Source organism: Lepidochelys kempii, chromosome 3 (genome assembly GCF_965140285.1).
Source record: "Lepidochelys kempii isolate rLepKem1 chromosome 3, rLepKem1.hap1, whole genome shotgun sequence".
Classification (NCBI taxonomy): domain Eukaryota; kingdom Metazoa; phylum Chordata; order Testudines; family Cheloniidae; genus Lepidochelys; species Lepidochelys kempii.
Window position 1 is genome coordinate 201642859 of NC_136382.1, and position 72089 is coordinate 201714947.

The 72089-nt window shown below is 43.2% G+C and overlaps 2 protein-coding genes across 4 annotated transcripts; both read right to left on the reverse strand.

Annotated features, from left to right (window-relative positions):
• Nucleotides 1-7848: 7848 nt before the first annotated feature.
• Nucleotides 7849-41803, reverse strand: ANKEF1 (ankyrin repeat and EF-hand domain containing 1). 3 transcript variants are annotated; one of them, XM_073339621.2, is made up of 10 exons: nucleotides 41742-41803; nucleotides 34112-34499; nucleotides 33255-33454; nucleotides 28898-29047; nucleotides 27076-27199; nucleotides 25325-26144; nucleotides 18848-19074; nucleotides 15148-15329; nucleotides 12492-12626; nucleotides 7849-10544 (listed from the first exon to the last, which is right to left on the reverse strand). In XM_073339621.2, the coding sequence occupies exons 2-10, from the start codon at nucleotides 34455-34457 to the stop codon at nucleotides 10392-10394; spliced, it is 2337 nt and encodes a 778-aa protein (XP_073195722.1). In that variant the 5' UTR covers nucleotides 34458-34499; nucleotides 41742-41803; the 3' UTR covers nucleotides 7849-10391. The 3 variants fall into 3 exon arrangements, with proteins under 3 accessions (XP_073195722.1, XP_073195721.1, XP_073195725.1); XM_073339620.2 differs by lacking the exon at nucleotides 41742-41803 and adding an exon at nucleotides 35777-35884; XM_073339624.2 differs by lacking the exons at nucleotides 33255-33454; nucleotides 41742-41803 and having other exon boundaries at nucleotides 34112-34211.
• Nucleotides 41804-52742: 10939 nt separating this feature from the next.
• On the reverse strand, nucleotides 52743-70099 carry LOC140908352 (D-beta-hydroxybutyrate dehydrogenase, mitochondrial). Its single transcript, XM_073335318.2, has 4 exons — nucleotides 69636-70099; nucleotides 60485-60637; nucleotides 57740-57870; nucleotides 52743-54391 (listed from the first exon to the last, which is right to left on the reverse strand). The coding sequence occupies exons 1-4, from the start codon at nucleotides 69970-69972 to the stop codon at nucleotides 54044-54046; spliced, it is 969 nt and encodes a 322-aa protein (XP_073191419.1). The 5' UTR covers nucleotides 69973-70099; the 3' UTR covers nucleotides 52743-54043.
• Nucleotides 70100-72089: the final 1990 nt, after the last annotated feature.

A 72089-nucleotide genomic window follows, 5' to 3' on the forward strand; every position in this document is an offset into this window, starting at 1 on the left:
TCACCAGAAACTCCACCTTGAGAAATCTTCCCAACACAACCAATCACAGGCACCAGCTTCCTGCAGGCCCTGGGGGTGCTCAACCCCCCCACTCCACCCCAGGCTCTGCCCCACCCCTTCTCCCAAGCCCCCGCTTCCACCCTGCCTCTTCCTGCCCAGCTCCACCCCTTCCCCCGAGTACGCCCTGTCTCCACTCCTGCCCTGCGCCTGCTGCAGAACAGCTAATTGCAGTGGGTGGGAGGCACTGGGATGGAGGGGGAGGAGTTGATCGGTGGAGGTGCTGGATGGGAGGGAGGAGCTGGCTGCCGATGCGTACTAAGCCCCACTAACTTTTCCATGGATGCTCCCGCCCTGGAGCACCGATGGAATCAGCGCCTATGAAGCCAACATGTTTCTGCAAAAGCTTTCAACAAATGGGCATTTTCCAACAAAAAGTGTTTACTTGAAAGATTCCTGACCGCCTCTAGTTGTAATAGCTTGTGACTGGGATAAGCCAGCAGCAAATCACTGTCCCCACCCTCTGGTGCAAGGAAGAAGCAGAGGAGAGATTATGGCTCTGAGGCACTATCCTCCTGGGGCTATTCTAAGGTGCTGCTGCTTATTCGCCATCCCTTGCTCAGATCTGAAATGAAAGGTCACAGTTCGGGCCCTGGACCATTGCTCACATGGGTAGCCCCTCTTTCTTCAACTACACTCAGCAAATTACACCACTGACCTCTGCGAGATTACTTGCATGGATATGGGTTTGCAAGATTAGGCCCATCGTCAGCATAGCAAGGTCATCCTCCTCTGAGATACATGTGAAACGGAAAAAGCCTGCAGAAAAATGATCTGTAATGCATAAGATTTCCACCTGAAGCTTCTGCCTCTGCGAGGCGAGCTAATGGCTGCCCAGCCCATTACAATCAGACGTTTGATTCAGTGAATCCCAGTCAATGTTTTGGAGAGGGATTGGTCATGGTGTTTCAGCATTAGGATGATCATATCATTCACAAGCAGATATGTTTGAGTGAGCAGTCACTGCTCATCCAGAGGGTGCTTTAGATGTTGCTGTAGAAATCTATTGTTTATTGGCGCTCTGAACCATTGATGACCTTTCAGTTACCCATATCCCATTACCTGGTGCTATATGGGCGGGATCTGAGTATATTCGTCTTCCGAGAAGAGATTTTCTGCATAACCAAAGAGACATTTGAAAAACTTCTTAAGAAAAGACTGAGTTTTGCTCACAGGTAATACGGAAAGCATACTAAATATTTAAACGGCATTTACAATAACAATACCCAGTGTCAATTTAATTTCATTAGTTTGGCCAAAGAATTAATCATGGCACACAGCACAATGTGTAGGAAGATTGGGGGGGGGGGAATGTAACAGCCCTTGTCATGCAATGGAACAGTGTAAGAGAAACCCTTTATTGGGTATCAAACCAAAGCTAATATCAGCTTCCTCTATCCCAGGTGTAGTGATGTGAAGCTACCCTTGAAGGGTTCCATAGGTAACAGAAGAGTGCTTGAACTTTAAACAAGACAAATGCTAAGGATGATTAAGGCACATTTTAGGATAACTTAGTCATTTCATTCACAACAAGGACTTTGGTATGCAGTAAATATGCTGCTGCTGCTGTGATCTAACCTGGCTGTATCCGCTGACTCAGCGTCTACATCTGGTTCATGTCTCTGCGTCCACAGGAAGTGAGGTACTGCATGGTGCCCTGAAGATGCTGTGTCAACATTCAGCTTCCTGCTGAAAGAGTGCTGTTTTATCATCCTCCAACGGACAAGGCCTGTTGTCCCAATGGAGGGGAGAGCGGTTAAAGAAAGATCTGAAAATGGACCCTCCAAAGATTACATGGCTAGGGAAAGAAAAGGTGAGTACCTCGAAAATCAAGCCCAGATAAGGAATATGAATGTGTGCTAGGCTTTTTGAATCTGGACAGTGAAACTGAGCTGTTATATACTGAAAAAAAGATTACATGATACCTCTGAGAAATCGATGGGGGAAGGCGAAGATCCGGCCCTGACTGCTGCTGGGAATAAGGGAGGTATTTTTATGTGGGCAATATTATTCATGCGTTTCCAGCCTTCAGCCCCTCTCTATTTTTCAGACTGGTCACTTTCTTGCCCATCAAGAAGGCCTTTTTGTAAAAAGATATTCAAGTAGCAATCCTGACTTCCACCTGATTTCAGGAAGCATCACAGCTAAAGGCAGGGGTGAAAGTAACTTAAAGGACTTACCGGTATGCTGGAGTCCTGACTGGGGGCGTGGCCTCATCCAGAAGAGGTGGGGCCTCAACTGGAAGAGACGGAGCCTTTAAATCAAGATTTAAAGGCCCCGGGGCTCCGGCTGTGGCTGCAAGCCCCAGAGCCTTTAAATCACCCCAGAGCTACCAGCTGCAGAGGCGGCTGGGAGCCCTGGGGCTCAGGGGCGAATTAAAGGCGCTCAACCTTTCCAGACTACTGTACCCCTTTCAGGAGTCTGATTTGTCTCGCATACCCGCAAATCACACCTCACTTAACAACTACTTGCTTACAAAATCAGACCTAAAAATACAAAAGTGTCACAGTGCTATTACTGAAAAATATGTACCCTTGGCTGAGAACCACTGCACTAGCCTATGCTATGGAAAGAGAACTGAGGGACTAAAGGCACTGAATAGTACTTCACACTTACATAGCTCTTTACATGTTCAGTGGACTGACATTGACTTAGTCCACTGGGTGCCTCTGTGAGGTAGGTGTTATCTTTGGGTTACATACAGGGGAACAGGCCTGGTCTATACCGAAAACTTAAGTCAACCTCGCTGCAGCATTCAGGGGTGTGAAAAATGTTGCACTCTGAGCCCTGTAGTAATGTTGGCCCAACCTTCAGAGTAGATGCAGCTACGTAGACAGAAGGATTCTTCCACTCAATTAGCTACTCCCTCTTGGAGAGGGGGATTATCTACATCTATGGGAAAACCTCTTCTGTCAATGTAGGAAGCAGCTACAGCGCAACAGCCCCCCCAGGTGGAGGGGAGTTGGAGGGGGCATTTGGGAGGTTCTTGAGGGGTATGTGTGTACTGGGAGGGAGTATTTGGGGGTACTGGAGGGGGTACTTGCAGCGGGGGTACCCACTGGACGTGGGGGGGAGTGTTGCTTTCTGTCATGGTGTCAAAGTCCATCCCTACCATGGCTGCTGGGGGGTCAGGGTGGACAAGAGGGGCAATTTGCCTCAGGCCACTCATTTGAGAGGGTCCCCAAAATGACAGAGGCATGGCTGAGCCCCATTTGAATGAGCAGTGATGCAGCCTGATGCATGGGGTCGCACTGCCACTCAGGTTTGGCGCCTGTCAACAATAATACGAGGAACAATTTGCCTGCCCCCGCTGGGCCCAGATACCACCATGGCCACTGCTGGCATCATTGTACCAAGCCTGAGGCAACCCACAGGCTGAGAACCTGGAGGAAGAAGCAGGGTGAGGGATATTGCCACGACTAGCAGCAGGGCCAGAGCTCAGGAAGAGGTGGAACCAGGAGCAGCTGCCAGGCTGCATGCAGGGCAGAACCTCCGCATCCCTGTGGGGAAGACAGAAACTCCATAGGCCTGGGTCCTCTCTGATCATGCACCCCTTCCCCAACTCCTAATCCCCACAGGGAGGCCAGAGATCACACAGGCCTCAGCTGTCTCTGATCCCCCAGCCCCTCCTTTCTTCTTAAACTTTTGTCTCCACTATAATGTTTTTGGGAAGGACAGGGCAGAGGCGTCTCAGGTTCACATTTTGCCCCAGGTCCCAAAAACCTCTGTGCAGCCCCGTCCCTCGGCTAGGCCACTAATGTTCGTAGCTTGGAAAATGTGCGTGCTGTGAGGATTAGTTAATGTCTGTACAGCGCTCTGCGTGAGTTGAGTGCAAAGCACTTCCAAACGTTAGTGGTGCTAGGTTTATCCTGTTATGTTTTCATTCCACTGTAAGTTATTCAAGCCCATTTGGTAACTAGGTATTTACTGATTTTTTTCCCCCCTCTCTTTTCTTTCTTTACTTGAATTTCCCATTTTGTGGTGCTGCTCTGCGTTTGCTAGTCTTGAGTATTGCACTGCTTCTTGAACAGTGCCACTGAAATCAAAAGGTTTATTTGATGAGCAAGGTACTATTTGATCTGTATTAACCAAGAATGTGGCCCATTATGAGTAAAGATGGTAGATGCTGGGTTATATCTGTACTGCAAAGAAATGTTGACTCCAATACAGACATTTTACCGTAGATATTTATGGCTGAAATCACTTTTGATATCTCAAGCTCTCTCATATCTATTTCTCGAGACTCGATCAACTTTGTTTGTTTTTTAAAGCCCACTAATTTGGAACTCCTTCGGCATGATTGCCATTAAGACAACTTCCCTGTTAAAGGGTACTGGGGCAAAGGCACAAATATATATTAAAAGTGGGCACTTGCAAAACTCTGATTTCCTTTCATTCTTGTTATGCCAATGCAGGCTGCACTGCCCAAAACGTTGCCAAAGTCTTCAGCCCTACTGGTGGAAGAAACCAAAACCATTGCTCTAAATATGTGGGTATGCTTCTACTCAGTCACTTTTAAATATTAATTAACCTTTGCTTAAGACACATGACATGGAAGAGAAACTTTTAGCAGACACTAAGCGTTCTTTAGCCAAACAGAAAAAGGGAAGAGCCCTGTTATGACGGTAATTGTGTAAGTGGGATTATTGGACAATAGAGACCAGAGATGCCTCTTGTGTCATGCAATGTCTATAAACACCGTCTAACATTTTATTGGCAGGGCAGTTGTCCTCACTTTTCCCCTTGATTTATTTGCTTTGGTGCTATGAAACCGAGAGTACTCTAACCTAGATTAAAATTGTTAGTCACTGCATGTATCTTTTGCCATATCCATGTATTGCAAAATGGAAATTCACAGCTGCGATAGTTTATGCAACTCAAAATAAATCACCATAACAATCCAGTCAACTGGCTGTCTTAATTCTTATGGCCTAACACAACTTTTGAATCTAAAGCAAAGGCCCCAGAGGCGTCTATATGATCTTTCCAAAGTAATTTAGTATCAGATATGACCCCTAAGAATTTGAACTTTTTAACTATATCTCTTTGTTCTCCACACAGATACTGTTCACACACCTTTGTAACTTTCCTTTCTGTAAAGATCAATCCTTTCATTTTAGTAATGGAGAACTTGAAACCCCAGGCACTTTCCTGTCAGAGGTCTCTCGTAACTCTTTGTTGGTTCTCTTTTTTTCTGCTACCTCAATATTTCCTACTCCTAATCTACAGGGCACAACCATCTGCAAATAGTGACACCTTACTCACATAAACAATAACACGCAAGAACCACGCAACATATGCAAAGTTCATTAAACAAAATAACCTACAAAAATAAAATTTAAAAAGTCCTAAGGGCTAAAGAGGCCAGAATGCCACCCCGCCCCCGACTCCTGTATTTTTGCTGAAGATCAGAGAATTCTGCAGAACTGTTCCTAAATGGAGAAGAATCTACCTCTTGATTTCTCCAGAGGGATGGTATGCCGTTCCATCCCGGCCAGTCTCAATTTCTATGAAGGGACATAAGGCAAACAATCCCTTAGGCAGATAAGCCTTCTTATTTAGGGCTTAAACCGTGAACTCTAACTGCTGAATAAAAGCCACCCAAGTGCAGATCATGGAGCACAGTTTAGAGGCAAACTTATCTCTTTTCTGTCATGTGATGCAGGTCATTTTCACAATTACATACAAGATTTTGATTTGTCTACACACTTGCAGACGGGTTTCTGTTCACTATCTTCAGAAAATCGTGGCTCATATCCTACGCTCCTCTATAGCATGGGTGGCAATGACTTTTGCCATTGAAAGCCCTGGAGGAATCAGGATGTTGCATTCTGCATTAGCTGTAAATTATTTTATTTAATAAATACTGATTTGCTATTAAACATATAAGTAACAAAAGTTTTTCCACACACATCCCTGGGCTTCCTGAACGAGAGCTTGAGCTTTTCAAACATATAACAAGTGGGTAATTTTAAGGCAGAACGTTCCCACATATTTCATAGTTTCATGTTTATATATAGTAAGTCATGTCAGACACAGCCAAAGGCAACATGACCCTGAAAAGCTCTCCTCACTTGAGTAATCTCTATTCACATGAGGAGATGCACTGAAATCATGCACAATCCTTACTCACATAAATAGTTTTGCTGAACAAAGCTCTAAATGATACTCCCTTTTCTCTGCCAAACTGAGAATATGTAACCTTGGCATATGAGTGGCCTTCAAGGATAGCTCCAGATAAATCATTTAATATAGTGCAGTAGCACTCAGTCAGGGATCAAGGCCCCAGCATGTTAGTCAGACTACAGAGTAAAACACAATCCCTGCCCTGAGTTTACAATCTAAGGCCCCAATCCTATAAACACTTATGTACGTGCTGACCGTTACTCACATGAGTAGTTTCATTAACCCCCAATGGACATGGACTGCATTCCACGTGACTCTGCACAATGAGGTCTGTTAGTCTGTGAGGTTATAAGACACCTGAGGTGTGCTTTGAGGTGTGAGGTAAACTCCTGAATGCCTTCAAGTCTGAGTGTAGTAATCCCAAGAAAGGCAGCACGTGGAGTGACTTACTGCAGCTGCTGCATCAAATGGAAAAGAAGTCTCCACGTTAAAAAAAACTATGTTGGTGGTTGTGCAGATTGTTGATTTGCTAAAAGTCCCTGGTACAGATGGAACAAAAAAACGTAACAGGAGAAAACTGTGCCACCAAAGGACTTGATTCTGCAGGCTCACACTGTACCCATTACTCAGGTGAGCGTGGATGTGTAGGGTCAGGTCCAAAATTAACCAAACCAGGTCTTTACAAACTAGTGTTGCCTCTGAATTGCCCTTCAGTACTGAAAATTATACTTATATAGGTTATAAATACACCCTCCACACACACACACACAAAGGAGTTTTACTTTAGGGCTGTGGTTCTCAACCTATTTACCATTGTGAACCACTTATGCAGCCCACAACGTCTTACGTGGGCCACATCCAATACTACCTGTATGGTTCTGAGGATGTCACATGGGCCGCAGCTCTGTGCTGATCGGCTGTACGCAGCACGTGGGCCACTGGTTGAGAAGCCCTGCTTTAGAGGGTGCTTTTTATCCTATCCCCACCTTAGAACACTATGGGCCAAATGGTGCCCTAAATACACTGGCACCTGTTGAGAGGTGGGGCAGAGCCTCCCTGAGCAGCCTGCCGTGCAGACGGGCTTCCCAGGCTACCAGAACACAAACTGCCCCTCCCATTGCACCCAGCATGTTGTTCTGGGTTGAGCTGTGGCTTCACCTCCTTCTTAACCCCCTTCCCTTCCCTTCCCACTTTTGGGCAATGTGTAAGAAAAGGGTGGGGCCCTACACAGTCCCTTCCCCCCTTTTTTTGCCAGTGGGCACAGAGGGGTCAGTCACAATAGCCCAGGGGTTGCAACTATGCACTGGAGAAGCTTTCTGCATGCCTTTCAAAGGCCACTCACAATCAAGCTTCACACTGCACAACACAAAACGATGGGAGAAACTGCATTGTACACTGGTTAGATTAAACTCTTCTACTGCATCCAAACAAAATCCTTCTCCCGTCCAGTGGAGCCACTCATCTGTGTAAGCCAAACAGGACATTGCCCTTAGTTAATCATAGCAGTGATTACCTAAGGGTAGGCTATTTATTACGGTATTAATAAGTAGCTGACATTAATGTTGAGAAAACTCTCCCAGCTAATTCCCATGATACGCCCGTGTCGTGAACATTGTTATTTACCTTCTGAAATAATTGACTTATGAATTTCCCTGCTCCCCCCACCCTCATTTCTATCTGTGAAGTCTGCTTTATTTTAGGGTGTATGATTTATCAAACCGATCCTGAAGCTTTTCCCGTATGTACAGATCCAGCTTTATTTTTGATCATTTGTTGTCTGCCACCTCATCCTCCTTTGCATAGTTCTCTCTGAATAGTTTGAATACAATTATTTTATTATTTTGAACTATCTGGGCATAAACTGAGGATCAAAGATACCATGCCCATACACTGAGAATCCCCAAACAACTGATGTCAACCCAGACACCCTATTTCCCTTGAAAGGCCACCATTACTCTGAAATATACAAACTACAATACCAGTAGTATTGGGGCATTCTTGCACGCGAAGCAACTTGCCCTGAGAATTTTCATCAGGGCGAAGATGCCAATTCTATTCTAAATAATTACATGTTAAATAAAGTCATTTTAAATTGCACGTAATATTGCACTGGGTGTGTTCATCTTCAAAAGAAAGGAAGCACAAGGGTTCTGTTGATGTAAAGTCAATGGAGCTATGTGCATTTACACTAGCTGGGAACCTGGCCCCAAAATTTTCAGATGTCAAGCACATAACTCATTAAGAATTATTTTCATAACAAAGGGTGTCTAAGTCATTTGCTTCAAGTTTCTGTCTCCGTACCAGTGAACAGTACGTCTATTGTTCTGCATGCAACTAGGGTAAAAAGCATCGGGCTCATTTGAGTAACTGGGCTAGTAAGAGGCATGGGTAGAGAAATGTACAGTACCACCACTATTAAGGTCTCAATCCTGCAGTCTTTACTCAGGCAAAGCTCCCACCGAAGTCCATGCTATCCTCAGCAGTGCCTGTACACACCCATTAAGGGCAATGTGGCTGCACAGATGTCACTGAGGGCAGAATCTGGTCTGCAGAATCTTAATTACTGGAGATGATGCACATGGAGGAAAGAACCCAGCTAGACTCTCAGATTCCATGTAGACTTGGCAGGACTGACAGAAAAAAACCCGAATATTTTTACCCTTGTAAACTGAAAAAACTGGATCTAGAGCTCATGGAGCCACAAATATAAATACAAACACTGTCACACCAGGTCAGACCAGTGGTTCTTCTAGTCCAGTATCGTGTCTCAGAAACATACTTCTGATGGAGATGCCAGCATCTCTGCAATGGAAAATTATAGAATAATCTAGCCACAAGGAATCTTTCTTCCTAACTCATTCAACTACTAATAGGCTTAGGCTCTGAAGCATGAGGCTTTGTATCCCTTATATTTATATAAAAAAGTCACCTCTGAAATAACTATGGCTGTTGTCATAATCCATATAAATGTCTACATCTTGTACTAAGTTATTGTCCTCAGGTATATAGTAGTGGGGAGTTCCATATGCACTATGGAAAAAAATTATGTACTATTTAAATGATACACATCACCATGTTGGGCGTTTTCATCTTCAAACAAACAAGGTGTCTTATAATTTCTCTTTTTAAGTATGTTTTCAACCAGTTTTCCTGGTGCTAAAACAAGGCCCCCCAGTCTATAATTCCCAAGATCACTCCTAAGCCTATTTCTAAAGTAGGGACATTATTCACTGGTCTTCATTCCTTGAGTATAGGACATCCACTGACTTCAAAAGGCCTTGTATCAAGCCCCACGAGAGCAAAACTACACTCCCAGTACTGATTATTTTTGAAAGAACATAAGAACGGCCATAGTGGGTCAGACCAATAGTCCATGTAGCCCGGTATCCTGTCTTCCAAAAGTGGCCAGTGCCAGATGTTCCAGAGGGAATGAACAGAAAAGGGCAATTGCAAGGGATCCATCCCCCATCATCCAGTCCCAGCTTCTGGCAAGTTTGTTGAAAATACACCATGGGCCTGAGTCACAAGTGTGGTGCACTGGCTCAGAACTCGAGTAATGCAATCCTGAGCGAATCCCTGCATGTGTCCATTTTGCAAGTGTGTGTAATGGGATATGAAAATATCAGTTCAGGAATTAATACCAGAACTACTCATTACTCGTCTATTTTCAAATTTTAACTAATAGGAGTGATGCCATCTATCTCTCTGAAGGATGATGCTTTCCTTCTGAGTGTCCCGTAGCACTGGATAAGGACATCCCAATAGAGGATTCATCCTGCTTGCAATTTACCCTGTTCTTTTTTAAAAAAATCCTAATAAGAGAAAGATAAATAAAACACCACTTTCCCTTAGATGAGTCTTGCCCTGTGTCCAAGAATATGGCAGCATAAAGCTGTAGCCAATGGTGCCTATGTTTATAAATTTTAAAGGATGCATTGTTTAATGGAACTAGAGTCTGTATACACCGGTAAATCAGAGCCTGATCCTTTCAGGAGTCTAGAATCTTGGTGTGGCTCAGCCTCTTAGAAGATTAAGCCCTTAACTACAGGGAAACTACACAGTTGTACAAAGGAAAAAAATAAAGTTTTGCTCCAATTTTATCATAATTGAGGGGCATTAAATAAGGGTAACATGATTCTGCCTTCAAAAAGGAGCCTCTGCTTTTAGACCCTTTCTGAACTTCAATGCAAAGAAAGGCACGAATTAATTTAAGACGCCATTTCTAACGCACGGGCTTTTCCCATGAAATTCTTCTTAAATGGCATCATGAAGTCTTCAAAGTCCACCTCATAAGTAAAGCGCTCACGATGCAATTCCCGCTTTCTTATTAGACTAGCTGTTGTCGCTTCCGGGGTCCAAGTCTGGAAAACAAAGGTAAATACAATTGTAATAATTAAGCATCAGTATGTTCTAATTAACGAATAATGCTTATGTAATTGTCTCAACATTTTTTATATAGTTTTTTTTTTAAAAATTAGAATCAATATCAGACAGACAAACTATTGGCTATCTAGTTGAATATTTGCTTTATCAGCTGGGAGATCTGTGATTTGAATCCTGAAACTCACCCTGATATTACATTACTTCCAGCCAATTGAGGGTGGAATTTTTACAAACACCTAAGGAAGTTAGACACCTAACTTTCATGGACTTCCAGTGGGAATTGGAATTCACTTATAAGCTCTGGAAAATCCTATCCTATGTCCCTTAGACACTTTTAAAAATCCCACCCTAAAAATAGTCTGTATAGTTACAAAACCTCTTCCTCATTCAGTAAAATATTAGTGCCCATGGGACGGCACATCCAGCATTGCTTCCTGCTTCCATACCTGGCACAACCAAATAGCTTTCCCTGCTAAAAGACGTCATAGCGACAGAGAGTTCCCCAACGTAATTTCCAAACGTCTTTAATAGCTGCAGGGAAGCATATGCCACAGGCTCTTTACCATTGTCACTTGACAACGAATATCTGATATAGAAAAAAATGGATGTCCAGCACTCCTGCTGAATAGCCACTGATGGCATCAGAATCTGCAGCTCTGTGTGACAAAGGAGGCCACAGGCCTTTATTGCACATAGCACGTTGTAAATGAGGACAAACGTTTACAAACATGCTTTGAAAAAGGACTGGGGCCTGACTGTTCTTTCAGTTTGCATGTGCAACGTCCACAGCTTTCACCTGCAACTGATGGATTAACAGGGGTCCTGGTGTGTATCTTACCTGTTAATTGTTACAGTAATACAGGGACTGTCATTCTGGATCTGAACAGTGACCCATCAAGTCCAGTATCCTGTCATCAACAGTGGCCAGCACCAGCTACTTCAGAGGAAGGTGCAGTCATGGGGTAACTTGCCCAAAGGGAAAGTTTCCTCCTAAGCCCCATCAGTTAGAAGTCAACTTATGCCTGAAGCATAAGAGTTTACGCCTTTAAAGGTGTTATTTATTTTTAACATACATTTAATATAGTTACAGTTGTAACTATGGATCCACATTAAATGTCTAATCCCTTTTTGAATCCTGTTATGATTTTGACCTCAGTGGCATCATGTGGCAATGGGTTCCACAGGCTAATTGTAATTTCTTTAATTTCAACAGTACATATCTTGAAGGAGAGAATGACTCAGAAAAAAAAATCAATTGTCTTCAGCAAGGTCTTTTCCGCAATGATGATTGTTTATAACAGGAAAGGCAAATAAATTAATAACATAACTGACAAGTAAGTAGAAAGACTCCTTAGAATGGATTTAAGCCAGACAAATGACAGCCCTGCTCTTCTAAAGGTACTCGCCCCTCTGTCTCCAAAGCAGCCGTTCTTATAGCTCTTCCCCTTAATAGCTGTAGAAGAGGTGAGGAAAGCTGATCTGGAGTTAACCCCTGGTACACTAGGATCATCCTTACACCCTGATACAACTTCATTGTCAACATTGTAAAGCATCTTTCTCAGAGAGAAACCACCTGAATTTTTACAAGGTTGTTGCTCTTTGATCAACTGATTTGTAATAAAAATACTGAAGGCTATTAATTTCTAGAGTCAGAACAAAATGATTTATCTTAAGCGGAGCAAGCAAAGTGACACTAGTTATGAAAGCCACGTTTCCAAATCATGCAAACAAAAGTTGTATATTTTTGATATTTCTGAATATATTGGGTCAGATTCTCTGCTGGTGTTAATGGGTTCAGCTCTACTGAATTGACTTTGACTTCAATCAAGCTGTAGATATTTACACCAGCAGAGAATACAGGTCTATTGTCATATTCATTTCAGTGTCAAAATGCAGCAGGATCGAGGCTCTGCTAATATACTTACTTTTCTGGGTATGAATGTGATATCAACTTTCTTAGTAGCACCACTGGTTATTAAAGAATTCAGATGAATAACATTGTCCTTAAAGGATTCTTTCTTTTCTTCAAAAATAGATTTTTCTGCGATTGGTGGAGGTGGCTGCAAAAGTTTAAGCACAAGACAAATATGTCACCCTTTCAAACACCGTTCATACTAGTTGTTGTAGGATATTTCTTTTACCAGCCAGACAGACAGATGTGTGTGTGTATCCATTCTAGAAAGATTCTATTATTGAATCATGTAAAATAAAAAAGGTTTAAGCATTTATATTGGAAATAAAAACGAGGGAAGCATTTTAAGAATCAGGCGAGTGGATGCAGTTCTTGGGAATTTACAGATGAAACATTCACATTTGCAAAAGAATTGGTTGACAAGTTTAGAAAGCTAGATGCTTTTTCCATGTATCACAAGTATTAACTAGCAAGCCTGTAAAGAAAAAGCCCGTAGGGCATCTACACCAAAGCGCTAAACCAGAGTTTGACTTCTAGTCTCAGTCACATTCTCCCTAGGTTGTCAAGGGCAGGATTATTGTAAGGAAAGCACTTTTAGTCCCGGAGGGAATAATTGCATTGCGTCTCTAAATAGCATCCCCTGGGGCTGATTAAGAAGCAGCACTGATAAACTCCGAAGAAAGTCACAACTGAAAATGCCATAACTATGATGAAGCTGCTAAGGCCGGTGTTAGAATGTGTATTAGGGGGAAAAGATCAAGTACTCAAGGCTCTGGCTGGGGTGCAGAGAACACACCAGGGAAAAGAACACTCAGAACAGAGGCAGGGTTTGAAAAATATAACTCAAATAGTTCAACATCTGAAGAGGCGGAATACGTGATAATTGCAGACTCACGACTGGGAGAAAAGTCAAGGGGCTTTATCCAAAGCCCACTTAACTCAGTAGAAGTCTTCCATTGAGACTTTGAGGGCTTTGGGTCAGGCCTCATATGCCGGATGTAACAAGGTCTCCTTTTAACATATCACAATCATGATGACAGTAAAGATTATATGAGGGAAAAGGACATTTCTCTACCTTGTGTTTAGGTACCACAGAACACACAATCCCTGGAATATCACACACCAAGCAGGTCAGTGGGCAACCCTGCACTAAAATAATTACCCAATCCACAGTTTTAGCTGATGAATGAGTATGACACGAGTTCAAAGCAGCAGGAGAGTGTCATTCAGAAACCACATGTTGCAAAGTATCGACTTTAAACAAAGTAAATACTCTTGGTCAAGTGCTACAATAATACATTTAGATGCCCATGACTAGGATAGCGATTATGTTCCTTGCACGTTCTCAGTGGCCAGATCTGTGGATACAGCCAAGGCCACGAAAGCACCAGAGGGTTCTGGGTACTGACTGTGCAGCTTAGCAGAAAGGAAGGCTGAAGTTGTGGGTAAAGGTCTGACTCTGATGATCTGGGTTCTGTTCGTGGCTCTGACAGACTTCCTGTGTGACCTTTGGAAAGACACCTAACATTTTAGATTGAAAGCTCTTTGGGACAGGGAACGTCTTTTTGTTCGGTGTCTGTGCAATACCTCGCATAATGGGATCCTGCTCCATAACTGGCGCTACTAGGGATACAGTAATACAAATAATAAACTCTGTGTCTGAGTCCCGCTATCTACAATGCTCTCCACTCTCATGGTCCATGCTGCCAGGCTCTTGCTCCCTCCAGAATTGTTTACCCCGGCCCTGAAGCAAACTGTAACTATTCCTGTTCTAGTTTGAAGATCAGGCAGAATGCTTCCCACAGCTCCTGCTAGGCCAAAGGGATTGCACTAAAGAGCTGCAGCTAAATACTGACAATTGATCTCTTCTTCTGTTACGTTCTCCAGATCTGTGAGGTCCAGACTGCCCCTTAATCACTATGTCCGGTTGGTATAAACCTCCAGCACACCCTCTCATCATAGGTCAGCTCAGAAGCATGCAGACTTTACGAAGAACTAAATTCCAACCCAATCCAGCCCGCACCACCACCAAAATTGCATTTTGGAAAGTCTGATCTGTAATTTCCTTATCTTGTGCTGAATCTGCCGGGATAGTAAATAAGGGTATTGCAAAACTTTTTTTAAAAATGGAGTCACGTTGGCAAAAAGTGACTTTCATGATGCCTTTCAGGTAGCGGATGTCACAGGAGTACCTGACGGGGCACTGGTAACCGTGAGAAGAGCGCTGCTAAGCAGGAGTTCAGGGACCAGAGAAACAAAATAGCAAGCTCAAGTTAACGTGGAGATGAAATGGTCCTTATACCATTTGGCTGGGTGCATGCCACACGTGCTATTGTTAATATGAAAATAGCACCTAGAGGCCTATGTGACGGGCACTGTCCCTGCCCCCAAAGAGTTTACAGCTAAATAGAGAAGGGGGGGGGGAATGCCCAAGATCATACAAGGAAGCCTGAGTTAGGAGATGGGGGTTCAATCCCAGATACCCAATGCCTTAATCCTTTCTCACAGTCACCGGTTATAGGGCTAGCGTGGTTTGCGTAAGTATTTTGTAGAGCATCTTTATAGCTTTTGTCTGGAAAATAAATGAAGAAAACAAGCATCTTAGTAACTGTTGGCAAATCAAATCACCTCCTTGGCTGTATTTCATTACCCCCTGCTATCTATCATACCTCCTCCTTTGCAGCTTCAGCCTCCCCCTGCTTGGGCTTAGCAGCTGATTTAGGCTTGCCAGGTTTCTTCCCTTTATCTGCTTTGGTTTCTGGTGGTTTTGGCAAACGGTCCAGTTTTTGTTGAAGCAGGTCAATTAGTCTAAAGTCAGCGTACGCCTTTGCAATGTCCAAAGTATTTTGGCCTTTTTAAAAAAGAAAAAGCAAAAGCAAAGTTCACAATAAGAATCACTGTCAGTAGCTGTATCAGCCATGACAATAAACGGTGGCACTGATCACCATAATGACACTGCAATTCACTGAACTCAGTTACAGCTCAAGCCTCCTAACCATGAAACACATGAGTTGTGCTCACTCATGCTATCAGCCTTGCCGACATCAATGGGAATACTTGCAGGAGTAGACACTATTTTTGTGACTAAGGGTTTTCAGGATCAAGCCCCTAAACTGTGTTTCACATGTATTCTTTGGTTGGTCATTTTGCTTGTAATAGTTTTTGACATTTGTTGTTTATATTTGAACTCTTGTAGAAGCGAATTCAGCAAGATGATGACTTTACTTGGAGGCACTCAACACCTCCCAGGAAGCGGTCAGCATATTGCAGAGCCAGGGCTTTAAAACAGGCTAGAGTAGATCTCCACCTCTTTTAGGGCCCTCAGTGGAACACCATCATTTTAAAAGTTATTCCTCTGTGGCAAAACTCAGTGGAGCTGAGCACCTGCAATTCCCAGTGAACTCAGTGGATATTACAAGGCTCTGGCCTAGAACTGGATGGGGAATGGTTTTGGGGCCACACAAAAATTTCTAGGATTTAAAAAAAAATTTCCAGTTTAACACAGGGGAAAAAAACCCTGAAATCTTCAGAATTTGTTCCTTTTTTTTTTGAAAAATCAGAGAGACACCCCTCCCCACATCCAAGAACAGCTTATAGTCTGGTAGGTAGGACTCTCCACCGGGATGTGAGAAAGACAGTGACTTGAACCCCCATCCCAAGTGAGCACCCTAACCACCAACCTATTTGCGGGAGCCAGAGAAAGAGGGGGAGCACACACACCTTGACCAGATAGTGCCCCATGGACCTGAGAAACCTTCCCATGCAAGCTTCATTGAAACTGACCCTTTCTTGCAAAAAGTTTCACTTTTGACAAAACTATGTTTTTGGACAAGCTATGTTTCCCAAATCAGCTCTACTGAGGGCCCTCTGGATCAAGCATTTCATCCCCTCATAGATGCTCCCATGTCTTTAAAAAAAGAAACCTACAAGATTAAAATGTTCAGTGACAGAAATAAAAGTTTTCATTTTAAATGATGCCAGCTACATGAATCACATATAATCATTGTTTTAGTTGAACAGCTGCTGTGCGTCTCAACCCCAGGAATAAAGCCACACTTGCCAACAATTTTGACATTTCACATAATCATACCTTATAGAAAGTATTAAAACGTTTCATAATAGTTTAAAAACAAACAAACCCTAAATGTGCACTATAGCTGATGAAGGGAATGGTTTGTTTAACAATTAGAAAGGGCTAGTATGAGAAGTTTTCCCCCACTACTTACAACTGTTTGCCCACAGTGGTGTGATTAGAACAGAGCAGAAGATACATATACAGAGTCAGATTTTCAAAAGAGCTCAGCTCCCAGTTGCAGACCTAAATAAGGACCAGATTTCCAGATTGCTCAGCACCCGGCAATTCAAACGCTCTTTTGAAAATCCAACTACTTATTTAGGCATTGGATGCTGGGCTATTTTGAAAAACTGGCCCACAGTGAAGTTTACACCTGAAGCAAGTTTTTCCTCTTTTATTCAAAACAAACGTGTCCCCTTACTATTACTTAAACAGCATGGATTAAAGAGGACTTTAAGCCCCCTTCGTGGTGTTGGGATTTTGGTCTGGTTGGCGGGTAATGCAGCCTCCAGCACAATGTAGAGTGGACTCCAGGGCTGCTCTTAACTACAGCAGCCTGCAACCTGGAGTTGTCCAGAATCCCTTTAGAGGAATGAGCTATGAAGTCTCCCTTCTTGCCCCAGCATATCTTCTATGCCAAGGCTTCTAAGGGGACCTGTGTAGAGCTACTGACCTTCACCAGAAGAATTGTCCTGTATCCCTTTTCTGGCCACTGCATGGTGACATAACAGTGCATAGGGGCTGGAGTACAGGTGCAGAATTCCTTCCCTGGAGTTTGCCAACTGAGGTCAATGGGGACAAGACTGCATCAATAAATACCAGCAGCTGGCCAAAACACCCAGCCAATATATTTTTAATTTAATAACATTTATTTTACTGGGAATAATTTCTGATGCATGACATCTATTGGACACCTCTGCAGACTGAAGTTAATAAGACTCTCCCACTACATCATGTGAAAACCAAGGAAACTAACAGAGCTGCACGAGATCCCTGTCTCTACTGCTACTACAAGGTAATAACTTCTGTATAAATTCAGATAATTTTTGTTGTTATTTTTGCTAACACAGAAGAATATTTATCCAACTGCTAAACAGGAAGAAGCACATCAAACAAGTGCCACATACAGAATTAAAAGTAAAAACACAATGGCTATTATAGATGGGTCATAATTAAAACCTTTCCAATTTTGCTTTACATAACTAGCATTACCTCACTATAGTACTCACTAATAACCATTTGCAAACCAAGGGAGCCATTACAGTCCTAGCAGAGTTGTTTTCAATGACACTATTTCACTGCAAAAAACTTTGTTAACCTAGAGTTAAGCTTGAATTTTTACATAAAGAATAAATCAAAACAAAAAAACCCCCAAAACTCTTGAGACCCACTTTTTTCAAAAGGCACAAAATGATAGAAATCCTGAACAGAATGTAACATAATGCCACTATATAAATCCATGGTATGGCCACACAGCATGCAGTTCTGGTTACCTCATCTCCCAAAAGGTACATTAGAATTAGAAATGGTGCAGAGAAGGACAACGAAAATTATGAGGGGCATGGAACATTTTCCATACAAGGAGAAATTAAAAAAACTGGGATTATTCAGTTTAGAAAAGAGATGACTAAGTGACATGACAGAGGTCTATAAAATCACAAGTAGTATGGAGAAAGTGAATGGGGAAGTGCTATTTACCCCTTCACGTAACGTAAGAATGAAATTCACTCAATGACATTAATCGGCAGCAGGTTTAAAACAAATGCACGCACAAGACACAGTCAACCTATGGTTCTCGTTGCCAGGAGTTGTGAAGGCCAAAAGTATAGTGGGGTTCAAAAAGAATGAGAGAAGTTCATGGAGGATAGGTCCAGCAATGGCTGTTAGGCAAGATAGTCAGTGACAGAACCCCATGCTCCAGCATCTGGCATTGGCCATTATCAGAGACAGGATACAGGGCTAGATGGACAACTGGTCTGACCCCGTATGGCCGTTCTTAATGTTCTTAAAATGTGGGTTCCACGTAGTAAAAACTGAACCCCTAAACACTGGAAAATAGGAACACGCCCACTAAATTTACTAAGACAACTTTAACTCTCTCCCCAGAGCACCATGCTGACAACCACCAGAAATATTACAGTACAGCCAGATCCTCAAAGAACATACCACTTCATTTTACTTCTTTTACAATACGATCCACTGTCTCAACAAAGCTTATGTGTAACTGAGAAAAACTCCAAACCCTCTCCTGCCTTTTTAATCGAAAGTGACCACAAATAATTTGGAATATTTACCTTTTCTGTTTTCCATCTGGACTTTCGCACCAGAATCAATTAAATATTGCACTGAGTCCAATCTACAGCTCTCAATAGCTCTCATCAGTGGGGTGGCACTGTTGATTGTAACTGCATCTATCGCTGCTCCATACTTCACAAGCAGTTCAGCAATGTCCTGTTGACCTGCATGGCAGGCATGGTGCAGAGGAGTCCACTTGAAATTGTCAGTTGCGTTTACATCAGCCCTGTAAATAAATAAAACATGAGAACATATGAATGGCCATAATGAGTCAGATCAATGGTCCATCTAGCCCAGTGTCCTGCCTTCTGACAGTGGCTGGTACCAGATACTTCAGAGGGAATGAACAGAACAGGGCAATTATCAAGTGACATCCCCTGTCATCTAACCCCAGCTTCAAACTGTTTCACCTCTAGGGACACCCAGAGCATGGGGTTGTGTCCCTGACCACCTTGGCTAATAGCCATTGATGGATCTGTCCTCCATGAACTTCTCTAATAAAGAGGTACTGTGTACATATAAAGATGAATACAACTACTGTATCTAGATTGATTGTTTCACAGTTCCAGGTCCAGTAAACATTAAATGCATGACGTTACTTTTTAAATGTAAGAAGCCTTTTCATGGGTTTTCATCTCTCTGTCATACAGCTTTGAAATATTTTAAAATACCTGACGTGGCTTATCATGGAACTAAATGAATTTTAGGAGTTCGTATGGCTGATGACCACTTAGCTAACTAAGAGCAACAAAAATGATTAAAGGTCTAGAAAACATGACCTATGAGGGAAGATTGAAAGAAATTGGGTTTGTTTAGTCTGGAAAAGAGAAGACTGAGAGGGGACATGATAGCAGTTTTCAAGTACATAAAAGGTTATTACAAGGAGGAGGGAGAAAAATTGTTCTTCTTAACCTCTGAGGATAGAACAAGAAGCAATGGGCTTAAATTGCAGCAAGGGAGGTTTAGGTTGGACATTAGGAAAAACATCCTAACTATTGGGGTGCTTAAGCAGTGGGAATAAATTGCCTAGGGAGTTTGTGGACCCTCCATCACTGGAGATTTTTAAGAGATTAGACAAACACCTGTCACAAATGGTCCAGATAATACTTAGTCCTGCCATAACTGCAGGGGACTGGACTAGATGACCTCTTGAGCTCCCTTCCAATCCTATGATTCCCATCTTGGAACAGCTGTATGGTGCCTATTCACATTACTGCAAGAATGCTTCCGTAAGGAGGGGAACAATAGGGTTGTAAATGATTCATGTCACAAATCAAACATATCGTTTTTATACTGCTGCCGCTACTGTGCTCTGGCTTCCACTTGGGCCCCCTGGTGTGATCTTCTAACCCTTATGGCTATGTTTTATGTTCTTTAACAAAAGATCAGCATCCTCAGATTCTTCTTACCAGAACAATTCAGGCTGACTGTCACTTTAAAATCCGCCCTGAGTTAACGGGCTGCATGCTGCTCTGCTGCTTCAGAAGCAATGATCCAGGGGACAGGAATCTGCCACTGATCTAGACCAGGGATCGGCAACCTTTGGCACGCGACCTGTCAGGGAAATCCGCTGGCGGGCCGGGATGGTTTGTTCACCTGCAGCGTCTGCAGGTTCGGCCGATCGCGGCTCCCACTGGCTGCAGTTCGCCACTCCAGGCCAATGGGGGCTGCAGGAAGCGGCGTGGGCCGAGGGATGTCTAAGGGCATGCCTTCACAGCCCAGTTAGCTCAAGTGATAACTCAAATGTTACTCTTTCCTCAACTCCTATCCACTCACAAAAATCTCTTGGTCAAGTTAAATGGTGCTTTAAACTCTAGCCCATCAGGGGTGGAGTGTGGGTTTAAACTCAAGTGATGCTGAGGCTGGAGCTAGTAATGCTGGGGGGATGCAATGGCGTGACTTACAGTAACTCATCACCCGATCATCCAGTCACACTGCGTCACTGCGGTGTTGTTTTGCAGTGTGGTTGCTCTCACTGGGGCTAGGAGTACAGTACAGTACAGTACAGGAGTACAGTAACTTTAGCTCACTGATGCAGTGAAGACAAGCCCTAAGGGACAGGCCACAATAGATGTGAGGCAGAAACTCTTCCAGGTGTGCGCTCTAGATTCTGGTTACATCATTTATTTCAGTTCCCCTCCCACTTTAACATTTTCATCTGTTGAATGTTCTTCCACAGCCCAAAGAATTAAAGCCTATGGACTCCAAACAGGGATGACAATGAAGAGAGACATGAAAGAGAAGCTCATCCAATTATCAGATCATTTCCTTGGATTTTCTTTAGATTTTTCTCAACCTTTTTTTTTTTAAAGTCAGTGCACCCAATTTTATTTTGAAATAGTTACATTCTATAAGGGATGTGGCCAAGTAGTTTACTACCCAGATTTCACCATACTTTAACGGATGCATATTGTAAAATCAAATAATACTCATATTTTAACACTAAACAGACTCTCTGATTATAAATTGCCAGACCTCTGGCATAAATCAGTGTAGCTCTCCTGAAACTAGAGTATCTATGCTGATTTATACAAGCTGATGATCCAACACTGCATACCTGTACAGCTTTAGGTTAGAAAATTACAGTATTTCTTTAATTATTCAGAGCTAGAAAGATTGATATTAAAAACTTCACACTGGTGTAATCGGGGGACGTTTTCAGTATTGTTTATCTAGTTTATCCTACATAGCAGTACAGCAATGATGGCATGACAGAAGTGAAATGTGCAACTTGAGAGAAAGCATAAGAGTTAGGCTCACAGAAAGAAAATAAATATTTTATTTTACTACAGAACAGAAATAATCAACGTTGCTGCAATATTGTTGACATAGCTGCTTCATAAAATGTGACCTGAATAGCCATCCTGATTATGCCGTTACACTTTCTACATCTTATATTCAGACTTTTCCCTCTGTCTTCCATATTCCCTTCTGGTTAATTTCATATTTTTAATATTTCTCCATTCATATTTTTTGCATTTGCTTTTTATTTTACTCACTCTTTTTTTTTTTTTTTTTACTTTGTGGAAATGAAAATTTACATGCAAAGAACTGAATTAACAAAAATGCAGTGGTCTGAAAGACTGTCTCCAGTCCAAGGCAATTAGATCCAGGGATGCAGACACCTGTGCGCAAGCAGGACACTGCTGAAGTTAATGAGGCCCTGCAGGCATGCAGGGGTCCATCCGGGCAGGACCAGGACCCAGCTGATTGTGGTACACTTCCCTCAGGTGGAGCTCAGAACAGGAGGGGCCCCATCAGCCACTTCTCCTGACTTATCACTTCACCAAGGTTCCTTCACAGTTATCAAAGGGGAGAACGATGCTCCCTCCTGTTTTCAAACAAGCCACAAGCTCTTCCCATAATCCTCTCCAAGTCTGCTGCGTCTCAGAAGCCCCACTGAATGGGTTTACAAGGAGTAAAAGACCACTGAGGGGTTCTTCCCCAACCCCTTCCACACACACACACACACACACACACATATACACACGCCCCAGCTACATCAGCTTCATTGTATCTGGGACTGTCCCATAGAGGTACAATGTGGAAATTGTTGAACTGGAGCATCCATTAGAACATTAGTCCAGGAGCCAATACCAGATGCTTCGCAGGAAGATGCAAGAAACCCCACAGTTCTAAGATGTTTCAGGATAAATTTCTTCTTAACCCGCTCTGGCCAAAAGCTGACATATGCCCTGAAACACAAGGGTTTGCATTCCATCCACACGTCTTTTAAATTCTTTATTAATGTAGTCCTGGATGTTCTTGTAATCTATATAAATGTCTAATCTTTTTTAAAATCCTGCTGAAGTCTTGCTCTCAGTGACATCTTGGCAATAAGTTCCACCGGCTAATTGAGTGTTATTTGTTTACCAGTTTTAAAATTTGCTGGCTTTCAGTGTCATTGGATAACTCTTGATCTTGCGTAAGAAAGGGCGAGGGGAGAGAAGTGCTCAATCATCTCCATACCATACATTATTTTATACATCACTATCATTTCCTATTCATCTCCTTTCTGGAGTAAATGATCCACAATCCTTCCAGTCTCTCTTCATATGCATTATTTTCCAAGCCTGCCATTATTCTCTCCATCTGTTCACTGAACCCCCTCCGCTTCTATTTTATCCTTTTAGGGACAAGCTGATCAGATCTGAACAGAGTATTCCAGGGGAGGGCATAACATTGATTTACATAGGACTTGCATGTTAGCACTGTTTCTTGCTGTATTTTTTTTTTTATCAAACTGATTTATAATACTGCTCCAGCAAAACTGTGCAAATAAACCACAGCACACACTGCCGATTTACGGTCAAACTGCACCATTTTTTATAACCTTAGATGAACATACAAACACTTTGTATTCCACTCAATATGGTTTGTTGAAAGACCATATTGTAAAAGGGAGCCCAGAAAGATTCCCATAGCAATATTTTCACCATGTACTGAAATTCTATCTTGCCAAAAGGTGCAAAGCTAACATTTACTACGGCACTTTACCTCTGTATTTCCTGTTTTTGTCTGTTTAAAATCCCAAAATTAACATTGCTTTACCATGTTACAAGGTCCAAATGTTAAACATAAGGGGCAAAATTTATCCTAGATGTAACTCCATTGAACTCAATGGAGGTTTGATAAAGTCAGTAAAGATTAATTGGCCCAATAAGCATAACCACTAGACTCCAAGAATGCACAGGCTTAAACATGTATGTAACTTTACAAATGTCCCATGAATGTTAGTGGGACTGCTGAAATGCACTAAGTTGCATGAGTTTAAGTCTCTTCAGGCTTGGGGCCTGTAGGCAGTGTAGGCCTTACTGGAGCCCTACACACAACTAACAGTAAGAACCAAAGGAAGCCTGGTCTTGGCAAAATTTCAATGCACCACGTATTAGCTAACACCAAGTAAGCACATTCCAGGCCTGAGAGGATGATACAGGAACACCCAGAGTTCTCAAGTAATTGCATGAACACATTCCCAGGCAATGGCTGAGAGACAGACAGACCCCTCATAAGATATTGAGGGAATGACAGGATAATGGATGAGGATTTTTTGTTAGAACTAGCAGGTGCAAGGTAGAAGAAAAGAATGAAAAGCATATGGAATGTAACATTTAACGTCTTTATATCAATGTATAAAAGGAGAAGACATAGAAGGGGCATCTTTATGCTGGCCTACGGGACCAGATCCTAATGTCCTGGTTGAGCTGGTACCATTGTCACAGGCATACATATATTAGCATACCTGTAGCTCCTATGGGGCACTGGAACTGTGCTTTGTCGACATCTAACCTGGCTGAGCACCTTCAGCATTGAACCGAGCCCATGGTCTTTGTGAACAACATCGAGGTCTGCTGAATCAGCAAGCTGCTGGTGAAGCTGATGGATACAGGAGCACCTACCAGCTTCAACAAGGCTTCACTAACAACAGAGCCTAAGACTATAAGTAACTGCTCACCCTTGGAAATGGGAATTGCTATATGTAGAGAGTAATGCTAAGGTAAATATCATTGTCTTTCAAATTAAAAAAAATAAAGGGTTTTTAAAAACCCATCGCACTTGTGGGTTTTTTGCATATAACACAACATTCTGCTCTTTTGTTCTCCTCGTTGAACAGACACCTTGTCGTGCCCTGGTAGAGCCCGACAGTCATTCAGATAAATGCCTAAGGGAACATCTTCCAAATTACTTGAATGAATCGTTAACTATCATTCAAAATAAAAATCCTACCTTTTATTATTTAGATTTCCCAAGTGTGTCTGCTGACTACAATCTGCCGCAGAACTTTTAAAGTGGTGAATATATTAGATAGCAGTGTCTGACTACAGCCTTAAGCCTAATCTACTCAGCACATGTGTCAGCCTGCTGTGGTTGTAGAAAGGAAGTACAGTAATGCTTTTATGCACCAGTCTCAATTCACACCTTTGCCTCTAAAGGCAGTGGGAATCAGGAGATCTAGGATGTATTCCCAATTCTGCCACAGACTGCTCGTGTGATCTTGGGCCAGTCACTTAGGCCAACATTTTAAAAAAGCATCCTCTAATTTTGAGTGCCTCCGTTTTTGGAATGCCCAATTTGGGACATGCTGAGGTGGATTTTCAGAGGTGCACTGGCAGATCCCATTGACTTCAACTGGATATTTAGGTATCTGGCACTTCTGAAAGACCAAAAGCTCAGACCCCCCCCCCCCCCCAAATTAGCAAACACTTTGAAAACATTGGCTTTAACCAACTTTGAAGATCACCTTTAAGTGCTTCTGCTTCCCCATCTTCAAAAACAAGGATCATCATAACAATACCCTACCTCATGGGCGTTATGAAGCTAAATTCATTATTGCTTGCAATGCTTTGATTGTACAGTGATAAACACTAAGCAAATTCTTTAAAATAAAGTTAAATATCTCCAAGTTTTCTTCTTTTGTGTCTAAGTGACTATCAAATATATACACTGCAAAAACAACCCTCCTCACAAAAACTTACCCCTTCTCTAGAAGATATTTCACAGCATCCATGTTTCCACTTCCACATGCCGCCATCAGAGGAGTTTTATAATATACATCTCTAATGTCCACTGGTATCCCCTCTTCAAATGCTTTTTTCAGCGACACAATGTCTCCTTCTTTAGTAAGATAGTTAATCTTGGTGTAAGTCTTCTCTGGCTCATCAATGTACCACGCAGAGTCATCCTGCAAAGGATGTTCAGGGGGGTGATCCCGATGAAAGCGGTTACCATCGGTCACATTCTGATAGGTCTCAATCATGTACATAGGGGGCCCGCCATCTGTTCGGCGTGGGCACAAGCTCTCTGGAATGACGCAGATGGGCATGGGGATGGAGAATTTGCCTTTCTTCCCTTTTCCTTTCTTCCCTTTCTTCTTTTTAGGTCCGAAAGACGAAATGAGATAGGCTTTTTGCAAGTATTTGGAACCTTTAAAGAACTCTTCAATGTTAATTCCCCCAGCACGAGACTTATCATGTGCCTGGGCAACAGTTTGTATTAGTTCAGCATCCACAAAATCACACTTCTCCTGAATAATTGATGCAAAATCATCTTTGCTTATTGTTCCGTCACCTCTGTCCACAACCTCAAATGCCTCACGAAGGGCTGTCTGATGTTCTAAGGACCAATCGTGCAACCTCATCGCAAAGCGTGGATTGGCTTCCTTCGCTCCAGGTTTGGTGATTTTAGCATGGAGTCGTTCAATTTTGCGCAGTTCCTTTGATGCTGCTTTAAAGCCACCTTCTTTGGCAGTCATTCTTGGGGTTTTTGTTAGTAGGTTCTTCCATTTAGGATCACAGCCTAAACATACAGACATTGTTTTACTGAAAAAACAAGATGGTGTATAAAACTAGCTGAGTCTTAATTCAGATTTGCAGCCAACTGCTGCAGATAATTATTAACACAGGTCTACAATTTTATACTGTCTGGGATCTAAACAGAACTATTAAATTGCACTTTTTAACTAGGGAATGGGATAGTTATTATACACAAATACACAAAAACTACACTGAAAGTATTAAAAGATTTTACTTAAACCAATAAAAGAAGTCATGAAGAGCAGAGCTAAGCTTGAAATATTATTTCTAACTCACCATTCTGTACCCAAGAATTGCAGTTTGGCTATGTGTGGTGCCATTCCTTAAAATGTTTGTACCTCATGAACACAGCATGAAGAGATTTTGCAGGTTCATGTGATGACAGTGAAATTCCAGGGGTGACACTGAATTTGATTTTAGTCAGCATGACCACAGCTTCTTTGAGGCCAAATCCAATGCCCACAGAGATTAAGGGGAGTCATTCCGTTCACTTCAGTAGGCTCTGGATCAGGCCCTTTAAGTGATACAATGATTATTTTCCTTTGAAATGTAAAGGGTCCAAAGCAGCTGTGGACACTCACTTCTGAAAGAATTAAATCCATCCCAATGCTAATGGAATATTGTTCCCACCTGTGTATGCCTAAATACTTAGCCCAGTGTTGTTTTAAATGACTCAAATCTATTGAGCATCCACTGCCTCCCTTGAGAATTATTCTACAGGCTCACAGCCACACGGTTAGGAAAATTTTCCTGACAATCTATATTTATCAGTGGATTAAATACTCATTACTAGTGCAACTGTGACAGTCCTGGAAAGTTAAATCCTCCATTTATAGAGAAGTGAAATCCTGTATTTAGCACAGAAGATAAGCAAAGATTTGTATGATCTATGTAAATACACATTTTTTGTTTACCTCTTTGCCCTATAAATTTGCAGCAATCCGCAAAGCCCCCAGCAGCAGCGTAATGAAGTGGCGTGTTTCCATTCATAGCAATGAGCCCCACATCTCCATTATAAGCTGAAATAATTCTTAGGATCTAGAAAAGCAAAGTCAATGCCATTAAAAACCCTGCACCAAAATGACTAGAGTTTGTGGGTTTAAAAAAAAAAAATTGAAATTAGGGCTGTCAATTAATCACAGTTAACTCAAGCAATTAACTCAAAACAGATTAATTCGATGAAAAAATTAATTGTGATTAATTGTAGGTTTCATTGCACGGTTACACAATAATAGAATACCAATTTAAATTTATTAATTTTGTTTTTCTACATTTTCAAATATATTGATTTCAGTTACAATGCAGAATACAAAGTGTACAGTGCTCACTTTATATTATTTTTATTACAAATATTTGCACTGTAAAAAAGATAAAAAATAGTATTTTTCAATTCACCTCATTCAAGTACAGTAGTGCAATCTCTTAATCGTGAAAGTGCAACTGACAAATGTAGATTTTTTTGTTACATAACTCCACTCAAAAACAAAACAATGTAAAACTTAATTGAGCCTACAAGTCCACTCAGTCCTACTTCTTGTTTGTCTTAGTGACTGGCTGAACAAGTTTGTTTACATTTACGGGAGATAATGCTGCCCGCTCCTTATTTACAACGTCACCTGAAAGTGAGAACAGGCGTTTGCATGGCACTGTTGTAGCCGGCATTGCAAGGTATTTACGTGCCAGATATGCTAAACATTTGTATGCTCCTTCATGCTTTGACTTGTACACTGCACTATCTTTTGTTTTATCTTTTTTACAGTGCAAATATTTGTAATCAAAAATAATAATATAAAGTGAACACTTTACACTTTGTATTCTGTGTTGTATCTGAAATCAATATATTTGAAAATGTAGGACATCCACAAATATTTATAATACATTTACATTAGTATTCTATTATTGTGTAACAGTGCGATTAAAATGGCGATTAATCACAATTAATTTTTGTAATCGTTTGACAGCCCTAATTGAAATATTGTGTAATCCATACCCACGCTGTGCAGCTCTCTGTCCCTCTCCACTGATTAGTCTACATACAAAAGTTTATGAGGTTGCTACAGTTATGTGGTTCCTTGGCCAGGCAGTAGGAACTTGTGTTTTTAAATCCAAAGTGCCCACTTTCAATCCCTATTACCATCAACCCATCCAAGGCTGTTGTGTTTTAAGAAGCACAGATAGATAGATATAACAATACTGCTACAGTAAGTGACCTAGATCCAAACAACAGGGTACTAATGGGGTGGGCATTGCCTCCAGGCTTCTCTATAGCAGAAATGTAGGGATCTTTGGGGTAGGAATGGGGGCAGGAGGATAGTTGCTGCTGATCAGTTCCCCCACCTCTGTTGAAATTAGAGGGGGCAAATTCATAGCTGTCCTCATCGTGTCTTAGAGACAACAGGGAAGAAAAGAAGCCGCTCCCCCGTCACTGGGCATCTACAAGCAACACCTCCTTTGTGAGACACAGCCAGGACACACAGCCTTGTGAGACCCCTCCGCCCTGGTGGGCCCACCCACATAAGACATAAGTAGGAACGTGTATTTATAGGTACCTCACAGAAAACTGTTGCAGATTTATAAGAGAAATACCATAATTTCTAAATCCCCTTTGATGGTTTAATAGAAGCCATTCATGAATAATGATTTCTCTGATTAATCAGCAAAGCTGCTTGTCTTGGGGGGAAGGAAAACCGGCTGAGTAGCTTTGAAGTTAAGTTTCAGTACTATCAACAAAAATACCTCAAAAAAGCCTCCTTTGGCGGCAAAATGTGCAGCATTGTGTCTTTCGTTGTCAAATATGTTAACATCTCCGCCTCTTTCAAGTATGCCACGCACCATCTCTATTACTCCCTCTCTTGCCGCTTCCATTAAGGCCGTGCGACCAGTAGCCTGCAAATTAAACAGCTGTGTTTTATGTTCGTTTTCGTGTTAGACAGTCAAAGTCAGCATCACAAGGGAATAGAAGAACTGAAGGTCTGCTTTATGCATCATCAAGAAGCAAAGAAGGGTGGGTGCAAGCCCAATAATTTCAAAAGTCTTCTGCAGGTCACCTTTAAGAACCTAATTCTACAGTTTTTAAAACACATGAGCGAGTCCCACTGTCTTCTCTTGAGTAAAAGCTACAGGATCAAGCCGCATAAGCCCAAACCTAGAAGTAACTACGTGTGTAGTTTTACTCAAGTGAGTAGTCCCTGTGAAGTCAATGTGCCTTCTCACTTGAGTAAAATTATGCAGCAACATGTTTATGGGCTCGGCCCCTAGATATTCAGAAGACCTCAGCTCAGCCATTTGGGTACTTCAATGAAGTGCTCCTCAGCCAGCAACTGACGTTCCCATACACTCAAAGGGCTTGTTGGATCTTGCTTAGGAGGACCACAACTGTGGACACAGACTTAAAACAAAGTACCATTGTTTTTCCATGTCACAGATGTCCTAGAGAGGGACACGGGACCATAGGCTCCTCTAGCCCAGTGGTTCTCAACCTGGGGGTATGCAAAAGTCTTCCGGGGGTACATCAACTCCCCTAGCCATTTGCCTAGTTTTACAACAGGCTACAGAAAAAGCACAAGCGAAGTCAGTACAAACTACAATTTCATACAGACAATGGCTTGTTTATACTGCTCTATAGACTAGACACTGAAATGGAAGTACAATATTTATATTCCAATTGATTTGTTTTATAATTATATGGTAAAAATGAGAAAGTCAGCAATTTTTCAGTAATAGTGAGCTGTGACACATTTGTGTTTTTATGTCTGATTTTGTAAGCAAGCAGTTTTTAAGTGAGGTGGAACTTGGGGGTATGCAAGACAAATCAGACTCCTGGAAAGGGGACAGTAGTCTGGAAAGGTTGAGAGCAACTGTTCTAGCCAATACCAAGAACTTTTTGCAAAATGTGCCTGAAAACCACTGGTGCTAGATGTGTCCATGTGGTAACATGGACGTGCAAGGGAAGACTGATTCAGTGCACCAGCTCTGTTAAGGAGGAGCAATCAGCACAGCTGGGACAGTGGTTTATTAGAAGATGGCAGGGTTTTGGGAATTCCACCAGTAGTATTATATCCCCAAGCAAAACTAGCATATGCTAGTACAAACATCAAATTTATGCATGACATCTATATGCATTTAGTTACAACAGAATATACACTCTTAGGAATGTCTGGCTTTAGGAGACCCATAGACCTTTCCTTATACAAAGCACAGGGGTGGCCAACCTGAGCCTGAGAAGGAGCCAGAATTTACCAATGTACATTGCCAAAGAGCCACAGTAAAACGTCAGCAGCCCGTCATCAGCTCCCACCCTCCAGCTCCCAGCGCCGCCCGCCCATCAGCAGCCTCACCCCCTCTCTCCCTGCACCTCCCGGTCAGCTGTTTTGTGGCATGCAGGAGGCTCTGTGGGGGAGGAGGGAGGAGTGAGGGCGTGGCAGGCTCAGGGAAGGGGGCTGGAAGAGGTGGAGTGGGGGCAGGGCCTGTGGCAGAGCCAGGGGCCGAGCACTGAGCACCCCCCAGCACACTGGAAAGTTGGCACCTGTAGCTCCAGCCCCGGAGTCGGTGCCTGGACAAGGAGCCGCATCTTAACTTCTGAAGAGCCGCACGTGGCTCCGGAGCCGCAGGTTGGCCACCCCTGCCTGACATAGCATATCTTCTTAGATAGTCAGTGGCACATGCTCTGCCCCTTACTTGCTACAGCAGGCCCACATGTTGGAGTGTGGCTTTATACTGGATTTCCAGTGAAATAACCACAGGATAGTGCGGTACATGAAGGGTTTATTCATGCACGGGGCTATACACCAATCCAAGTGTATACTGTAGAATTACTTGGATCACGTCCTTTCTGCATAGCTGCCTGCACATTTTGTCTCTTTCAAATGTGTTTATGTGAATAGGAAACATAGTCTAGAATTATTAAGACATTGTGCTGTTGTTCTTTACACCCCAGAGGCAGACACATTTCAGTGGAGTCTATATATATATATATATATATATACAGTTTGTGAAGCACTCTAATATAAGAGATGCTCCAGCCATGTAAAGTGGAGGAGGGATAGCTCAGTGGTTTGAGCTTTGGCCTGCTAAACCCAGGGTTGTGAGTTCAATCCTTGACGGGGCCATTTAGTGATATAGGGCAAAAATGGGGGATTGGTCCTGCTTTGAGCAGGGGGCTGGACTAGATGACCTCCTGAGGTCCCTTCCAACCCTGATATTCTATAGGGGGAGGGATAGCTCAGTGGTTTGAGCACTAGCCTGCTAAACCCAGGGTTGTGAGTTCAATCCTTGAGGGGGCCATTTAGGGATCTGGGCCAAAAATTGGGGATTGGTCCTGCTTTGAGCAGGGGGTTGGACTAGATGACCTCCTGAGGTCCCTTCCAACCCTGATATTCTATGAACTCTATTATTAGCTGACCAGAGGTGGAGGAAATAGAATCTCCTTCCCCTTGGTATCACTCTGGACATGCAAGCCAGGCAGTGTGACTCTCTTCCTTTGAAAACTATTCTGTACAAGCTGGGGTCAAACAGTGCGTCACAGTGAATAGGAAACTATTTGTCCTAGGGAGTGGTGAAGATACTGACTGAGCAGAAAATAATTCCCTACGGCTAAGCTCTGATATTAAAATGTTCCTCATTGCCCATCACTGTTAGGAGGAGGTGCCAGGGATTCTTTTATCTTATTAAAAAAACATTCAGTTTTGCATTGCTTTTTGACCCAATAAAAACAAGCAGATTAACTCAATAGTTAACAAGTAAAGAAATGTGATTGTTCATACGTTCTTCTGGTCTGTTTTGAAGGGTATATTTGGGGAAAGGGATGGAAGTAGATGCTGTATTGCTGGTAAGTGGCTGGAGTGATTATGCTTGTGCAAATTCCAGGCAGGCTGAATGTGTCTTGTGGGGCGCAGGGAGTTTACTGTGGAGAAATGCTGCTAAGAGTTTTTTTTGGGGGGTGCATAGCCTGCAAGTCCCTGTTCCAGCTTCAATCCACCAGAGGGTACTAAGGGAGAGCGGGGAAATAGCCCTAAGGCGTACCCTGTGGAGTGTCATCTGTTGCACTAACACCCTCCTTTCTTTGTACTCTGGAGCTCAAATCACCCACAATCAGTAAAGCCATTCCAGGTGGAGGCCCCCACAGTTTAATAAAAGAGGTGCAGCTGGAAGGGCACTCTGTGAGTGGCTCTGGAACTCATTCCCCCTCTTGGGCTGAAATAGCCTGAGTCTCTTGACGTTTAATGCATCGTCATCTTGGAAGACAAAAATGCGGTAAGGGACAGTGTTTGTGGGCACATAAGGAATGTTTGGACTGATTAACTTTAACTAGAATCTCCTTCCTTAGAGGTTTTTAAGGTCAGGCTTGACAAAGCCCTGGCTGGGATGATTTAACTGGGAATTGGTCCTGCTTCGAGCAGGGGGTTGGACTAGATGACCTTCAGGGGTCCCTTCCAACCCTGATATTCTATGATTCTATGAACTAGAGGGATGAGGATAAGCTCCTGGATTTGTGGTTACCTGAAACATATGAAACATTGCATGTGCCTTGAGCACTGGTCTGGCTTTTTAAAAATGTCTCATTGTAATGAATAAACAAATAAATGACCTGGATTATGGCTGCCCCTTGCATAGCTGTGCAGACGGAAAGGAGGGTAAAGGACAAGGTTTCTTGTAACATCTCACTGCCTTGGTTCTCATGCAGGGCCGGCCACACTATGCTTCTAATTGTATTGAATATAATTTCAACAATTAAAACAATAGGCCAGATCCCTCGGCCAGTGTAATGGACACAGCTTCGCTGAAGTCAACGGGCGATATCACTTCACACCATTTGGGGAGGTGACCTGGTTGTTTTTATGCATATAAATAACTGGATCACAACCTACCAAAATCCAAAACAGGAGACAAACGATCCAGGTGTGGGACCTCGGTAAAATAAAACAAGAATGATGGAGAGGGGCTATCAGTGGCAGTAATATGTACATTGCCCAAAAGTTAACTACCTGATGTGTCGTCTTATTTCATTTTAAAGATGAATGCTCCTATATTGTAGTGGTCTTACAACTGCATTACAATAGTATGTATACATATTTAATTATAGGAACATTCCTACTAGGTTTATCGCATTGGGGTCTGCTCCTCTTTCCAAAAATTTCAGACATATTTCTTTAATCTCGTGTGCTTGTTCACAGGCTTGTAGGAATACTGGCTTCCCATTGATAGTACAGTTGTTAACATCTGCGCCGCATTCTAAAGCGATCTGAACGCAGCGGCAGTGCCGTTTCGTAGGTAAAATACAGTAAAACAAAACACCTGCAACAAAAAACAAAATGGCTGTTAAGCAACAAATGTTAGGGGGCTGAATCAAATAGCAGGAAAGGCCCTGATTCAGGAATCTGATCTGCACAGACAGACCCCTTGAACCAGTATAGTGACCCATTCATTTCTCAGGCATAAGGGCCTGTCCATTTGAAACAGATTACAGGATGAAGACTTCAGAAATTAACACATGAAATGATATTTGGGATTTCAACAGGACCGCTTGTGGAGTAAAGCAATATTCAATGAGAGTGAGGGTATCAGAATCTGATCCTTAATAGTTAGGCACATATAAAACTAACTATTGGAGAGAGCTACCAAAATGCCTGATCCAGCAAAAATGTCCTCACTTTCAGCACCACAAAAACTCTGAAGAAAAATGGCTTTGTTGGGTTGTATGTGTAGTGAACACCCACCTGGGGCTGAACCTTAGGATGTTCAGTACCAAACCACAGACCTTTGCTACATGAGCCAAAGAACAATCCTGCAGCAGAAGACTCTTACTCGTTATGCTGACCAGCCTCTAGAGGGGGACATAACACACATGGCTAGCACGTGATATGTGGTGAGAAAGCAGGACTGCAATTTGTATTGATTCTGGCTCCAAAGATACTTTTTCTGTCTAATATGATTAAGAGGAACTCTTTTTACCTTTTCCTTCATTATCAACTATGGTCATGTCTGCCTCGGCCTTCGCTAGTTTATCCAAGGCTAAGTCGTGGCCTAGCTCAGCTGCTTTCATTGCAGGAGTGCGTCCCATTCGGTCTTGAACATCTGGATGAGCTCCTTGCTCCAGCAGGAAGTTGCACATGTCTATGTCATTTGCGATGCATGCCAAATGAAGGGCACTATAACCATCAACAGGCTCTGTGAAATTAATGAGTTCTGGGAATCCAAGTTTGGTCAGCTTCTCTATCTGCCTCTTGTCCTTTTGGCGAACACATTGGAGAACTTTGTAGATCTGCAAATCTTCAAGTCTTTTGTCCGTCAAAGACATCCTTGATCAACTGAAGCTAGTCTTCTTCAAAGGGAAGGCTTTCTGGACAAAAAAAACACAAAACACACGTGTGAAGTTATTCTCCTTACAAGCCATAATGGGTTTTGATCCAAATCGCATTTATGTCAGTTAAAGTTTTTCATTTTGACTTCAGAGGTCACTGAGCAGCCTCATAATTCTTGATTTTATATGGGCATATATATAATTCGAACCGTGGCCACTGAGAGCTGCGGGGGGGCCGTGCTTGCAGATGTCAATGTAAACAAAATGTCTTGCATCCCGCCAGCGGATTACCCTGATGGGCCGCATGCCAAAGGTTGCCAACCCCTGTACCAGCCTATAATTTAACGAACTACCTTTCCAGAGAATGTGGAATCTAAATATCACAAGGAATTAGATTATTATTTATTTATATTTGTATTACCATAGCTCTCAGCAGCCCCAGTCACAGACCAGTTCCCCATTGTGCTAGGTGCTGTACAAACACGAACAATAAGATATTCCCTGACCCAGAGAGTTTACAATCTAAGTGACAACCTGTTTAGGCAAATACTTGGATTGAAATGTTAAATTCTATTCTGTGTCGGTTCTTATACCATCCTTGTTACCATCGCATCCACACACCACCTGGTAGCATCCTAAGCAAAAAGACTAACGTCAGTCATGTGTGGTTTGTCATTTCATCCTCAGACATTTGATGATTCTGTCAAAGGAAATAAATGCAGTCGCTTGTAACAGGCAATCATGAATGTCTTGTATACTGATGCGAGCTGCATCCCACGGTTCTCGCCCCAGACGGAAGAGAACTCAGAGGTGCTCTCCATTCCGGATCACCAGGGAAGCTGTAACCCACAAGGGAGTTCAGCTTGGAATGTTAACAAGCCACTGGGAGCAGAGACTCTACACAGCAAGTCAGCACGGGGGCCTGGCCGCTACGGGCAAAGGGGCGTGAGCTCTGCAGGGCTGGGGTGTCTGAAGATGCTAAGGGGAACAGGAGGAAGCCCCTTGTAATTTGCAGTATGAATTCTTTGCCTGTAGTCATGTTCCGTTGCCTGCTGGCAGAGGATGCTAGGGAAGACTGGATTCACTTTTTAAAAATCTGACATGTTTTAGTGGAGCCCTTCTTCTCCACCCACCTTGTTGTTGATTTGCATTGTGGTAGTGCTTCGAGACTCTGGTCACTCTTCCCCCCTCCCGCCGCAAAAAAACACGTACAACTATATTATTACAAGGCACAATTGTGCCTGGCCCTGTGCTGGTGGCCGGGTGGGGGGAGTGGGTGCGCAAAGAGTCCTTCAGCTGCTTTGTGTGTCCCTTACCTCCAAGCAACAGCCAGGCATGCTCACAGTCCCTTCTCCTTCTTAGTGCTCCAGAGGTAGATGACATCCCAACATGGACAAGGAAGAGTGGGAAGGTTCCACCCCGGCCAGCATAAATGGCTCCTCACCAAAAGGAGAGCACGCTGTAACACCCAAAGGGATGGGGCAGGTTGTGCATTCCCCGTGTGCGCTGGTGAGCTTTGGGAGGCACAATCCCTCCAAGAGCTCCCCTCTGGGGCCATGAGACTCCCCAAGTGAGCGGTGCCAACTGGCTCTGTCATTAGCTGTACCCTCAGGCTACGAGATCTTCTATCCAAATGATGTTCAGGAAACCCAAAGTTATCCCAGGAGAGAAGTGGAAAGAGGAAGGACATACAAAGCTCCTTGCTCTCTGGAAGAAGTGCAAAAATCCTTCATTGTTCTATCTAAGACCTAGAGACAAGAGTACGGGCCAAGTTGCCACCCAGCTGGTGATAACTGGCATAGCGCCATAGAAGTCAAAAGAGCTACACTGACTGATTTACACCAGCTGAAGATCGGATGATCTTGATCAGAAGGGCAACAAAAATGATTAGGGGTCTGGAACACATGACTTATGAGGAGAGGCTGAGGGAACTGGGATTGTTTAGTCTTCAGAAGAGAAGAATGAGGGGGGATTTGATAGCTGCTTTCAACTACCTGAGAGGTGGTTCCAGAGAGGATGGTTCTAGACTATTCTCAGTGGTAGAAGAGGACAGGACAAGGAGTAATGGTCTCAAGTTGCAGTGGGGGAGGTTTAGGTTGGATATTAGGAAAAACTTTTTCACTAGGAGGGTGGTGAAACACTGGAATGCGTTACCTAGGGAGGTGGTAGAATCTCCTTCCTTAGAAGTTTTTAAGGTCAGGCTTGACAAAGCCCTGGCTGGGATGATTTAATTGGGGATTGGTCCTGCTCTGAGCAGGGGGTTGGACTAGATGACCTCCTGAGGTCCCTTCCAACCCTCATATTCTATGATTCTATGATTTATATAGTCAAGTGTTGCTTTTATGTACAAATCTGAATGCGATGCAGTACTTGTCAGTGATGCATTTAGGAGCAAGTCTTACTTTTTCTTCCCTTCCATATCCCACATAAAAGCCTAAAGACAAACTTTAGGTTCCTTCTCACTGGAATGGGGACAGTTAGGCCATAGGTTTCCCACGTAGGAGCAGTGTCTCAATTTAGAAAAATAAGTATTTGCCAGCCACATGTAGTACCCATACATAACAGGGGCAATGTTCAGCGTGTCTGGCTTTGTTTTACGGGACATTCTTTGATTCAACACACTGAATGTAGCTTTTTTGTAACCTTAATTCGGCTGACTTGTGTGCACACATTATGACACTCTCTTTAATTACACGATCGCATAATATTTATTCCACAGGATCTCTGCCCCAGTAAGTACACAGTATGGATGGTGCTCACTGAATGAGCAGCTATTCACTATCTCGTTTAACCCTTAGTGTTCAGTATGTGGGCTTAGGTCTTATTTACTGCATACTATTCAAGCCCTGCTCTGAATCCAGGATTATTAATTTCCTCTTGGGCTCATCACTGTGAATGCTTCACAGACATTAATTTTCTCAACACATCTATGAGGTGGGGTAGTATTATCCCCATTTTACAGATGGGGAACTGAGTCATAGACATTACGGTCACAAGAGTCTACTAGTTTTGGGTGCCCACTCTGAGATGCTTAAGGTCTTAAAATTCCAACAGCTTATTTTACAGCACTTTGTTTGTCCAAAACACAGCTCTCAGTGACTTGAGTTGCAGTTTTAAGTGCTTACAACATGTGCACATCCAAACCCAGATGTTTCAAGTTTGGTGCCTGGAAAATGAGGCTCTCATAATTAGCAGCCACCTGTGAAAAGTCTGTTTTAAGTGACTTGCCCAGCATTACATAGGAACTGTGTGGCAAAGGCAGAGATAGAATCTAATTTTCCATGGCAGCAATCAACTTCTTTAACCACAAGACCCTCCTTTCTCTTATAGCAGCTCCCAGTTTCATTCACTAAATATCTCCCAACTTCTGCAACAAATGAAGCAGGAGTCCTCCAGACAACAGCCTCCTTCACTACAAGCCTGATTCCAACCCAGAACACTGCCCATCCTGTGCTCTGAATAAGGCAAGAGTCCTGTGGAATAAGAGTATATGATCATGTAATTACAGACAATAGCATAATGCATATACACAAAGGGACCAAAATAAAGATGCATAGACAATCTTAATTCTGGCATTTCCTAACTTTAGAGCAGTTGACCTTGCTACCTTACTGTTCTTTTAATAACTAATTTTGTGCATATTTTTTTAACCCTGAAAAAAACAGGTTCCATCACGTGGAACCATACTGATCTCCACAAGGGTCTTCAGCAGGGTAGGAACTGTGATAGCCACAGCAGAGACCTCTGCTACTTGAGCTAACGGAGTAACTGAAAGCAATAGTAGGCTGCCATACGGACGTGGACCAACCACTAGGAAGGGATGAGTCACATTTTGCCAGTGGTTTCACAGATATTTGTTGACAGATTTGGGAAATAGTGGGTGCCATTCCAGGCTCCAGAAGGGAGCATGCGCCAATGGCCACAGACCCTTCTGCTCCTCTCTCCTCCACAAAGGCTGATCCCTTCTGGGCCCTGTCCCTTTCAGCCTGTCTCTGTCCCAGTCCTGTATTTCCCTCCCAGCACCTAAATCATCCCAGTCTTCCCCCAGCAGCTCCTTGTTCCTGTCTCCCTCTCCCCAGGCTACTCATCTGAATCCCCTCAAACCTAAGCTCCTCCTCGCAGTCCCACTCTCTCACACCAGGCTCTTCAGCCAATTCCCAGTCTTCCCTCTGCCCCAGCTTCTAGTTCCATTCTCCCCCCAGGTTTCCTCTTCCTTGTCCAATCAGTCTCAGTATCCTACTTCTCCATGCGGCTCCCCCTCTCCGGCCAGACTTCTCATCTGATCTCAGTCTCCAGCAACTTCTTCCTTCTCCGTGCTCCCTGGGCACCAGCAGCGGGAGTATGAACAGCAAAGGAAAAAGATTTCCTGCTTTCAGTTCTAGTGCCCAACCTCCTGCAAATGCAAGGAAAGTCTTGCTTGGCCTCTGCATCCCTAGGGTGGAGCATGTCCAGTGCAGATTGAACTTTCAGAGAACTTAACTGCCAAACTAGCATCCCTACTGACCAGGTGCAAACTGATTTTTCAGAGGCTTATAATTTGGCCAATTTTCGCAGGTTTTCACAACAGCCGCAGAAGGCACTCCCCTGACACTAGCATGACGTCCCTGTCAACTTTCAAATCCCTGCTCCAAAGCATGGTGGAGTTGGAGTTTCTTGTGAAAATGGTTGTACAATCTTTTTTAAAAACATGGGGGAAAAAAACAATATTTTTCCCTAAACTCATTCTTGGAAATAGCTGAACCATTTTTGCCGAAACTTTTCTAAATAATTGGTTTCAGACAAACACTCAGCATGGAAAATTCCAGCCTAAGCAGTTACAGTCTGTCAAAGTTATAAACAACTGAAAACAGGCCTGGGAAGTGTCAGGGAATGTTAAAATATGGGTGATGTTACCAACGCCAACTCTAATTCTGTGCAATTTGCAACTACACTGGTATTGATTTTAAAAAAATATTATTCAGCATCTTGCTAGTCTGCGTTGTTAAGCAAATATTTGGAACGGAACTCATTACATAGTTTTACCTGTGACGTATTATTCTTTGTTGGGAGGAAGGACTGATAGCATAGCTTTGAGCCAGGTATACTCTGGTGAACATCTCACACAGCTATGCCAATAAACCTAAATCAAAACCTGTAACACTTCTGTCTCTCTTGATAAACACTGAGGGAAACTCTAGCTAATCGTGCCAGATTTCATCGTGGTTTTGTGATGGACTAGGCTGAGAATCAAAAAGCTCATTTTAATTTCAATTTAATTATTTTTCCAGTGCACCAATTAGCAGGAAGATCCTTTCAAGCAGATTCCTGTTTCTTTGTGGAACTTGCCAAACCAGCGAGATGCACAAGGGGAAAGCTTTTCAAGGGCACACAAGTGTGAGTTAGATGTCCAGCTCCCATTCACTGACTTTCCATGAAAGCTGGGGGCCTAATTGCCCCTTATGTCTTTGAAAATCCCCCCCACTGTGGCCTTCTCAAAGGCCATTATCAACTATAAAAAAAAATATCACACTGCTGCCAGATTTTTTCCCCTGTTATTGTTACCAGCAACACCTACTGCACAATCCTGCAAACACCTACATATGCACTGTGCTTTACTCACAAGCGTAGTCTCAAGGATTACAATGAGTCTTTGCAAGAGCAAGGCCTTAAGAGTCGAAAAAAGAGAAATGTTTTTTCCTCTTTTTGTTTAGTGCGTGCATGTGACAGCACTTTGTGTATATTGTTGGCTCCTTGCCCACTGTGTGTGTGGGAGACACACCCAGCAACAACAACAAAAAGAAACACTTAAAAAAACAACAACCCTGGAAAATTGAAAACCACAAAAATTGGCAGAGAAATACAGGGACAGGTGCAGTCACTGAAACTACTTTTATTCATTTTCTAAAAGCTAAATTTCAAGTTGACAATGTCCCTTTTAACAATGACTGTTCACAAATCAGTAAACAAAGTTATCAGACTTTTTATTTTAAAAAAATAAGCATTTAAAAATTTATAATTAGTTTACACATTGACTGTATCTAAGCATGAACCTTATAGTGTGACATAAAAGAACGTAACATGGTAACAGTACTCCCATGCATTTATTGCTTTATACAAATAAAGACTCCATTTGACTCATGTTTAGAATCATAGAATATCAGGGTTGGAAGGGACCCCAGAAGGTCATCTAGTCCAACCCCCGTTTAATGGGACCTGAGCAACGACGTCTGATGAAAATTTATCCCAGGACAGCAAATAACTACAAGGCTCCAGTTAAGGCTCAGATGGATATCCCCTTCCCTTCTACACCTTTTAGTTTTAAACTGTATGTCACTTCTCAAAAAATGTTCTGTTCGGACAGAGATACACTGTATAGCGTAGAGCGAATGGACACTGCAGGGACTTCACACCGGACTCACGCACCCACCTAGAAAATTAAAAAGCAGCGCCACGGTCCGTTTCTAATTTGTAATTGCTAAATCTCCAATTCCTATTCCGAGCTCCTCCTGGGTGGACCTCCATGGAAGGTAGAGGGGTTCCACCCTGGTGCAAGGATCTGCCTGGGCAGATCCACTGCGCAACGGAGGTGTAAGGGCCAATCCCGAGGGCCACGGGGAGAGGCCTGCGGCTCAGCGGGCCTTGAAGCCAAAGAGCGGGGGCTTAATGTATCCATTCTTCTGCCCTGGCACGCCACATCTAGGGCGATTGATGAGAAATACAGTCACACAGCCATGGGATCACATCCCTCTCCCACGGACAGGCTGCTCCCTAACTCTACCGAAGGGTTCGGAGAAGGCAGCAGAGCCGGCAAAGCACGGGCCAGCCCCGGGGCCTCCCTCCTGCACAGGCCAGGGCCCAGTGGAGCGCCGGCCGGCGTCCCTATGTCCAGGCTTTGGGGACAGCCACCGCGGCACCTCTACCGCACCTCTCCTCTAGGGCGACCAGATGTCCCGATTTTGGGGTCTTTTTCTTATATAGGCTCCTAGTACCCCCGGTCCCGATTTTTTTCACACTTACTGTCTGGTCACCCCAGTCTCCCCCTCGAAGGACTTGGCCAGAGTTCCCAACAGCGATGCACAGGGATCCCCGCCCCCGCCCCCTTCACCCAGTGCTAAAATGCAGCCACCTCTGGGGGCGGGCCACCGCGCTGGAGCTGCACCCTGCACGAGGGCTCGGGAGAGAGGCGGGCGGGGGGAGGGGGGATTCCTGCCCCACGTGCACTGGGGGAGGTCCCTGCGCGTGCTCCCTTGTGACGTGCTGGAGCGAGGGGCGGGGCGGACCCAGCACGAGCCCCGGACTCACCTCCCGGCGGGGAGCAGCCGGCCGGGCGGCACGGCTCAGGCGCGCGTGCGCGCTGGAGGGGCTGCGGCGCGCCCCGAGACAGGCCGCGCGAGGGACGCTGCTACCCCGCAGCTCCCATAGCAACCGGCAGCCCCGCCCGCACATGCGTCATAATGCCAGGCTTGCCCCGCCCCCGCGCGGGGCGGCCCCGCCTGGCGCGCGCTGCAGCTGCGGGGTGGGGTGACTCCAGCCTCTGTGGGCAGCTGCTCCCCCGGGCCCTGCGCCTCATTCCCCCCTTCTGGGCCCCAGTTCCCTGCACCCCCTCTCCTAGTCTGCAGCCCGGCTCCTTGCCCCCCTCATCCGCACCCCCCATGTTCCCTGCACGTCTTCCCCGCAATGTGCATGATCCCCCCCCCCCATTCCCTGCTCGAGTTCCCTATGCCCCCCTCGTCCGCCTGCCTAACTCCTCCTGAAACCACAGGGAAGATTTGCACTCACCATGGTTTGGGATGTTGCTCCTCTCTGCCCAGGCCAAGGTGGGGCCCAGGTTGCTGCAAAGCTTTAGAAAGTGGAGGTGCAAAGGGAGGGGGGAAAGACCAGTAGAGCCACCTTTCCCCCTGTGCAGTCCCCTGGAAAGGAGAGCCCCTTAAGGTACCCGTACACGAAATGTGGTACACTGTGGTTCTCCGAGTCCTGCAATTCACCATGCAAAATGCACTGCAAGTCACCGCTCTTCTGAGCAACAGGCTTCCCCTAACCCCCACCCCATTTCCGCTGTTGATTTGTGCAGGCGAGTTGGGTCTTAACATCCCTGTGTAGCAACACTAGGGGTAGCAATGCTCCAAATATGAGAGCGCATTCGGATCTCCTCGCATTTCTGTCTTTAGAGCGCATGGTCAGAAGAAGAAGTGAATGAAATGTGTGTCAAACCCATGCCCAAAATTCCACAGCTGCTCCCGGAGGATTTCATGTGGCTGTGATGTTTTGGGGATCACCCAGACCAATAACCTTGGTTTTCTTAATGCATGCTGCTGTGGCTCAGTACTCTGACACCAGTAGCCAGCCTAAAAGCATAAGAGTCACCCTGGCTGCTCCAGCCTAATTACTCCTTGCAGGGTAAAACCTTTATACTTTTAGGTTGTCTGCTGATGTCAGGGCTCTGCAGTATAGTATAGTATAAAGATGCCCAAGGTTACAGGGCAGGTGGTGACAGAACCCCTTAGTGGCCTGGGTAATCTCCAAAATGTGACAGTCATATAAAATCCTCAAGGGGCAGCATCGCTGAAAATCCCACTTGGTGTGCATTCGAACGAGATATTTTGGGGAAAGATTTTGAAAAAAAGTGTAAGAGACTTGAAGCACAAAGCCCTTTTAAAAATCTTGTGCTCTTAAGTCACTTAGAAGGTTTTGAAAATTCCACCCTTTTTGATGAGTGAGCTATTTCTTTTATGTCCATTTTGATCAGTGTCTGATTTCAACATCTGGGCCCAGACTCTGCCTGCTAATCTGCACTCAACTCTCACTGAGTTCAACAGGAGCTTCATGGACACCGGTTGTTGGCAGGATCAGACCCTTGCATTTAACATCAGTTTGGTTATCATAATCAGGCAAGTTATCCACTTCTTATTCAAGACAACTGTTAAAACATCCCCTCTAAAACACTTTCAGAACCAACTGAAGCATAAGGCCAAACCATTGCTATGTATTAGAGCTGTCAATTAATCGCAGTTTTAATTGCACTGTTGAACAATAGAATACCAATTGCAATTTATTAAATATTTTGGATGTTGTTCTACATTTTCAAATATACTTATTTCAATTACAACACAGAATACAAAGTGTACAGAGCTCACTTTATATTTTTTTAATTACAAATATCTGCACTGTAAAAATGATAAAATGATATATTTCAATTCACCTCATACAAGTACTGTTGTGCAATCTCTTTATCATGAAAGTGCAACTTACAAATGTAAATTTTTTTGTTACATAGCTGCACTCAAAAACAAAACAATGTAAAACTTTAGAGCCTACAAGTCCACTCAGTCCTACTTCTTGTTCAGCCAATCCTTAAGACAAACAAGCTTGTTTACATTTAGGGGAGATAATGCTGCCCACTTCTTATTTACAACGTCACCTGAAAGTGAGAACAGGCATTTGCATGGCACTGTTGTAGCCGGCATTGCAAGGTATTTACATTCCAGATATGCTAAACATTTGTATACCCCTTCATGCTTTGGCCACCATTCCAGAGGATATGTTTCCATGCTGATGATACCCATTAAAAAAAAATGAGTTAATTAAATTTGTGACTGAACTTCTTGGGGGAGAATTGTATGTCTCCTGCTCTGTTTTACCCACATTCTGCCATATATTTTCATGTTATGGCAGTCTCAGATGTTGACCCAGCACATATTGTTCGATTTAAGAACACTTTTACTGCAGATTTGACAAAACGCAAACAAGGTACCAATGTGAGATTTCTAAAGATAGCTACAGCACTCAATCCAAGGTTTAAGAATCTGAAGTGCCTTCCAAAATCTGAGAGGGATGGGGTGTGGAGCATGCTTTCAGAAGTCTTAAGAGAGCAAAACTCCAATGCAGAAACTACAGAACCCAAACCATGGGTTGAGTGCAGTTATATTTTGTACATAATTCTACATTTCTAAGTTCAACTTTCATGATAAAGAAATTGCACTGCAGTACTTGTATTAGGTGAACTGAAAAATACTACTTCTTTTGTTCCTTTTTTTACAGTGCAAATATTTGTAATAAAAATAAATATAAAGTGAGCGCTGTGCACTTTGTATTCTGTGTTGTAATTGAAATCAATATATTTGAAAATGTAGAAAACATCCAAAATATTTAAATAAATGGTATTCTATTATTGTTTAACAGCGTGATTAATCGTGATTAATTTTTTTAGTCTCTTGACAGTCCTACTATGTATCAAATATCTTAATCAAAAGGGGCAGCGGTGCATAGGCAGATCCAGGTCCAAAAGAAGAGACATCCTGCTGCCACAAAACAGGATGGCTCCTATTGCTTCATCTCAGTATGTGAGCTCTTTACTGCTTCTCCTAACAGGAGTGCCATGTGCATGGTAGCTGCTTCCAGCTAGCACTTGCTTATGGTGGGAACCTGAGTTAGCCAGACTGTGGGCCAGTTATTACTTTAGATCAGCTGATCATTCCTGGTTTGGCAGAGGTACAAGCCCCATTGCATTAGGCTGGTGTCACAGTCATTGTGCTTTTGTATGGCAGGACAAAATGTTGTCTGCTCACCCATATTGTTGCAGTGATTGCTGTATTTTTGGGCCTTCCGAAAGCAAGACTTACACTAATATGGGTGGCAAAATTCTATGCTGAGGAACTTTTGCAAATATTTCTTTTTCATTTTTGGTTTTTAAAATAGACAATTCAAGATGGGAAATGCCAACCTGATTAATTTGAAATGTAGTTTAATGCCAAAATACAGGAGATCCAATTAAGCACACACACACTCACGCACAAATAATAATGATACCTTCAAATTAATACATTATGGGAACTTCTGAGATTTGTATTCTATTCTAAGTGGGGCATAACCTCCTTCTATAGTGACTGCCTCATTCCCTCAGACCATGCAGTCTGATTGCCCTATATCCTGTCATGCTCTTGAGAATGATGCTGGGGACTCTTGATTCTAAGGGGAAAATATCCCTTTTCAGCAGCTGTGGAATAGAAAAATTAGGTATTTCACAGCATCTTTACCCCAAGAGTGAAGTCTGTCTCTGCCTAGACAATTGCCACTATGACATAAGGGAACTGCCCTGACCACACTCCAAGACAGGACTAGATCAAAATCCTGCATGACAAATTCTCAGCAACATAAGCCGTCAGAATTGAGATCCCTGAATAGAAAAAAGTCATCAGAAAGAATTATACAGAAATTGGAGCCTGACACCGCTGGGTTTGTTGGCGTACCATTAAAAACAACTAAATATCAAGGCTCTAAAACTGAGATACCCATCAAAATGCATTCACAGGAAAATGTCTAAGGAAGTTTCTTTTTAATGAAGCTGGATTTGAATGAAAAGCCCATGTTTACAGATGAAAGCAAATGTTGACATTAAAGAATCATCATGTTTTCCATAACTGCCCCTCCCATTTCTAATAAGGTAGCACAGAATGACATATACTGACTCATAACAGTGAAATAGAAAATGGAGAATTATTAATGGTAAGATTAAGAGCTTTGATAGTGATGTTTTTAATGATTTGTAATTATGTATAGTGAGGGAGTACAGATGAGATAAAACTTAGGCCAAGTCTTTGCTGGTATAAATGTGGCTTTGCCAATTCTTCTTTTACATAGATTTGCAACTCTGCTTAAAATGTTATTGCTGAGAGAACAAAGGTAACATGTCGTGTTGGAAGATGTAAGTAAAAGATACACAAATGTGTAATGATAAATTAAAAAAAAACCCTTTTCCTGGGAAGGCCCTGGGCAGGGTGACACAAAAACAACATGAGCTAGAAACTGCAAACTCAGCACAAAGTATCTAGAAGTTGGGTAACTGAAGCTTGTGCATGCATAATATATGGGTTACCTAAAATCCAAACAGTTGACATGCTAAAACCACTTGGATAAAGATTAAGTAATCTGTAATGTGGAAATATATAAATGACCTAACTGAACATGGGCCCAAACTTAAGAGACACTGGACCAGAAAACTGAAGAATGGGACTGCCGGACCAGGCCAAGAGATCATAGAGGGTGAAACTATCATGGCAAAATGTGGCAACTTGGACCCATTTACCAGTTCTGTCTTGTCTGTTGTTATATGTCTGGCATAAATGTATCTCCAGACACTATAAGTGACAATAATTCTGTTGGCAATTGTATAAATAAAGGTGAAAAGTGATTAAGACTAAATTAAATAGACTTGTGACTCAGTTTCCCAACTTTTTAGCTCTTCTTGGTTGACAACTCAGTTTTGGAGATGAGCCAAGTATGATGCCATGTCAGAGGTAGAGAGACTGAATTCACTAAGGAAACATAAATGGTGCAGAGCCTTGACTATGCCACAAAGATTTGTGACTGGAAAAAAACAGCTTCCATAGATGGAGGGATCAATCAGCCAGAGAAGGTGAAGAAGTTGGGATCAAGACACAGGAAAAATCAGATCCTGATCTACTTCAATCTGGCCGAACTGCAGGCAAAGCTGCTGTATGCTACCTTTGTGCTCATCTGATCTGCAGAGCTGGGCAGAGCCATTTTAACCCATGTCATAAATTAGAGCAGCCTCAGAGCTCCTCTAACCAGCACTAGTTTGTAACAGCTCCCAAAGGTCTGTTAAGCTGTCAGAACTTAGTAGAGTTCTGCATGCTTTGTCCATACGCCCTTATTCCCCACACACCTCTTTACACTACGAGGGGCCAAGAGAGATTTGTATAAAGCTGACTATGCCAGCTGGGGAGTCCCCCACTCCAGGTGAATTTTCAGCTGCCCCATTTAGGGGAGTTTACAGCCCTGTGGGTACTGCTGGAGGACACAAAGGGACGAAACAAAGGCTAGGATCTGCCCTTGACAGTGGTAAACAAAAGGAAACCTGCAACTGATGGAGCAAACTCAAGTGTTCTCCAAAGAATGACACCAGGAATGAATTTAATCCAACGACAGAACAGGATGCAGGAGGTATCATTTTGTTCAGCATATAACAGCAGATTCTAATAGTTAGATGATCAGAAATAAATGAAGTATTAGTTTCTAAACAGCGCTATGTCAATAAAATATTAATTTGTAAGAAGGGAATTTGTTTCGTACTGTTTTATACATGCTAAGTGTTAACCTACTCAGACTCAGACAGCATGCGTGCCTCATATGATGGCGGGTAAAGCTCCCATTACCAATATGCTCACTTTGCAGCAGCAGGATGAGATAATTACACATGAAAAGATTTTGATGCAGAACAGCTGCTTCAGAGTGCTTGGAATTAAAATATAAGAGCTTCTGAGTGCTTTGTTCAGTGCTGGTATAAGGCACCAGGCTGACAGCAGCTGGAGAAATTCTCTCTACAAGACAGGAGCAGCACGCTGCTGGCAGTCTCAATGTGCTTTTCATCCATGGATCCCAAAGCCTAGAACATTAACTAAGCCTCAGAGCCCACCTGTGAAGGTGGCATTGTATATTGTCAGAAATATTATGCAGATAGGGGAAACTGAGGCACGAATAGTAGTATTCTGGCCCTATTGACCTCAGTGGGAGCTGGTTTGGAACCTAGTATGATTTTCGTTGGTATTACATGCTGTTCTGTATTACGGTGAGCATGTTTGTGACTTAAACCTGTTGCTTCTCCAATCATTATCTTCCCAAGGTTAATTACTACTATACCCTTTCATCTAGTCCCGTGTTACTGCAAGACTTGTCCTTTTGTTGTATGCTCTTCTCGGTACGAGCTTGCAAGCCTGATGCATAGTGCAATGACACAAGCCTAGCATGTGGCTAATTGTAATGTCTGTCTTGATCATAAATGATGTTAAAATCAGCCACATGTTACCTTGCAGGAGTGTGAGATCACTTTAGCCTGGCTAATGAATGTATTTGTCTTGGTAGAATTGAATAACACATTGTTCCTAACCAAGGGCTAGGTTGTGCCTAGCCCTCACCTGGCACTGTAGGGAAGGAGGAGCTCCTGCATAGCTGTCTGAGTGCTGCCCACATCTCTCCTCCAGACTCTCAAGGGAGCACAGAATCTCACAGGAGCAAATGAGTGGGATTGGGTAGGGAAGGGCGGGTCTGGACCGAGCCCTATATCCTCCCCTTCACAACCTGGCCACTGGAGCTGGATGGGTGTATAGGGTTGGGGAGACATCATGAAGGGGTGTCTCAAATTACTACCTCTCCTCTAGTCAACCCCAAATTAATTTTGTTTTTATTGTTTCACCTAGAGAGGGGAAAAAATTAATTTGGAGTCAATCTAAAACAATGTTTTGTTTCAATGTCTCGCTCCAGCCAGGGAACTGAAAAGTCAATTATTCACACATCTCTACTTGCCTCCTAACTTCCTAAGTACAAATGTCGGGCCCTGCCTTGCTTTCTTTGTCCACCCAAAGCTCCCACTTGCTTCAGCAGGAGCTCTGGATGCACAAAAGAGATAGGACCAGAATTTTAAAGTGCTGTGGGAGACTCTGCACTTTAACCCTTTAAGGCAGTGGTTCTCAAACTTTTGTACTGGTGACCCCTTTCACACAGCAAGCCTCTGAGTGCGACCCCACCCCTTATAAATTAAAAAAATGTTTTTATATATTTTAAAACATTATAAATGCTGGATGCAAAGCGGGGTTTGAGGTGGAGGCTGACAGCTTGCGACCCCCATGTAATAACTTCACGACCCCCTGAGAGGTCCTAACGCACAGTTTGAGAATCCCTACTTTAAGGTTACTTTAGTGTATCCAATCCCCATTGGAAAGGTGCTTCATGCTTCTTAAGCTCTGGAATTGAGGGGATATAAGTTACTGTCCCCTACTCATTCCTCAGGTCATCTTTGTCCACCTGTCTAAGGGCCTAGGCCAAAGCCCAATGAATACAGTAGTATGGATCCACTTCACTCCTTTCATTAGTTCTTTGTAGGCAACTATCATTAGGACAAAAAAAAGTAAGAAGAGAGTTCTTTTTGTAGTTCTTTTGCATTAATGTTAGTGTAGTTAGGGCAGGTTAGTAATGGTGAGACGTAGGGTTGCCAATTTTGGTTGGACATAATCCTGGAGGTTTCATCAGATGTCATAATCTTTAATTCCTGGAGACTCCAGGACAACCCTAGGGTATCTTAGACTCCATTTGATTCTGCATACACTAATGTCTAACCCTTGTGAGCCCTGCTGTTACATTATCACTATTGTCCGCTAATAAGCATTGTAGGTGCTTACTTAAGTTTGCCAGACTGATGAGAAACAATGGCCTCATGTGCGTCATTCACCTAGCATTTCTTATAAACAAAGCAAATGAAATATTGATCACCCTCATTGCATATGCAGCAAACAAAGGAGCGATTTTCAGCTGATAATAATGCATGTCAGACAGAAGTGAGTTGGGAAAGCAGCTCTTCTGAAATGGCTGCTGTCTTCCTGCAAACCCCGAATTATTGCTGAACCTCTTGGAAATGTAACCTGTAAACGGAAAGTAAAGCAGCATGTAATGGAAAAGCAACATCATCCTTGAGACAGAAGGAGCAGAACGGCCATGTGTACCATGTGCTGGATTGTGAAACCCTTATTGACGTTGTGTTGTCCCTTTCTCCTCAAGCAGTCCCATTGATTTAAAAGGATCTACTTTAGAAGTAAAGTGCTCCCTCACTGTGAGTGTACCAAACACTAACCCCACGTGAGCCAGGCACACAGTTTACCTACCCTCTGTGAAGAATGTACAGATGAACCAGATTTTCTAATGTCAGGAAAGATGGCTGCAATTCCCAATTAAAGCGACTTGGCTTTGTGGGGAAGGAGGGATGCTAAATCTACCAGAAGCCCCAACCCTGTTCATCTGCTCAGCCTTTCTCTGGTGGGGCTAGATGAGGAGAACAAGGGCTACATATCTGATAATCCCACCTCAGGCGGGTGGCGGAAGGGAAGGGGTGGAGAGAGCCACAGGGTGAGAAGAGCTCTGGTTTGACCTTCCCTACTTGGTAGCCAGTGTGGCTAGTCAAGCATGAGGGGGAGTAAACTGCTTCACTACAAGGGATGAAGCAACTTGCTGTTCCCCCGCAAAGCAAGGGGTCCTCAGGAGAGGAACTATGACACTGAGAGTTCCAGTGTATTCCTGGATTTTCTCCTGGGCTATGCACTGCCCCTGGTTCAGATGGTAAAGTTACCAACCATGTGCTCAGTGACTTACTTGGTACTGGTATAACTCCTTCTAAAGGAATACTGCTGTTCCCTTGTGTAATGATTATTTCAGAGAACATACCTGCAGTAGGAAGGCAGGATTACAGCAACATGTTTGAAGCAGAGCTTGAAATGTGCATCTGTTTTCTCAGATGAAATACTCTTCTTCTTACATGGTTATTTCTCTTTGTATTCATTTGTTAATAACTCTTACAAAAACATACCCCTGTGCTATGCAGTCCCTCCCCAAACAGTTCTCTGTTAATAACGAAATTAGCCAATGGCCACTGATTCAAATCAGTCTCAGGTCTGCTGTGAAAAAAATTCATGACCATCTAGGATCCTCAGTGACAGACCTGGAATGAGCTGATGAATTCTCAGTCCAGTTCAAAAAGGGGAAGAATCCATGTCACAGAGATCACCAACACAACTGAAACAAATCAGTTCCCCTGGAACCAGGGATTTCCCTACACCACCACCCCTGAACTCTCCCATTTACCCCTCCATTGGTCAACTAGTTACATGTGGTATTACCAATGTAATCATTTTCCAATTAGATCTAGTTGTTTTAAAAAATTTCTAGTTGGAAAAAATTCCATGTAGTTGGTTGAAAATTTGAATTGAAATTGAAATGTTAATACACACTTTAAAAGCATATATATGGTAAAACACTTGTACCTGAAAAAGCATAATAGGTTTGAAAAGTATGAACAAAGACATGTGTACATGGCTCATGAATGCACCGATGCAAATGGGAATCAAGTATTAAATCATTGCATACGTTATTCTTGATGTCAGTGGAAGGCCAGTAGATGCATTTTTAGATGTTCAGGTTATAGAAGACACATCAGCTGAATCGTTGATAACCCACATTTTAGAAGAGTTAAATGCTTTTAAATTGGACCCCAAACAGATGGCTGCTTGTGCATTTGATGGAGCTGCAAACTTCTCTAGAAGACATGATGAAGTGCAAGCTTTGCTCAGAGAAAAGTGTAACCCTAATCTCTCCTATACACACTGCAGAGGCCATCCACTCCAACTAGCTCTAGTACAAGCTGCAGAATCTTCAAAAGACGTTAAAAAAGCCATATGTTTAATGTCTTCATTATTCTCTTTTTTTTCAACAAGAGTCCAAAAAGACTGAACATCTTGGAAAAAAATAGAAGATGCTCTGGAACTGAAGTTCAGATTAGTCCAACCTGGGAAAACCCACTGGCTTTCTCCTGAGCGATTCTTGGCTATTGTCTTAAAATTACTGCAGCCGTTATTACTGGCTTTGGAAAGTATCTACCAAGAGGGGATGGATCTAAGTGGTGAGGCTGGTGGACTACTTTTGCTAAGACATTCAGAGAAGACAATTGCCATTCTCTCTTTTGTAAGTCTACTGTTGAAACCGCTTGGGTCATTAAACAATGCCATCCAGGCATCTGCTACAAGAGTAGTAGATCTTTGTCCAGCAATAGAAGCTACACTTGGATCAATCAGAGGGATAACCATTGAAAACATACTGGAAGAAGCAAAGACTTCAATCCAGAAGTTGACTAATGAAGGCACTTATATTGAATCCTTAAGTGAAGAGGACAAGAAGTGTCTGTTGAGCCAACTGAACAAACTTGATCCTTACAAATCTACAACAGCAACTTCTGGATTCTACTCAATCTCTACATAGCTTTTAAAGATGCCCATCTTATAAAACCCTGACAGGTGAATGGAGTGAAGCGCTATCATTAATGGGGCTGCCATGTGGTCAGGACAGAATGGAGAATTTGAACATGGAGTGGAATGTCATAGAACAAATTAATGAAGATTTGACTTCAACTTCTTTTTTATCATCATTAGTGGCTTGACCTGATCTTTGTGCTCTGTTTCCGGAGATGAAAGAAGTAGGAATTCATCTCTTGCTACTCTCAGTCACAGCAGCTACAGCTGAGTGTTCATTTTCATCATGGATAGAATTTTGCATTCTGAAAAAAGTCACCTTCTGTCTGATCATGTGAATGAACGTATCAGTTGAAGGACTGGAAATACTGGACACATGAGGAGCCATCAAAGATGAACACACTGCATTTGAGAAGTTCATTAACAGAGTTGTGCAAAATTACAACAAGAGACCAAGAAGGATGTAGATGTAGTTTCATAGAAGGCTTGAGTAGCCAACTTTAATTTGTGTGATGATTTTTAAAACATGAGTTAAATCTAATAAAATGGTCGTGAAACATTTTTCAGTTTTTACTATGGTGCCATGCAGCCCACCTTCACCTTTATGGTCTCACTCCTTGGCCTTCACCCCCTGGTAAATTCAAACACCTCCTCTAATTTCAATTCCTGGGGAAAACACCGATTGGAGTAGTCCCCAGTATGGATGGAGGCTGATTGATGGGGCAGCAGCTTCACATGTGTTAATTTAGCATGTTTCATGAGCACTAAATTCATATACATCCAAAAGCATTTAGGCTCTGATCCAACTCCCATTGAAATCAGTGCGACTTTTTCCACTGATTTCAATAGACTTTACATCAGACCCTTAATTAATTCCTATATTGACAGAAAGAAATGGCACCTCTGAAACATCAAACTGAGCCACAAGCTGTATGTGCAGACTTTCCTCAACTACTAGCTGCTGATTGCGCAGCGCTAACTGCTTGCCGTCTTTTGTGTTTAGTTCTCTGACCGCACCTTGGCTTCATGTGTTGGTTAATCTGGACATTAGAGACAGGCAATAAATCGTTTTAGGAATGAACATTCATTTTGTAAGTGGAATGTGTTACTTATTTATTTTACAAAGCATATGCCATATTTGCTTTGATGTTACAGATTTAAGCAAAATATCAGTGAGCTTAAAATACTTCACAGTGGTAGCTATTGTTTCCAGTGGTAAGGACCTATACTTTCATAATTCATTTAAGGCTCCCTAGCTCTCTGCACCCTCCTGACTCCATTCAAACCTACTTCAATGCCCATTTCTCGCTCCCAGCCTAACACTCCTAGCTCTGCCTCTAACAAACCAATAAAATACTTTTTCAGGCTCTCAAAACTATTGCATTCTTCATCCCTGCCTGATTGTATCTATCAATGTCACTGTGGGGTATACTCTACTTGTAACTGATGTGGAAGCATTCTGTGGTACTTTCATCTGAAAGATTCTACAGAAAAATAAAATGCATTAGATTCGAGAGGCAAGGAACACAGCCGCATGTGAGCTAATCCTTACAGCAAGCGGAGCAGTGCTGTGTCCCAGAGTACAGCAACTGAATTCTTTTACATTCAACTCCAGATGCATTTCAGTATGCAAAAGTTACAGTCCTAGCATAAGAGTCTGATCCAAAGCTCGTATCAGTCAATGGGAGTCTGTCCACTGATTTCAACAGGCTTTGGACCAAGCTGTAAATCCTTTGCTTACAAAAGTTGTCCAACGTGAATAATAGAGCAGAACGAGGAGTTGGTATTCTCTCCACAGGGCTATGTCAGTTTCACTTTACTCAGTGCAAAGGACAGAATTGAATCCATCACAGCTGTTGGGAAACCTGTGCATATAAAGACCAACAGTTTTTCCTTTAGCTTCGCAACCATATAACGTGCCTTGGGCGCAGGTGATATTAGAGCATCCACCATGGCATCTACAACCTCGTGGCCTGTGGTGCACCCTTCTTTAAGCATGCTGTTGAAAAAGTCTGAACGTTCTTGCACGTATTCTTTATTGTAGACTGCCTTTTCCTCCTCAGTAAGTTCGTTCCAGATCTGCTGTGCATTGACTGGTGGCTGAATATTAGTTGAACATGCGTAATTTCCCGGCTGAATAACACAAACCTAAAAGGAAAAGCAAATTAGGAAATAACTATTAGAACTATGAGAACTGTTCTTTTTGCGAATACAAACACGGCTGCTACTCTGAAACCTATTAGAATATAATCAGCTGCTCTGAATTCAGTGAAATAATAGGAGCAGTAATGCTGGTCGAAATTGGGTTGGTTTTTTTAACAGAATAGTTCTGCTGGAAAATGTGGCTTCTGCAAAATCAAATGTTTCGTGGGAATGTTGATTACAATCAAAATGGAGTATATCATTTTGACTTTGTTTCATTTCAACTGTCTTGTTTTCCTTCACTTTGACTTAATTTTTTTTAACTTCCTTAAATTTTAATTCCTGTTTATATATTTTATGTATTGTACAGTGGATTTCATATTTATATGTATATAACTTTTTTTTATTTTTTACATCAGTGAAACGTTATCAGGACACAATGTTTTGACATTATTTAAATGAAACATTTTGATAAGGCCGTTTCGATGTATCCAAAATGAAATGGTTTTGAATTTCAGTTACATGGTAAATTCAGAAATTTCAACTTTTTGTCCCATTGCGAGATAAATGAAAATTAGGAAATGCTGGAATTTTTCATGGGATGGAAATTCTGTTTTCCTAGCAGTTCTAAGGAACAGGTAATGGGACTTTGATTTCCAAGTAGATAGGGACAAAGATTATGTTCCTGATCCCACTGGAAATCCCTCTGATTTCTGTATGTTTAGGTTTACACCCAAAGTTTCCAAATCCTTTGCTGCTGAGTCTCCATTGTCCTTGCTTGCATTGGTGCTGCTGTTCTGTTAGCTTCCCAGAGATTGCAGTGGGCATGTTTGACACTATAGCGGGCACATCTGACTTGGAATATCTCACTACGGTTAAGTGGTTAACAGCGTATTTGTTAAAACTACCTATGTCACGTAATAGTGACACTACGGGTTTGTCTACACGGTAATTAAAAACCTGCAGCTGGCCTGTGCCAGCAGGCTTGGGCTAAGGGGCTGTGAATGCTGAGGCTCGGGATGGAGCAGGGGCTCGAGGACTCTGCAGAGGTGGGAGGCAGCCTGAACATCTACACTGCATTTAAACAGCCCCTTAGTCCTAGCCCCACAGGTCCAACTCAGCTGGCACAGGCCAGCCATGAGTTTTTAACTACAAGGTAGACATACCCTGTAGGGCTAGACTATGGCATTTAGCCACAGCCTTTTGTAAGTGGCAACACAGACCCAATGCAAGGCGAGGAGCACTGGACTTCACACACATGATGTACATGAGGTAACGCTGGCAAGGGCAGGGCAGCGCACTCTTCAAAATGGCGTCCCCCAGACAAAACCAGGTCTGGTTTTGTCTCAGTACTGGACAGGGGACAAACTGTAGAAAAGCAGGACCATTTACTGGACGAATGGCCTGCCTAGCTACAGAGAGCACAAACTGCTGTATCCCTTTAATGGGTGCAACATATTGTGCACTGGGTGGGCAGTCAGTTTGGCTGGCCAATGTATAGAGGGGGTAGGCAGCAGGTTTAAAACAAATAAAAGGAAGCATTTCTTCATGCAATACACAGTCAACCTGTGGAACTCCTTGCCAGAGGATGTTGTGAAGGCCAAGACTATAAGAGGGTTCAAAAAAGAACTAGATAAATTCATGGAGGCTATTAGCTGGGATGGGTAGGAATGGTGTCCCTAGTCTCTGTTTGTCAGAAACTGGGAATGGGTGACAGGGTATGGATCATTTGATGGTTACCTGTTCTGTTCATTCCCTCTGGGGCACCTGGCATTGGCCACTGTTGGAAGTCAGGATACTAGGCTAGATGGACCTTTGGTCTGACCCAGTATGGCTGTTCTTATGTAGAGACATGGCTCCATCTGCTCCCTGCCCCCTTTTGGGAGAGTGGCTCCAGAAAAGAGGGAGAGACTCTCAAGGCGATGCATCCTGCCAGTCTTTAGGCGGGCTAAGCAGTGATGAAGGGGACAAGGGGGATTAGCTAAGGGCTAGCCACAGCTTAGCCCATAGTGAGTGGATATAAAAGTAATCCTCATAAATACCACCACCATATTTATTCGCAAAGGTAATTAGTAGAGAAATATATTTTGAACATTAAAGTCCAAGCAAACTGGAACAGCTAACCTCTTAAACTAAGCACTTCCGTGCACTCAAGATTATCCTTAGCTAAGCAGTTCAAATCCTCATCGTGCCATAGGTATTTCAACGTGTACAATGCAAGGGATTGTATATTGTTTTCCAAAAGGGGGCAGCTGTTGAAACACAGCTACAGCTTTTCCACAACCGAACTGCTGTGAGCGGTGCATACAATTAGTCTATGCTGTAGTAATTTCTTCGGGGACCATTTAGGGAGCGCTGAATGAGGATTTAAATGGAGGAACGATTCAAAGGAAAAGCTAGATGAGCTGTTCAGTGATCTAAGCTTTAGGTTCGGTCATTAGGGTTCCATCGGCAAAGGAGCCCTGGTTCGGGAGGTGTATATTTCACCAGTCACCATCAGCGCAGCCCCTGGCAATCTAGTGGGGAGGGATGTCTCCAGCACTCAGGTTTCCTACAAGAGGAGTGAACCTTTACCTCCCTCTGGAAACTCCAGAGGAGCTCTGTGAGTGAGAGACACCAGGTCAATGTACTCCCTGGGCAACCTGGTCCCGCTTCCTTCTTATCCCACACCGCTCACTTTTGAAGTCCTCATCGCCCCCAGTAACTACCCCACTGAAGGGAAGTTTTAGTTACAGTATGTTGTTACAACTTCTTCTTCTTGACAGGCACTGTATAAACTCATGGAGAGAGACAGTTCCTGCCCCAGAGAAGTTACAATGTAAACAGATGAGGCAGACAAAGGATGGGAGGGGAAACACAGTGTCTTCCCAAAGTCCCACATTGCTGGAAATAGCAGCCAGAGCACCCAACTCCCAAGCCAGTACCCTATCCACTAGGCCACACTGCCTGCTGGGGATCACATACCTAGAAACCAACATAGATCCTAGAAGGATCTGCATCTTAGACATCCTGGAACCAGAGGCTGGAATCCAGGGTTGACTCAGCTCTTCATCTTTCCAGTGTTAATATATGCCGTTTACCGAGAGGGCTTTTAAATATGACTTTTCGCAAGACGAAGAGTCTGCTTGGCTAAAATTTCCCTTTCCCCTCATCAATATGCAATATCCTCTGCATAAGCTGCTTGCTCCCCTCCACCCCAGAAATAATGACAGGTCAGTGATGTGTGTAGAGTTTCAGGAGGAAAGATGCTATAAAAATATAGAATACATCTTTTATTCATGCAAAATTAATGGTTACTTCTGAAATATATAAACAGCTTTTGTGAGTGAAAAAAAAGCTGAATAAGTATCTTACCAGCACTCCAAACTTCTTCATTTCCAGTCTTAAGGCATCACAAAATTTTTCTATGGCTGCCTTGGTCATAGAGTAAATGCCATTCCCCAAAGTAAAATATGCAGTAACACTAGACATAAAGACCATACGTCCTGGAGGGGAAAAAAACACTGTTCAAATGACAAATAACTTAGTATTTAAATTCCTTGTTTTCCCTCATAATCTTTCCCTCATAACTGCCTTACTGTGCAGTGAGGCTAAGATGTGCATTCCCATCATAACCTTACTATAGTATGTTCACCTCTGTAGCTCAAAAAACCAAGCTTCCTCCAAAAGTCTCGTTTCTTGGTTATTTGCAGGTGCTGATCCAGACTAAGTGTAATATAGTCACAACTTGCATCCTGCCAGTTCTGAGCCAGTAAGTTCAAACATAAAGCGTGTAGCATAAGGACATAAACGCAAAGAGCCATACTTTAACCAACAACTAGAGAATTCCCTGATCACGAAATTCCTACATTTATTAAGCTCCCTGGTGAAATATATCCTGGTCCTCTCTGGAAACTGTGGAAGACCAGGAATTGTATAACCACTCCACAGAGAGGAGGAAAGAAATTGCAGCAAAGCAACCCCTAAAATCAGTGGGTAAATAAAAGAAATAAAAATGAAGGGATTGTGCATCTAAAAGGAGGATTGTAGTAGGGGAGAGAGACAGTGTCTAATTATTCATCATGATGGGGCTGATTTCACTGTAACACCAGTTTTATACCAGTGCAACTCCATTGACTTCAAAGAAGGTTAGCCCTGGAAAGGTAGTGTGATTTCCACAAATGTGTGTCTTCTCATTCCATTTGGTGGTGATTTCCATGGCTTGTGCCATTGTTATAATCATTTTATGATTTTTGTCCAATGTACCAGTCTACTAAAGTTCAAAGGTGTCCAGAACAAGGAATTTTGCTCCAGCCCAGCTGAACAATTTACTCCTAGAGCTCCAACAAATAATTATACCATAGAACTAGAAATGTTTACATGTATGATGATACCTCAGGTACTGAGAGGCAGGATGGTCTTGTGGTTAAGGACTAGAGATTTGGGTTCAACTCCTGTGTCGGAGTCACTGTGTGACCTTGGCAAGCCACTTAATGTCTCTGCTTCAGAGCTCCCCTGTCATATGGGGATCACAGTACTTCCTTTTCCCTGCCTTGCCTATTTAGAATTTAGAATGCAAGCTCAGGGCTTGCGTCTTAAGGCATGTCTATACTATCGGCCGGATCGATGGGCAGCGATCGATCCAGCAGGGGTCGATTTATCGTGTCTAGTATAGATGCGATAAATCGACCGCTGATCACTCTAGTGTTGACTCCGGTACTCCACCTCAATGAGAAGCGGAAGGGGAATCGACGGAAGAACGTCTCCCGTTGACACACAGCAGTGAAGACACCGTGGTAAGTAGATCTAAGTACGTCGACTTCAGCTATGTTATTCACGTAGCTGAAGACGCATAACTTAGATCAATCTCCCCCCTTAGTGTAGACCAGCCCAGAGTATGTGTATGTAAGTACAGCACCCAAAACAATGCGGCTCTGATCTTGGTTGTGGCATCTAGGTGCTATTGTAATAAGTACTGTGCCAGGAAGACACAATGGCCCAGGAACCTCAAGGCAGCCTGGCCACTCTGGGATCACTCTGCTCTTCCCTTGCACAGGACCTATCTCCATTGGCCAGAATGAGAGGGTGCTGGGGTCAGACAAAATATAAATTGTTACAGTCATGGCAGTGTTTCAGGAATAACGTCAATGGATCGCCATACAGTGCCTAAAGTTAAGCACATGCATAAAAGTCTTTGCAGGTCTGGGTGATAGAGTGTTAGCAGCGACATATCATAGAAGGAGAGTGACTGCATCCCACAAGTTAGCAGTGTAGCACTTCCATAGCTTCTAAACAGGCGGAAGCAGTGCTGTGTTCTTGTGATATTAACATAACTTGGCCATTCGTTTTACAGTGTGCTAAGGTTTCATTACATTTTTTCCCATGTATTGAAAAAGCAGTGTTACTAGGAGGCTGAAGAGCTGCGTATTTGTGACTAAGGGATAAATAGTAAGATAAAAGCATCCATTTCTGGATCACAGGGTCCTTTCTATTATTTGTGTTACAGTAGCACCTCCAGACCGCAATCGAGACCTCATTATGTGAGGCCTTGTACACACACGTAGTAGGAGACAATCCCTGCCTTGAAGAGCTTAATGCAAGACAGACAAAAGGTGGAAGAAAGGAAATATTATTATCCCCAATCTGTTCAATGGGGACAACAGAGACACAGAAAGATTAAGTGACCAGCCCTAGAACTCAGAGAACCTGTGTCAGAGCCAAAATTGAATTCAGATCTCCTGAGTCCTTCTCCACAAGACTATCTTTCCTCCCAGAAGCAATGAACAATAAAATAGCATGATCTAAATACCGGAACAAGTCCTTGCCCATGCTGCGTGTATCCCAGTGACAGTGCTGACAGTCTCTTGTACTCGAAGGACGGCTCTAACAACTAGCTTTAAGCATTTCCCTCTGTTTCCAACCACAGATATTGATGTCATTAATTCCTCATAAATTAAAACAAACTACTTTTTTCACCCTATACGTCCTTGCCCTCTTGTCAGGATAGTGTTGTCCTCTCAGGTAACACTTCAGGAAATTGGACAACAGACGGGTTTTGTTTCAGTTAATTATAGTAAACTAATTATTCTACAACTGTAGATGACATTGGATTAGAATTACCCTTGTATTTCCTTAGAAGGGGAAGAAATGCCAACGTTGTCCTTATACACCCAAGGAGATTCACATCCACAAATTTTTCATATTTCTCCATAGGCAGCCACCCTGTCTCGCCGAATGTCGATATTCCAGCATTGTTCACCAGTCCCCAAAAACCTGAAGGGGGAAAAATTGTCTTCTGTCTGTAACATATTTAACCACCAGACAAACTGGACACAACACCCTCAGAGCCTTCAACAATGTTCATAAGATGGGTGTGGTATTGGTCTGTGCCTTTGAGGACTGAGCTTCTCAGACAGAGGCTGGTCAGGGCACTCTGAAGCCCACCCAGCTGGAACTGACATAGAATAAAGCAGCGCTCTTGCAAGCAGCTTATATATCACTGAACACCACAATGAGAGCTATCTGAAATAAGTCCTTGGCTACATTATATTTTAGGTTTGTATTCATAAGCATGTGCACATTTTGCTTAATGAAGGAACATAATTGTGCCCATTATCTGGGCCATATCAGCCTGTTGAGTGCTATTTAATAATCATTCACTATATTGTCTCCTTAGGTTATTTATGAATAACATGATCTGGGAGGCCATTTTCTGCTGCCAAAACAGTGCACCAAGGTATTTTAACTACATTAATCCTGCTGTGTAACTTGGAGCATCTTTGTGAAAACAGTATTAAGCAGACTAAAGACCAAATGGTAACATTTTCAAAAGTGTCTAAGTAACTTAGGAGTGTAAATCCTATTTTAAAAAGCGATTTGGTATTTAGGAGCCCACACCCATTGCAAGTCAATGGACTTAGACTCCTAAATCACTTTAAAAGATGGGACTGAGCCAAAGTTACTTAGTCATTTTTGAAAACTTTACTCCAGATCCTGTCCTCAAATACTTGTTGCAGGTATTTCCAGGCTGACCAGCCCTGTAATATCTGTGCAGTGGCTAATAATCACATAGGGAGGTCAACAGCTGATTTAGGTCAACGTAATGTTGATCTAACTACAAGTGTCTACACAAAAATGTGGCTCCAACCGATGTAACTTACCCACTACACCAACTGAACAATGCCACCTCTGCAAGAGGCGTAGCACTTAGGTCGATGTAGTCAGGTCAGTGTAGACCCTGCGTTGCTTATATCAACTGTTGCTGCCTTTCAGATGCCATCCCACAATGCCCCAGACTGACAGAACAGTCTGTACCAGCATTCCTGGTGAGAACGTGCACTGCCAGCACAAGGAGCGCAGTGTGGACATGCAAAAGTGATTTAATTACTGCAGTGGCTGTACATCAACATAACTCAGCCCTGGTCTACACTGGAGGGGGGATCGATCTAAGTTACGCAACTTCAGCTACGTGCATAACGTAGCTGAAGTCAGCATACTTAGATCAACTTACCATGGTGTCTTCACCGCGGTGAGTCGACTGCAGCCGCTCCCCCGTTGACTCCGCTTGCACCTCTTGCGGCGGTGGAGTACAGGAGCCAACGGGAGAGTGCTCGGGGGTCGATTTAGCGTGTCTAGACTAGATGCGATAAATCGATCCCCGCTGGATCGATCGCTGCCTGCCAATCCGGCGGGTAGTGTAGACATACCCATAGGTCGACTTAATTTTGCAGTGTAGACTTGTCCTAAGTCTCTCCCAGGTTCGTCAGCTTTGCTTACTGTTAGCTCCGCCAGGGGCCTTGCACATCGTTATCTGAAGGCAGCATTTGATACAAATGGTCAGTTTCACATGCCCTGCACAGAATCAGTGAAAATGGGGTATTTGTAGGGACTGGAGTGGGTAATGGAATCTTTCCTCTTAATCCTGACACAGGGTGCTGGGCATCTGCCCAGTCATCTATGGCTACAAGACTGCAGCAGGGACCACAGCTTGCTGCAACCACACCAGCAAGGTTCCTGGCGAGGGGAGCTGAATCGTTCATAGACCTAATGGATATTATCACGCCTCTCCCCAGACCACCCCTGTGGAGCAGGCTCCAGGGTCTCCTTGCTCAGACTCTCCTCTTTTGGAGCTGCTTGTGCAAAGCCACAAGGGTGATTTCACTAGATTTTGTCTTTCCAGATCTCAAGGCAGTGCTTGGTCAGGGTCTCATCCAATGTCTATCCAGCTCTCAGAACTGTCCCTCCTCTCCCCCCCCCCCACATTCACTTGAGCTCATGGCAGTTTCTGAGAGCAGGGTAGACATTGGGCAATGCACAGATTCTATCAGAAACAGAAGGACTGAAGCTGCAAACAGAATTAGAGGATGGGGGGAGATTCTCACTAACACCATGGTCGTTAAAACGGATTCTGAGGACAAAGATTAACAGATAAAGTAGAGGATCTGGAGGTTCACTTTAGGAGACCTCATTTAAGATTAGTGGGGCTTCCAGAAGGGAGAGTAGGCTCTCACAAGGACAAAGAAAAACTCCTATCCCTGCCACGTGGAATGATGTCTCTTTCATTTAAAGAAGATACCCTGATGTTCTTTCTGATGTGAGGGTAGAAACAGAGAAAAAAAGATAATACAATTCACTCTGGTTTAAAAATATATAAAATCTTATGGAGCTGGGTACACACTCGGCAGTGTGGTACCTTGCAAAGCTGCTTATTCTTTACAACAAACCCAAATCTCTTGGCACATCTGTAAGACGCTAATAAATTCCTTGACTCCTTGGAAAAAGCTATGGGGCAGTGAAGCCCCCAGTCTGTCAATCTCAACAGCTCCCTGGACAAGAGACTGCACTCAAAATCCGCAAATAAGAATGCAAGATGAAAAGAGGGTGAAAAATGTGAAAAGCAAAATAAAGAACGTGCTCTCTCTAGCTTTATTTCTCTTTTGCAATTTCAGATTTGATTATTTTTGAGATTCTCCAGGTTATGCATGAGCCGGCAGGCAGGAAAGGACATTGTATTTGTGGAAGGGAATATCTGACCATGGGTTTTATGGAATATAAAATCAAAGAACATGTTACAAGATAGATGCCAATTGGGTTACTGGTTCTGTGAAATATATTGTTCGTAAATATTCCTGCTTCCTTATATGTATTACAGTGTGTTGACAATTCAGAATCCACTGAAAAAAGCACAGTTATTAGAACTGGTTGAAAAATTTCATTTGAACCTTTTTCTGATGAAAAAGGGTCTTTTTTTTAAAAACAAAATTTCACTAATTTTTTTTTTTAATTTTCCAATGGAAATTTTTCATTTTTTCCCCACTTCCCTGTTTTTTCCCTTCCCCCTCCCTTTCAGTGACAAAATGAAAAAAGGAGAAAAAGAAAAAAAAAGGGAGAGAAAGGAAGACAGGAAGAAAAGAAAACCCGATTTATTTATTTCTGTGTGTGTGTTTGTGTGGTTTCAGAAACTGAAAAACTTAAAAAATCATTTTTTATTTTTATTGTTTTCATTTGAAACATGCTTCCTACTTTTCGTTCAGCGCTGCTCATTATGTTATAAATGGTTAAAGAGGGTGTTTCAGTAATGAAGGCCCTGTGTTATACCATCTTCCATGTCAGATGTCTAGAGAAAGCAACATACTCATGGAAAATGAGTTTCAGAAGCACCTGGTTGTATAGTCTAGAATAGACCATAGCTCTACAGAGAGAAACAATCTATGAAGAGAGAGAGAATCCAATCAGGTATTACCGGTACTTTGGTATCTGATTTGGTACTGATTTTGCTGAAGTATGACTTCCCATGGGTCCAGTAGCACTAGGCCCCCTATAACACTATGTTACATAAGGAGAACAGCCTTAAAAACTTGAGAAATGATATGTCAGAGAACACGGCAAACAAGGAACACAGTGCTGTAGTGTTGATGTGTTATGGAAAGCTGCCAAAGCAATCCTGATGAGTGAACTGATGTTCAAAGGACCTGCAGCCTACAGAGGGACCCTAGAAAAGATGGAAAACATAGGTTAGAACTTGGGAAGAAGGAAACATTTGAGGTTAAGGCAACAGAGTCGGATTCAGGAGATCTGGATGCCATTCCTGGTCTCTCACAGATTCCCTGTGTGACCTTGGGCTAATCACTTAATCTCTGCACCTCAATTCCCTATCTTCTGCTTGCGTATGATACTCTTTGTCTTATCTATGTAGACCATAGGGCCTTCAGAGCAGAGGCTGTCTCTTACTACATGTATATATATTCCTAGCACAATGCAGCCCTGGCGTCTCTAGGTGATACTGGAAATATTATTTAGGGATGTAATAAACACTAGAGGAAAACTGAATCAGCTCCTTAGAGAAAAAGAGTGAATAAATACTCCTTTTATGATAAAGGGAACAAAGATGACAGAATATTGGCCAATCAGTTATGAAAGAGGGCTCAGAAGACAGCTATTCGCCAGATCACGTCTGAAGGACAAATGTTTAGTGACTCAAAAAGATCCAACACCTCTTTCATGCATACAACTGTATTCTTCACAGTATTAAGAGGGTCAGGGAATTCTTCAGCAATACTTAAAACTAGAAACTAGCTATCCTCATCAGTTAGAATGGGAAACCTTAGGTGAACTTATTCTAATGCAAGATGTTTTCATAAATTTTAAGGTCAGAAGGGACCATTATGATAATCTAGTCTGACCTCCGGCATAATACTGTCCAAAGAATTTCACCAAGGATTTCTGCATCAAGCCGAGTAACTTGTGATTGAACAAGAGCATATCTTTCAGAAGGATATCTGATCTTGATTTAAAGATTGGGTATAATATAGAATCCACATCCCTTCGTAAACTGCTCCAATAGTTAATTACCTTCACTGTTAAAAAATTGCTCCTTTTTTAGCTCGCATTTGTCTAGTTTCAACTCCCAGCTATTGGATCTTGTTACCCTTATCTGCTAGATAAAGAGCTCTCCGCTATCAGATATGTTCTTCCCGTGTAGGTACTTATAGGTCATGATTACACAGGTCAGATTTTTTTCTGAATGAAAAGGGTTTTTGTAAAAAAACAAAAAAATGGACTTCTTTTTCAAAAATAGAAAAATCTGTGAAAAAAATTGACTTTTTAAAAAAAACTGCTTTTCCCAAAAAATACATTTGCAACATTTGTATCAAAATGTGAATCAGAACCATTATCCAAATGGTTCACTAATTTAATTTTTTTTTTGTTTTGTTACTGAAAAACGAGTCACCTTAGGCCCAATTTTCCACGGTGCAGAGCACCCACAACTCCCATTGAAGTCTTTGTACTGAGGCACCCAAAATCTGTGGCCCCTTTGGAAGATTTGGCTGTAAAGTCATTATTATGCCTGGAATAATACTGCCTAGTCTGTGTCATAGCATATGGAATTCCGGGATCACAGTCCTTCTTAAGCAGGAGGAATTTATTATAAAAAGCTATTGTATCTCCAGGCACAAGCAAACAGGCTTCCAGACAGCTTGAGTTCCTGCTTGATCTGGATTTATTTAACAGGCACTATATTTTGTCTGGAACTATATGCAACACTCAAAGTTCAGTACTTATCTAGTGGCTAAAGAATATTTAGCCTAATGAGATGTAGAGTTTTATCTATAATATTGTATATATTTTTGGGAGGCAAGGAGGATCTCATTTTAATGTTTCATTCATTTAGGCTCTGATTCTACAACCCTTACTCACACCAAGTAGTGCTTACTCAGACAAGGAGGCCAACTGAAATCAACTAAGGTACATAGCTTTCACCAAGAGTCCCAAGGAGGTGAATGGTGTGAGTAAGGGCTGCAGAGTTAGGCCCTTCTGAAATATTGGGCTAACCTGGAAGGTTTTGTCCCGTGGAGAGCATACAAGCTCTGAGCTCCAGGCTGCATTGCAGAGAAAGTAATTGGTTACACCACTTTAAGGAGCACCTCGTACTATCACCCCCCAAATCTGGCCCACCCTCTTACGGTGAGTTGCTCTAGGGAAATAGGAAGGAGGCGAGCAACTCAGAAACAGTCTCTAAACCACTGCCTCCTCCCACACGCACCGTGTAAGAAATTCTAGGAGACCCTTATCCAGGCCTCACAAAAGAGGTAGAGTCCTTACTCTCTCCACCCACACAGGCATAGGTGCTGGAACTAGGAGTACTGGGGGTGCTGCAGCACCCCTCGTTTGAAGTGGTTTTCATTATATACAAGATTTACAGTTTGGTTCAATAGCTCTCAGCACCCCCACTACACACATTGTTCCAGCCCCCTGCACACAGGACACTCATGAAAGGGGGGAGGGCACAATCTAGCCCATTATAATTAAAGAGATGGATCACTACATCCTGGCTGGTTGAAGAAGCCCATGCAGGAAGGTTGCTAATGTCAACCCCACATACATCAGTTTCTTGGCTTTTGTTCCACTTGAAATGAAATGTTTTATGCCCCTATATTTTGCAAACCACTAATAAGGCCTTTGGAATTCACTGTATTAAATCAGATATTAAATTAAGCCAGTGGCTCCATTGTACTTAATGTTAATATACTCATAGGAGAAAGACTGCCTAGTAATTTAGAAGTAAAGTACACGCTGGTAGGATTCGTAAAACCACTTTACCTTGACTTTTACCTGGTTTTCTCCATGGCACACTCAATAGCTGCTCAAGCAGAGAGGTTGAGCAAAAAAGTGAAGAGCCATCATCAGATGTATAATACATACAAGATCCTGATTATGTATAATGTAATATAACAGAATAGGTATAAGTGTCTTATTAAGGGCCTAGTCCAAAGCCCATTTAAGGCAAGGAGAGTCTTTTCACTGACTTCACTTAGTCTCTGGATCAGGTCTTAAAGGTCTAGATCAGTGTAACAGAATGTATATATTATGATCTGGACATTCCATGTAAATGAGCTGAATCAAACAAGCATAATCCCTGGAAAATTCCCTTCCCTGCTGCCCCCATGAATCAGGCCTTGCAGTAAGAGTCTTTCATAATACCCCCAATTTGGCAAGCTAACCTTGTTAATCAAGATTTCGCTGAACAGATGCCAGCTACTGCTTTGGTATAAGGTACAACTAATTGCCCCTGCACAGGAGTTTCAGGGTGATGCTCCTTTAAGTCCCTGGGCTCTGTCTAGCCTATAAACACTGGCCTTGGGATGCAGCTGTTGTTTCTAAAGCTGGGGAAAGAACCTAAAAGGGAAAGACTTAATCAGTTGAGGTCAGGATAACCCATAAATACACATACTTAATGAGAGGCTTCTGTGCTTTTGTTTACTTTCTATATTCTTGTTCCTTTCCAGGACATATCCTAACAAGCTAGTCAAGAATGTGTCCTGCATTTCCATTGTTGTGCCATGTGCTTTATTCTTCATTATAACTTTTGTGTTAATGAAAATCATTTGCTCAGAATTACAGATGCACTTAACTTCTTTTGCAAAGTACTGTGTAAATGTATTGGGCTAAATCCATCCCTGATGCAACTCCATTGGCTTCAATGGCTAATAGAAGTGTTTACGCCCTGCAGACTTAAGTCTATAAAGAGTTTTGCCTTGCATGGCACATGCATGGTTCAGGTCCAATAAGTTCAGTCGTAGCAGTCTAACACTGTTCTGATAAGGTAAACAGGGATTTGTGCTGCTTGTGATTATTTTAGACCATATAATATACCCTAAGTTCATATATTATGTGGAGGCTAATGGGCGCTGTCATCCCCTCACCAACTTTGTGCCCAGCCATCCAGTTCTGCAGAGAAATCATTGTGGGTGCACTTGTGTTAGTACACAGCCCTGCTGAAATTAATGCAGCTCTATGCAGGCAGAGGTGTCCTCCCACACGGATCTCATTGCCCATGCTAGAGGGAAATTCGACCCTACTGCTGTGCAGGTGGGACAGGGAGATGACCAAAGGAGGCTTCCCATGCGCTCTTCCATCTCTGCATGCCCTCCTGACAAAACAATTCTGGTTACAGGCTGTCCCTAATTTCAGGGAAATTGCCTCATTTCTGCTACCATGTGTAACATCTCCAATGAAGAGTGCAAATGAGCACATCTCCCCTCCACTCCCTTTGGTGTCAGGTCAGCCATTCACACTGAATAAGGTTTAGACTTTACATTTGGTTTTAAATATCCATCCCACATCTGACCAAGTGCTATGCACTAGCTTTATAAAACAAAACGTTAGACTGATAAATAATTGGTCGTTCTTGGTACAAGAGCCTTCTACTCTGCAGCTTTCCTGCATTTATGTACCTCTTTTCAAATCACTCCAGAAACTACTTGTTTTCCTCTTGCTTGTACTTCTTCATTTGCTCTCCTCCCCATTATTACCTATAATTAGATCTCTGCAAAATACTCACAAAGAAACCCCCAGACAAGCAACACTTGGTGGGTTTCCTTTTTCACTACGAACTTGGAAGTTTAGTCAAGATTCATTGATGGGTTCGTGACTGTAAACTCTTTGGGGGAAAGGATTGTCTTTTTATTCTGTGTTTGCACAACACCTCGCACAAGGGGTCCCAGGTCCATGAAGGGTGCTGCCACCGGACAAATTAACAACGGTTTGGGTTGATTTATGGCTAAAAGTCTAAAAAAAAAATAGGTGATCGTCAGTAGTCGCCGCTGAATTTTTGGTTCTGATATTTGGGTTCATCCCAACCCAGATCTCAGAGCTCAAGCCCCAAGCAGTCAAACCTCAGAAGAAAGATTTCATGAACTTTGATCCCCAGCACCTAACCCAGCACATGGCGTATTCAGCTCCGCCAAATGGTTGGACACAGCAGGGGTCTGAACTACCCCAGACAAAAGGGGTATGAACTAGCAGAGCAGGGTGGAACCTCAGGGGAACTCTGTTTACCATTTTGTTTCCATTGATATTTGATGGCCAGATCAATACCTTTTATTGAGGAAGCCTCCCAGCAGACCTGGGGCTGGACAAGAGACAAAGGCAGCAGGCCCCCTGCCCCAAGGAGTTTACAAGACCGGAAGGTTTATTGATGATCCTCTCGTTTTGCTACCAGGCGCCCCTATATCGACCCTGGTTGAACTCCCAGCCCTGAGTCTAGGGCCAGACCCTGCTCGGACGCGGGAGCAAACGCTGCTCCGGATTTACTCCAGTGTCCGGAGCCCGGCCCCGGTGCGGAGGATGAGTGGCTGCCCTGGGTGGCTGCTGTCCCTGGGAAGGGTCTTTGGCAGGTGGCAGCCGGCGGCAGAGGCCAGGAGCCGGAGCAGGGCAGTGCCGTGTGAACGCGCTGCCTCCGGAGTAAGGGCCGGGCGCAGGACGCTCTCACCTGTCTCCGGCAGGTTGCTCAGCACCAACTCCTTGGCCGCGGCCACGTCCCGCTCCCGGGTGACATCCAACGGCAGCACCCGCAGGCGGCCGGAGCCGGAGGCGGCTTCCCGCCGCAGCCGCTGCGCCCCTTCGCCGCCCGGGCAGAGGCAGCCGGCGAAGACGGTGAAGCCCAGGCGGTGCAGGCGCAGGGCCAGCCCGTGCCCGAAGCCGCTGTCGCAGCCGGTGATGAGCACGGCCCGGCCGGCCGGCTGCAGCGCTGCCCGCCGCGGGAGCCCGGCCCGCAGCGCCAGGGGCAGCAGCAAGAGCAGCAGCAGCAGCGCGGTCGCTTCCCACATGGTGGCTGCTCCGCCCCCGGCTCTGCTCCGTCTGGCCAGCGTCCCCGCGCCGGGCAGTCCGCTGGGGAGAAACCCGCCCCCTTCCCCCCTTTGCGGGGAGCATTTCCCTGCCCGGCGAGAGGAGAAAGAGGCTCTCTCACACACAGCACGGGGAGGGGTCAGGGCACACCCACGTCTGGGTTCAGGGCACCTCTCTCCCGGCTGGCCCACAGCTGGGGCTGAAATTTAGGGGCGCCCTGGAATCATGAGGCAGATTTGCCACAAAACTTTTTGAGGAAAGTTGTCATTATAGCCCAGCCATTCATTTCCCACAAGGTATTGATAGTTATCACGTGCAAAGGAATCGTCGTGAGAGAAGGGATGGGAAAGACGTAGCCAGAGCTGTCGGGATCCCTGTCTGATGGCTGGTTTCAGAGTAGCAGCCGTGTTAGTCTGTATTGGCAAAAAGAAAAGGAGGACTTGTGGCACCTTAGAGACTAACCCATTTATTTGAGCATGAGCTTTCGTGTAGCTCAGGAAAGCTCATGCTCAAATAAATGGGTTAGTCTCTAAGGTGCCAGAAGTCCTCCTTTTCTTTTTGTCTGATGGCTGGGTTTGTTCCAAACAGGGACTGGATTGGAATAGAAAGCGATGTCCTTCTACCTACAATCCATCCACAACCCCAGGGGAGCTGGATGCCTCTGCTAAAATGATTAGCATTGAAATAGTTCACAATGTTGCCAACTGAGGGGCCATACTTAGGGTTCAGAGCGAACATATTAAGAATAAGAGAGGCAGTTCTTGCCCCCCTACCCCCTTGTTTCAATCTCTCTTCAGACAACCTGGCATTGGTCCACATTTGGAAAACCAGTTTCATACTCATAAGAACTAGAAACTCTTTTCTTTAATAATTAAAAGTTGAAGTGCTGCTCTACTCCAAAAGGTGATTGTAAAAATGGCATATTTATTGCGCCCCAATGACATCTGTATCAAACATGCTCCATTTACAAGCAGCAAGATGGTTTCTCTAACCTTCCCTCTACCCTTATTGTAATGAAAGCAGATGCTCAAGGCAGATTTATTACCAAAAGAAATCCAATATTTCAAAGGACAGTGGCATTTGTAAATGACTATGTCCTTGATTGTTCTCAGTGTGATTTACTGAAATGATTTTAAAACAACTCTTGCCCCTGACTTGTACAATGTATGAATTATGGTACATTATGTGGTTTTAGTAAAGTCGCTGTGCCAACAGTCCCTAGAGATGGGCTGAGAAACTGGTGTTGGGATCCAGATTAGGTTTATTATAGGGATGGTCCCAGGCATTATGTGATTCTTCTGCTCTCGAATTTTGTGTAGGGTCCTCCCTTTACCAGTGCCTTGTTGGCAAATTGTACTTTGAAATCTACTCTTTCATTTAAAAATATATATGATTCTAGTCCTCATGGTTGTAACGGCAACCTAGAAAACAAGAACTAAGTCTTGTCCTTCTGAGTCTGTAGATAGACGGAAACAATAGTTCTAAGAAGGCTGAAGTGCCACCATTCAGCTTAATATTATGGTGACTCTGAAACCTACCAATTACAATTTAAAAGTTGTTATTGTTAACTGTTGAATTGCTGGTTATTTTAGCAGAAATATCCAGCAAATATGCTTTCCCCACAAACCTAAGCTGCCCCCCTCAGGTGACAAAAGCTCCTTCTGTACCCTATTCACCATCCAAAACCTATACCTCGCCCCTTGATATTTTCTATACAGTAATTATACATTGCCAGTACAAAAATATGTGGCATATCAAAAACTGAAAAGGTCAGGACAGCATAAAATAAATTGAATTTAGTATTAGAATTAACAACTCAGCCACTGCTGTGCTGACTGTTTTATTCATTTTCCTATTTAATTAATTAAAAACCTCAATTGGTAGTTTAAAATGATGCTACCACAGAATTTCCAGTCTGCCATGCCAGAGGATACAGGGAATTTAAAGCCATTTCATTCTAGTTTGTTTCAGAGCACACAGGGCCTTGATGAATGTGGTTCAGATACCAAGAGTAAGCAGCTGGAAGCCAGGTCTTGCATGGAAGGAGGATCTTGTGGTGATGGCACTGGGCTGGAACTCAGGAGATCTGGGACCAATG

Bases quoted from the DNA above. Each gene is read 5' to 3' on its own strand.
- ANKEF1 (XM_073339621.2), bottom strand. From the start codon at position 34,457: ATGTCTTTGACGGACAAAAGACTTGAAGATTTGCAGATCTACAAAGTT. The intron at 15,330-18,847 runs GTAAATATTCCA...TTTTTTAAAAAG, and splicing joins CCAGATGGAAAACAGAAAAG to GCCAAAATACTTTGGACATT. The intron at 12,627-15,147 runs GTATGATAGATA...AAACTTTTGCAG, and splicing joins CTGAAGCTGCAAAGGAGGAG to CCACCTCCACCAATCGCAGA.
- LOC140908352 (XM_073335318.2), bottom strand. From the start codon at position 69,972: ATGTGGGAAGCGACCGCGCTGCTGCTGCTGCTCTTGCTGCTGCCCCTG. The intron at 60,638-69,635 runs GTGAGAGCGTCC...TTCCCCCTTCAG, and splicing joins GAGCAACCTGCCGGAGACAG to GTTTTTGGGGACTGGTGAAC. The intron at 57,871-60,484 runs GTAATTCTAATC...TTTCCCCTCCAG, and splicing joins CCTTCTAAGGAAATACAAGG to GACGTATGGTCTTTATGTCT.